Source organism: Theropithecus gelada, chromosome 2, assembly GCF_003255815.1.
Source record: "Theropithecus gelada isolate Dixy chromosome 2, Tgel_1.0, whole genome shotgun sequence".
Lineage (NCBI taxonomy): Eukaryota > Metazoa > Chordata > Mammalia > Primates > Cercopithecidae > Theropithecus > Theropithecus gelada.
This window is the reverse complement of record NC_037669.1, coordinates 99104459-99176237: the sequence shown is the minus strand read 5'-3', so window position 1 is coordinate 99176237 and position 71779 is coordinate 99104459. Positions and strand designations below refer to the sequence as shown.

Sequence of the window (71779 nt, the reverse complement as noted above, 5' to 3'; positions counted from 1 at the left end):
CCTATTTTTCCCATAACATCGTCAAGGGATGGTCATAGACACTGCTGCACTGTTGCTACACGATTTTATACACCTGACCTATCTGTTACACAAAGTGTGTGTTGTAAATTTTATAATGAACGTTATAAAATGGCTACGAGTGATAAGTTCCTGAAGTTCAGACCTATTAGTCACTACAAAGCCAGAAAGACAGTTATAGTTAATACTCAGCTAATCTCCTGTTCACAGTGAGCTCAGTCTCAAAGAAGAGAGATACAGTTTTGTTGTAGTGAAAACTCAGCTAATTTCCTGGTCATAGTGAACTCAATCTCAAAGAAAGAGAAGGAAAGAGGAGAGGAGGAGATCTGTGTGTCCATTTGGAATGCTCTTTGCTGCAAGTAGCAGGAACAACAAGAAAAAGACTAACTTATCTTAAACAAATAAAAAACATTTCTTCTCCCATAATAAATCTCAGGGGCAGTGCTTCTGAATTTCCCTTGATCTCCCCCTTGTTGCCATAATACAGCTGCCCAGGTTCCAGACCTCACATTTGTGTTCAAGGCAGGAGAAAGGGGCAAAGGCATGATACTGACTTTCTCGGTCCCTTTAATCAAGAAAGTAAAAGCTTTTTCAGCTGTCCCCAGCAAATAGTTTCTTCCATCTCACTGGTCCCTGCCACAGCTGAAGGGCAGCTGGAAAAGTGAGTTTGGCCCATCTCAGAGGAGGTGAGGGAGGGAGGAAGGAATCCATCTAAGGTTAGTCAGCAGTGTCTGCCTCATTCTGCTTCCAACTGTAACCAGAAAGACTCAAAATCTGTACCTTGATATTTTCTTATTTCTGTATGTTAAGATGTAGCTGATACTGCCTTTGTTTTATCTTATTGAAGTGAAACAAACATGGAGAAAAGTACATATATTATAATGTATAGCTTGCTGAATTTTCACAAGGTAAACACACCCATGAAACAGCACCCAGTTTAAGAAACAGGACATTCCAAGCTCCAAACTTCCCCAGAAGGCCCCTCACATACTCCTCGAGGAGGCAGCCACCTTTATTACTTTCATAGCATAGAGCAGTTTCATCCTTTGTTCACTCTGCAGTTTTGAGTAATAGAGGTTTGGCAACTTCTATCGTGTTTTAGGTGTGTTTTATATCAGTATGGCAATTTTAGATGGTAGATGTTAAAAGGACATGTGTGAAATGTGAGAAATATTGTGGGCTAGATCCTAAAACACCAAATGATCTGCCTGGTCAGTACCATTGCAAGTGAGAAATAATTCATCTGCACATTCACATTTGTACTAACCATGTGCCCCCAGGTGTTGGGGAAAACCATTAACTATTGTTAAACAAATAAATCCCTGATGCCACTCATCCTGGAGAGCATTACACAGTTGCCCATGCAAGAGGCAGCTCAACTGCAAATCAGCTTCTACCTGTACCTCTATGAGGGGCTCGCAGTAGGAACTGTCATTTATTTTCCGCATCCTGAAATCTTTCTCCATCGGTAGTGTCTCAGACCTCTCATTGTTTCTGGTTTTCCTGCTCTAGAAAGTAATTGTCCCTCTGTATAAAGTGCCCTCGGAATCCCCAAAGTGAATTTTATTCAAGCTATGTATACTATATTTTATTTCAGAGAGAACATATGTTCTAAATTTGGTAAATCAATGAAACTTCAACCAGTTGAAAACTGATGATCATATAAATCACTGACAATCGTGTACATTTTTTTAAGTAGAAGAAAACTATAGTAACTATGTACTTATTGGGTGCTTTTTATGTGTTAGATGCTGGATTAAGTGTATTACATTTATTATTTCATTTAATTCTCACAACTACTCAATGAGATAGAGGCTTTCCTCATCTTACAGATGAGGAAGGAGAGGTTCAGAGAGGTTTGTGAATTGCCCAAGTTCTCACAGCCAATGAGTGTTGAAGGGTAAACCAGAACCTAAGCTGTCTGACTTAGGAAGGCACACTGACATGCTCAGCTGGTAAGAAACCTTACACTGGCCCTGACCATGCAAAGGCCATGAAGTACAAGTGGATATTTTCTGAAGTCAAAACAGTTAGGGTCTCCTAGGGCAGTGGCAGACTCAGGTGAAAAGAGTGAGAGGCCAGGAGGATGCTCAGGGGCCTCACCTGGGGCCCAGGTTAGAGTTCAAGTAAGAGTAAATCTTCCTTGAAACCCACACTTCCACACCCGTGCATACAGCAGACTGAATGGGGGAGGGACAGGGGCGGAGTCACTTTCCTTGGGCCGGTAGGACTCAGCGGGAGTCTCCTACCCCTACTCTGGTCAAAGCTGCCCTGGAGCCACAAGCCCCGCCTGAGGAGCTGGGTTTCATAAAGGCCTTTAAGGAAATACAGGAAAAATGACAAATCCTAGCTGATCCCTTACCTGCCCAAGCATTCCAGTGCTCCAGAGAGAAAGGCCTGTCCAGATCCCCACAGCCAGTTGAGATGCACAGACCAGTTCTACCTATAGCATGTTCAGGCAGGAATCCTGATCACACTCAACACACTGATTGGCCAGATATGTTGAGTGTGGTCTTAGGTCAAGTTCTCTAAAAGCAGACTCTGAGATAAAGATTGGTGTTCAGATGATTTATAAAGGAAGTGCTGCCAGGAAGATCTGTAAGCAAACAGGGGAGGCAAGACAGGAAAGGAGAAGAAGCCAAGCAAGGCTGTGGTCAGAGTCTCTTGCGGGGTGACTTCAGCCTGATCCTACAGGGAGCTCTGGAGTATGAGTTACGCCTCAGGGTTGTCTGGACCTGAGACAAGGGAGATGGCATTTCATCTCTCCCCATCTGCACCCCTTGGTCATCGACTAAGGACCACTCTGCATGTGCACATAATTTCCAGGCACTGCTAGCTCTTTGTGCTTGTGGACAAAGTGGGTTCCAGTAGACCAAGGATAATCTTCTAAAAAAGAACTGAGGACCACGCATGATGGCGCACATCTCTAGCTCCTCTAGTCTAGTCCCAGGCTGAGGCAGGAACATTACTTGAGTCTAGGAGTTTGAGGTCATGTAATGCATTCATTTCAAAACAGGGAATCTAATTTTTAGATGTGCAACAGATAGGCTAACACTAATTTTTTAAAGTTAGGTAAATAGAACCTCAGAAATGCCTGTTATTGAGTAGCCACCATATTCCAGCCTGGACAACAGAGCGAGATCTCATCTCTAATAATTAATTAATTAAAAGAGACTGAAATAAAAGAATGCACATACTGGCTTATGGAGGTGAACACCAAAGTGGGGAAGGGGTCACAGAATGGTACGGGTGATCTAAGATGTAGGCAGGACACACCCTGCATTCAGCTGCAGCATCCCTCAGAAAATGCTGAAGTATGATGTTCCACTGGGAATGTTCACATGTGATCACTCTAGCCAGTAAATCAGGAAGCACCTGGTGATGGGGAGGTAGTGACGATAAGATAATATGTATTTCTGAGGTTCTATTTACCTAACTTTTAAAAATTAGTGTTAGCCTATCTGTTGCACATCTAAAAATTAGATTCCCTGTTTTGAAATGAATGCATTACATAATAGTGTTTATAAGAACTGTATGAGCTTCTGAGTCTGTCACAGGAACAAACTTTGCACAAATTCTGCTCATATCTTTTGACACTTGCACTTAGTCACAGGTGGCCATGTACTGCTCTTGAGAGATGCATATCCCTCAGATTCATTAAGGATTGGATCCTAGAAAAATAGGATTAATTATTAACAATAAAATATATGAATAAATTTCATAACAGCTTTATTGAGGTATAATTCACATACCATATAATTTCCCCACTTAAAGTGTACAATTCAATGGTTTTTAATATATTCACAAAGTTTTGCAACGATTCCCACAATCAATTTTACAATATTTCCATCACTCCAAAAAGAAACCTCATACCCACTGACAGTCATTCCTCATTTTCCCCTAAATCCCCAGCCCAAAGCAAAAAGTAGATAGGGCTGGGAGACAATCCCTCTTGCTCCTCATTTCTGGAACCATCCAGAAAGCCTTATGGAAAAGAACAGCTCTGGAAAGTCCCCCATTCTTCACATTTGCTTGACAGAGTCACAACTTTGGAGTGCCTTTGTGATTGCCAGGCTCAGTGACTGGCAAATCAAGAGAAAGAAAGAAAGGGAAAGCCTGTGTCAATTCAATACAGCCGAGCTAATGAATCTGGTCCCTTGTCCCAGACTAAGAGAAATGTGAGCATTTGCATGCCCTGCTATGTGGAGAGCAGCAGCCGCCTCTGGCACATGAGGCAGGGGTGTGGCCTGGTTTCTTCCTGAACACCAAGGGGATGATATCAGGCCACTCCGTCCAGAGGGCTTGATCCCCAAATTCAGACTCAGGGGAAACAGGGCACTCCTTACACAGGAAGCTGGCAGTGCTGGGCGGTACTGGTTGAACCAAGTTACAAATTTCCGTAAAAGCCTCCTTACCTTTTGGGAGAAGAAAAACGAAAGGAGCACCCAAGCCTATTAGAAAATCCTTTGGAAATATAAATTGACAATACCACTAAGGGGTTTATACGTGACCAAACATTTTTCATCTTTCCAACTGAGGAAAGAAGTCCAGAAAAAGTTCCCCATGAGACTCAAGGTTATTAAGTCAAGTTAATGTAATAACCTATGCATAATTTTGCTGTATAAATATCTTCGCTAGAGTGTAGCACCACTGGGTTGGATGCATTAGGTAAATACTTATTTGAAGACCTTTTCCACTGAAATATAAGAATAAGGCAGTGAAAAGAATACGTATTCTGAACATCACATCGGCCCCATTAGGAGGGCTCTGTGATCACATTATTATGTGCTTTGTCTTCAAACAGAGACTTCCCCGTCTTTTTCACCCATAAGCAGAAAAAGTCCTCTCCATGCTCATTATCAGGCTTGCGGAGCCCATTCTCTCTGATGTGCCTCCCTCCCTCACTTTGGAGCTCCACTTCCTTGAGATCTGTCATTGTCACCTTTATTATAATGGTCCTTACAATCCCACAGCTAGTGACACCCAGGGGAGGAGTATTCTGATGAGGAGGGTGGGGGTGCCCGAGAGATGGCTGCGATGGAAGTTTCCACAGAGGCTACACTGAAAACTTGCAGAGAGAATGGAGAACTGACAGGGATATGGGCATTAGGCCACCCAGTTTTACTCCTCTGGTCTCATGCAAGAAAAAGTAAGGCCTTTGAAAGTATTTGGAAAAGTCGAACTTACAGTTTATTCCATTTGCAAAAGGCAGGAATATTTTCTTCCCAGGTAATGCAAGCAGAGGCTGGTGCACACAGAGGCAGTTGAGTAAACAGGTAGAGGTAGCAAGCTTTCTTTCTTTTCTTTCTTTCTTTCTTTTTTTTTTTTTTTTTTGGAGACAAAATTTTGTTCTTGTTGCCCAGGCTGGAGTGCAATGGTGCGATCTAGGCTCACTGCAACTTCCGCCTCCCGGCTTCAAGCAATTCTCCTGCCTCAGCCCCCAGAGTAGCTAGGATTACAGGCATGCACCACCACGCCCAACTAATTTTGTATTTTTAGTAGAGACAGGGTTTCACCATGTTGGTCAGGCTGTTCTCGAACTCCTGACCTCAGGTGATCAACCCATCTCAGCCTCCCAAAGTGCTGGGATTACAGGTGTAAGCATGCTTTCTTTCTATCACATGTGGGCAAAAGGAGCTTAAAACACCCATGAAAGGAAGGAATTATGGCTGGTTTATTTGTCTCATGCTCAGTAGGGCCTCTGAGTCAATGATAAGACAGTATCAAGCAGGACAATAGAATATGATGGGCTTCTTTCCTTCTTTCTAAGAAGAAACTATGTGTCTGTGAGTGCTACTCAACTAGAAAAAAAGTCAAAGATCAGTGAGTATGATTCACCCATATTTGGGGGTAGAATCCGCCCGAGATAGCATTAAAAGGTATCAGAGGCACAAAAACAGTATTTTTAAAAACCACATCTAAGGGATGGCCAAACAGGCAGCAATAAATCAGAAAAGGTTTAATCCTTCCAGTTTGTCTGCTTTGGCCAAAATGACTGAATTTAATCAAGTTCATGCACACATGTGATTTGTGCAACAGTTTATGATACTCTAGAGATGAATAAAAGTCATGGTTGTCTATCTATCTATCTATCTATCATCTATTTGTATTTTCTATCAGCTATCTAAATATCTATTGGTATTTTTTCTCACTAAGAGTAAACAACTATCAATTTAAACTGTACATAGCAGTGTGATAAGTTGCAAAAGCCAGATTTTAAAAACCATTAGGGCCCTCTCAATCTTTTTCATTGGTTTTTGGGCTTGCATTAAAAACATGCTGGCTGGACATGGTGGCTCATGCCTGAAATTCCAGCATTTTGGGAGGCCAAGGCAAAATAATTGCTTAAGCCTAGGAGTTCGAGACCAGCCTGGGCAACATGGCAAGATCCTGCCTCTACAAAAAATAAAATAAATAAATAAACAGGCGTGGTGGCATGCTCCTGTGGTCCCAGCTGCTTGGGAGATTGAGGCAGGAGGATTGCTTGAGCCCAGGAGGTCAAGCTATGTTTGTGCCACTGCATTCCAGCCTGGGCAATGGAGCAACACTCTGTCTCAGAAAAAAAAGAAGCAACAGCAGCTGCAACTGCAATTTTAGGAGAGATTGGATCCAATACCATATGAAAATGGCACACAAATTGCCCTGCCATTTTGTGCAGAACGAAAGAAAAAATGAAGAGCTATGGGAAAGGAAGAAAATGTGCACTTTCAGGAAAGATAAGATAAAGACTCACAAAATAAAAAGATACAGAAGAGGCTATTCCAGATAGAGAGATGCTATAGCAGGAAATCCTTCTGCTAATAAGGGTAGTAAAGGCCAGGTCAAGAGGAAAGCCAAGAGACTCATAATCATTTACAAGAGGAAATAGATTCAGGCAGTGAAATACAACATCTTGCTCAAAGTATTCCAAGGGCAGTCTTCACAGTAGTGGGTGATTCTGGGAGAGATTATAGAGCAAAAGAAAAAGAAAATCACAATGAAGATAAAAGTTGGTGACCATCTTCTAAGATAAGTTTCAAATAGATTAGAGATATAAATGTAAAAATAAAAATTAAGTGTTATTAGAAAATATGGAATTATTCTTCTGAAACTTGGAATAAGAAAAGCATTTCTAACTATAACTCAAAATACAGAAGACACAAGAGAAAAGATTGATTAATTTGCCTAGGTAAAAATAAAATCTCCTGAAAAGCAAAAAGAAAAAAGGAGAAAAAGGATGAGGAAGAGGAAGAGAAGAAAGAAGAGGAGGAGGAGACCAAAAAACCCTCATAAAAACGCCATAAACAAAAACAAACAACAAACTGAAAAAATATTTGTATCACAAAGACTGAATCTTCCTACTATAGAGATTTTGTAGAAATTGAAGAGATCAGTAGGCAAAATATATACCCATCAGTTTACAGAAATAGAAAGAAAAATATTCAGATGCATGAAAATATGCTCAACCTCATCCAAAAGAGAAATGCACAAATTACACTGAGATGTCATTTATAAAATTCCAAAAGTTTGATGACAAACTAATTAGACTAGGTTCTCCCAAGTATTTTAATCTAAATAGTTAATTTGGGAGATGATTTTAGGAAACCCCAGCAGGGAAGTGAGGAGGGGAGAGAGAGAGAGGAGTCCAGAAGGATGTGTTATCAGGATGTGTTACATTTAACACTATGGAGACCTGGAGCTCAGATGGGGAACTCTGGGATACAGTGTAGAACACATTTTAGTGTTACCCTCTCTAGGAATGAGAAAGCAGGGGTCTTTAGTCTTTATCCATCTACTTCCCTATCATTGCTTGATGGCTGCTTGTGGAAAATTAACTTTCAGGCCCTTCTGCCCTATCCCCACACTCACATACAGGTCAAACCTGCTTCCTAAAGCCACAAAAATAAACAAAATGCCCCGGGACAGAGGGTTGCAGCTGTAATACAGAGATGACTTGTCTAGAGGGTGTGGGTAGGGCATAGCCATATCTTCCACACACCCTCCATTGATGAAACTGCCAGAGAATAGGCATTCTCATACGTTGCTGGTGAGAATGGAAATTGTTACAGAACTGATGATCACTGGGAGTGCCTATTAGATATTGGCAATTTGACAATGTCATACTGATTCTTCCCTCTTGGTGCATGTATTTTTTGACTCAGCAGACCCACTTCTGGGAATTGATCCTACAGCTAAGATTTGCACATGTAGCAAATGACACATGTGCAAAATCATTATGCAGCATTGTTTGTAATGACAAATGCTTAGAAACAATCTAATGTCCATCAATGGGGAGAGGCTAAATAAATTAAGGTACCAAGGAATGCTATGCAGTTATAAAAACAATGAGGCAGCACTCTGAGTACTGATGTGGCAAGATTTCCAAGATATGGTAAGTGACGAAAATGAAGTGCAAGAAAATTATACTATCTTTCGTATTTTAAAAAGAGAGGGAAAGTAATACAAATTCATATTTTCATAGAGAAGTGGACAGGATACAGGAGAAATTAATAATGGCATTAATGTAAGAGTGGTGGTGGTGGTGGGAAGTGGTGGACAGAGTGAAATTATATATAGAAATATATATTTCTGAATAAATACCTGGAGGATTTTCCAAAGCAAGGACCAGGTTGCCACTTCATGGAGCTGGTGCCTTATGGTCTTTCCACAAACCCATATCTGAGTGTAAAAACAGAACGTTGAGCACGTAGAGTGGTTTAGAAATGATTTTAATAATAAAATGGATGTTCTATAAGAACGTGATATTCAGTTCTCCTGAAGACCATGGAAATTTTTATTTCTAGTGGCTGAAGATGGATATTATAGCTAAATAAAATAATTTTACTACAAAACATATATGTTACAAAAAGAAAGAAAGGGGAAGGCTATATAACCCAATCAAGCTGAGCTAATGAATCTGGCCTGGTATACCAGTCCAAGAGAGATACACACACAGACACACACACACACGTGAATGCATTATTTAATTTGAAAATTAAATTTAGAAATACTGATGGATATCTGGTGGCATGGAATTATGGGCACTTTTTCACTCTACCACGTACATTTTTATTTATTGGAATGCTTTACATGACACATGTATTACTTTGAAATCTGGAAAAATAGTAGAGGTATAATGACTAAATACAAACTAGGGAGACAGACAATAGTAGAAAATAATCAAAACAGAAGGTTTATCAAACCAGGTGTTGAGTTGCAAGGAATAGAAATGACTCTGACTAATTAAAGCAGAAAAGAAATTGATTGGAAGGATATTGGATAGTTCAAAGAATCACCAGAAAGGGTAGAAGCAATGGGCTTGAAATGCAAGCAGCAACCCAATGGGGCTAGGGAGCAATAACTACAGAACCATCTTATGAGTTACCATTGTACCCACTTGCCCTGGTTGCCTCTGAATCCTTTAGGGGAACAGGATGTCAGACCAGAAGTGTCAACTGAGGCACCAAAATACAACGGTTTTAGATGTCGGAATGAAATGTAAGGTAGATTACCAGGCAGAAAGGTCAAAGCAAATGACCCGGAACTGGGAACAGTGAGCACATTAAAGGCATGTGAGACTAAGATTGGGGAACAATCCTTGAAGAGAAACTTAGAAGGGCTTAGTGGAGTCCCACCATGCTCAAGGGAGAGGGAGTCAGAAGGGTTTGTAGGGGAGCTGCTGATGAACCCATAAAAATGCACACCTTTAGACACTGGCTGGACCCAAAGGGCTAAAGCCAGTTTATGACCGTAACCAGTCTGTTTAGAAATGTTGCATTCCTCTTACCTTTCCACATGGCCCCAACCCCAAAGGGAATCAAAATTGCTGCTAGCCAGTGGGGAGGAGGTGATGGTGAGAGGAAGAAGACAGCTCACCCTCTTCACAGCCCTAGCTGGCAGAGGGAGAATTTTTACCGTTGACTAAAGATAAAAGTGTGGATTAATATACTGGGACTGTGTTTTGCAACTCAGTAACCATAGAACTTATTTGTGACAAAATAAGGGAAAGTCACTCAGAAACACTCTCATGAAGGAGGCTTAAGGGAGTGGACAAAAATAAAGTTGCTTTCAAGATTACCCATCACAATTTCAGTAAAGTGACAGCCACATAGAAACCGAATATTATTGATGCAGTCACTGAAATAATTAAAGCTGCCTCAGCTTCTTTATGTCATCTGTACCAAAGTCCCAAACAGAACCACCTGATTGGGGGAGGGGGGACTTCATGCTCCAGCTACCATGGCTCATGTGGCCCACAATACTCTACCTGGGGAACTCCCCAAGCTTAGGAAAAGGGTCAGGTGAGCAGGCAAAAACTGATCCATGTGCACTATAATGCGAGGCTTTGCATTCACTTCTGATGGGTACTGTACTCTGCTAAATGCAGGGCACAGGGGTGTATGGGAGACAGAAGAGAGGACTTCAAGAAGGGTAACACAGACCCTGCTCTCAATGAAGCAGCATTTCCCTACACTCCAACATAAAAGTATTTCACTTTTATCTAGAACCGTAGAGCTCAAACAACTCTTTCATGTCTATTTCATTTGCTCTTGAACACAATGCAGTGAGATAACTCTCCAGTGGCCCATGGGGTGACAAGCACATAGTTGGTATTCAGTAAATATTTGTTGAATGAACGAACAAGTAAAGGAATGAATGGGCAAGGAATAATTAAATCCAGTGAAGTACATGCTTTACAGTTGGTCAGCAGAGTTCAGTACTGTCCAGCGGAACTTACAGTGATAAGATATTATTTGTCTGTGCTGTGCAACATAGTAGCTGCATATGGCTACTGAGTGCTCAAAATGTGGAGTTTAATTTAATTTAATTTATATTTTAATAGCTACATGTGGCTAATGGCTATTGAACTGAACAGTACAGGTCCAGAGTTCAAATCCCAGCTCTGTGTTTATTTAGCTTATAACTTGAGCAAACTTTGTAATTTCTCTAAGTGTCAATTTCCAAAATGTAAAACCGGGAAAAGAATGTTTCCCTACCTCACTAGTTGTGATGGTTAAAAGAGGCCTTATATATGAAGAGTGAAGTTCACTGGGTCATGAAGGGCAAAGCTCTTACCTGGTGGTAGGTCACTAAATGGAAGCCACCAATGGGATTATTGTGACTCACTAGCACTGCTGTTACTACTACTACAGCAGTGACGCCAAGATGCAGAGAGAAGCTAAAGAGCCTGTTCAGATCACACAGATAATGCACATCAGAACGGGATTTGCATCTTCTGTATTCATTAAAGCAGTGGGTTTCTAACTATCAAGTTAAACAAGGCTCCAAGACCCCATTACAATCCCTAAGCAGTGTTCATGCACTGAAAAATGAGTCTTCCACATTTGTTTGCAAATAGTATTCAAATTCAGATGCCACTGAAATTAATAAAACATATATTTGTTTAAAATCAACACGGAATTTGTAGCTTTTTGTCATTATATAGATTCTCAACAAACAGCTGTTAAAAGTACAACCATTATTGAGGTCCTTAGAATCCTCTGACATTGAAAAGGCATACTTTCCTCTCTGTTAATTACTCCTTGTTAAAATAGTGTGTGTGTATGTGTATATCAAGAGAAAATGGTGATGCAAGAAACTCCATGAACCTGTATATATTTTAGGAACACGTGCTAGAAAAATGAATGGCAATTTTTACCAAAGGGAGTTTATTGAAAGTCAGTTAATAGGAAAGATCAAGGTGTAATTCCCTAAAGGATTCTTCAATAATCAGTAACTATAATAAATCAAGCTCTGGGTTTAGTTTTTTAAAAATGAATTGCACAAATTTGGAATAGGTAAAATAATGCTTTAAAGCTAATTATGGGAAAGATTTGAGAGTTTTAGAACAGTGGTCCTGAATGGTGTGACTATAACCCAGAAGGCACATGAGGATCCACTGAAATGAGGAAATAATGACTACAACCACTATATTTATTTTTTATTTTAAAAAAAGAAATCAAGCTTCACTGATATTTAATATATGTAATGGCATCTGTACATATATATAATTTTAGTAAATATGTGCCTGGGAGTGCACATACAAAATTATTTTACTAAGAAGACAGTACAATGAAAAATCTTTAGAAATGCTTGTGTCAGAAGATAAGCAGCTCATAACCTGCAGTATGATGTGATTATTTAAAACAAGACAAAATTTGAATTATCTCTGTTCTATTAGTTAGCTTTCCTATGTAACAAACCACCCCAAAACAAATTGGCTTACAACAACTACCCTTTTTTAAATTGTTCAGAATCGGCACTATGTCACTTGTACTGACAATCTACGAATAAGGGTTCTGAAAGGTAAGTCATATGAGGAAGGGTTGAAAGAACTGGGATAGGTTTGTATGAAAAAAGAACATTAATAAGAAAAAGGAATATGTGTGTTAGACATGTAGTATCTTTATTTCTTACAGCTTAGTTTCTAATACAATTTATAGTGGACAGAAAAATATCTTGAACGGACAACCCCTTGAAGCAACAGAAATTAAAGTCATTTTTCTTTTCCCAGAATGATTTTATAATTAAAGAACTATATGATTTCAGCGAGTTCCATTTGGTAGAATGACACTGTCAGCTGACATGAAAATTACTAGAAATTCCCAGTGGAGATGTATATATTTCATACTTGTCCACTTTCCTCATTTTTATCATGGAATTGGCTATTTCTGCCTCTTCTTTTTAAAAGAAAATCAATATGACCTTTGCTTCTTTTTCTTTTTCCCCCTAACTCAAATTCTACAATTGTCAATTCAAAACATGAACAGATTTGAAAACAGATTATGAAGAAAAAGCTTTAGTACAAACAAAAGAAAAATGGAGTAAAATGCATGTCCATCGCTGCATGAGAAATGGTGTGACAAACATGCGGTACCTCTCCACAGAGAATGGTAGTGACTAAGAGCTTTGCCTGTCCACCTAAAAAGAGGATGTGAAATAAAATATATTTTAAAGAAAATCCACGTAAATGCAGTGTCCCTTCTGGGTATAGCTGGAACAGTGTTCTGTTTGAATACTTTTATACCTTCGCTTAGAACTAAAATTCCTCCAAAGTTATACCAAAATGCTGTTAAAATATATGCATTGTATAAGCAACAACTGTATTATAAGATTTAGCATTACATTTTAAGATCATCTAATATAATAAAATTTAACAACCAATAACTTTTAAAATTTGGCCATGATAAAATTTATTTCTTTTGCTTTTTAACAAACAAAAAATTAAGACTGCAATACAAACAAAAATATCATTTCTTTGGGCAGCATTATTAGGAGAAAAATCAGAAATCACTACATCCTTACCCTAAGAATTTTTTAGACAAGTAGTTAAAAAAAAAACATTCAATCTGTATGTTCTTCTACTTTTCTAGGTCCAAAGTTATTTTTTGCTGAATGGTACAAAATAGAAAATGGACATTTGCTTCTGGCACTGTGACCTTCTCTAGGCCCTGCCCATGTTACTCTGATACAACATATTTCTGGCACACACTTGTGATACAACCAGCAACCACTCTCCTTAAACACTCAACTTGACAGCAGGTGAAAGGGAAGAGAAAATTTTCTTTTGCATCAATAAAGAGTGCTACACTATAAACACACTTTCTTCTTTGATAAGATAGATGATTTTTAAAAATTATTAATTCAGTTAGGTAATTGCTCAACACTTATTTTTTTCCAGTTATACACATGGAAACATGTAATTTTTGTTCTGAAACCAACGAAGCTCATAAATATTATAAACTACTTATATTTTTAAAAATGAAATCTATAGCTTATCCATATGTTTTCCAACTAAGACACAGTATAAAACCTCTATGTTTTAAAATGCCATAGTCTCCATATATACCCACACATACATATACACATCGATGTAACTCCACACTTACCTATTGATGACTTAACCTTTTAGCATGGATTGGTGAGGGGCAGGGGGAAAAGAACTGGGGAGAATTTTTTTTCAATAGGTATATTTACTAAACAGGACATTTTACTCAGTATTTTGTTTTAGTGTGTGGGGGGAATCATAATTGTATTTAGACTTTATATGGCAAGGGTTACTCAGTTCACAGCAGAAGCACCTACAGCAAATTAATTTGTTGTAGCACATTAATTATCTCATAGCTTCTATTTAGGCTGCAGCTGTTGCTATTATGTTAATAATATTTTTTATTACCACTGTATACAACAGGTTATGGCAATAATAGAAATATCTTTCTCTCTCTTTTTTTTGGCTTCTCCCCGCTCCCGTTGTTTCCATTTTTCTATGTCAGAAGGGGAGAATGAAAGAAATTTAGGCAAATTAAGCCCCAAAGCGCACTATAATTTTCTATTTCTGAACTGATTTGTAAGAGAATGGGTAACTGAAATTAGCAAAGAATCACCCCACACAAAGATGGCGCGTGCAGAATTTGTGAAAGCGAAAAAGAAGACGAAGGAGAAGCAAAGAGGGACGGAATACTGCAGTGCTAGGGTGGTGAGTGTTTGGATGGGGGCGGGGAAAATGCTGCAGTTTTCATGAAATAATAAGGTGGGGGAAAAAAAGGCATACAAAGAGTAGGTTTTTCATTGTTTGTAAAATATAAACACAGATGAATTCTGTCTTTGGTTTGTTCATGCTTTTCACTCTGCACAGCAGGGATGTTCTTAAGAAGTTGCCCTCTGCGAAATTTCACTAAATGGGAACCGTGGACCCTGCATGATGGGATTATAATCACACCAGCCACTCCTTTTACATAATTTTTTGTTTAAGATCCAGTAAGACTCCCTGTTTTTAATACATATAAAGCAATAGACATGTATATGTCGATAAACTGAGGGTTTGCGTCCCTATTGCCTAGTGCAAGCTAAAACAAAAAACCGGTGATATCACATCTACAAATCTCAATGGATTCAAAAACAATATGAAAATTTTTAGCTGACAAGAACATGTCTGCTGCCTGCAGTCCCTGCAATAGCTCACCATGTTGCCTACTAACCAAAAGATCAAAAATTATCGATTTCATGGCGCTGCGAGGTCTGGAAAGAAAAGCTACTTTAAAATTTGCATTGTTTAAGAAATGACTTAAAAGAATCATTTTTTTCTGAACACGTTGGAAGGTGAAAATGGCTTGTTTTAATCTTATCCATGATTTACTATAATTCTATTATTTTCAGCAGCTGGAGTCCAGAAATGATTTTTTTCGATGAATTTAGGATTTTGCCGCAGTATACATCTGCAGTCCCAGAATCCTCCGGTAAGTTAATCCTTCTTGCGATGGGAAACGCCTTTAACCTTCTTGTGAATGAAATATCTGCAACCATTTTGAAATTTTTAATAGTGGGGTGTGTGTGTGTGTGCACGTGCGTGTGTTGCGGGTGTGTGTCTCCAAAGCATGATTTCTTAGAAATGCAGCGGTACTTGTGTGAGTTCTTAGAAACATTGAGAAACATATATACCTTTATGTTCTTTGAATATCATGGATGATGACTCCATTGCTTCTCCTTCATACTTTGTATGGTAGCCATTAAAATGTACTTCCTTAGTATGGGAAACCAATGAAGGCCTCGAGAACACATAACTTCAAGCATGTAGGGTGTTCCTGACATAACTGAAGTGACCAGGCCATAGCAACCACCATGGCCATTGCCTCCCGCCACCTTCACCGCCCCTCCCTCGCTCTGCAGTATACATCAGCTGCAAGCTTTCCACAGTGGCTTTCCGCCGAACTTGCCCAGTGGGTTCCTAGATTACTTCTGCGTGCGAGAATAGCCAACCATGTAGTCTGACAAGAGGTATTTACAACTGCTTAGCCTGTTCAGCTGGAAAGAAATCAAAAGATAACACCGAACCCCGAGATGATGTATTACAAATCAAAAGTCCCAATCCATAAATAGCCCACTTGATGAACTGCTAAATGAAAAGCTGATCCTGATTGTTGTCCAGTGTTTTTACATTGTCCTAAGAAATATTTTTAACAAGCCTTCTTGGAGAGTTGGGATTGTTTTTAAATGCATGGAATATTATTCTTACCTTTCTGCTGGGAGAGGAGCCTTCCGAGGGGATTCGGATGTAGAGTCCAAGGGAGACCACACCCTAGTTTCACAGCTTGTTTTCTACCGTTTCTGCTTCTTTTTAAATAGGGTTAACAGATACAATTTTACATTAATTTAAGAGCCTTAATCACATGGAGCCAGTCATCCATTTCCCTCTCTCTAAGGGAAGCTCATTGTCCTAGGTGCTCAATAAATGTTTAATTAATGGATTTGATAGAGTTAAGTAAAAGTGAACGAACCTTCTTTACAATGCTGGCATATTTCTGTGATTTATATTTCTGTCTGAAGTGTGAAATAATCTGGGCTTTTTTTTTTTTTTCTCTTAAAGGTAATCAAAAGCCTCTGTTTTAGGGAAGGGATGCCTTACATTCAGGTTCGATCTACCACTGCTTTATATGCCAGTGGCCTGATAGCGTGAAAAGAAATATCTTCTCTTTTAAACTAGCTGGAGACATTTTTGATTTCTAAGAACACAGCCTAAAAATTAGAACAACTTGTCTGTCGCCATTTTATAAAATTAATTTATGTCAAACCCAGGGTGACTGGCTCTAGAAGGAAAAGGCATAAAACAGATAACCAATTGTTTTTATGAAATGTATTGTCCAAAGTCAATTTAAAAAAATTATTTTACAAAATTACTTATTTTACCAAACTCAGGTATTTTGATAATGTATTTTTCTTTGATTTAATGATAGTGTTTGTCTTCATTACATAGAAGTTATTCATCTCCTATTTTTGGTGAGACAACTAGAACAATTTCTGCTTTACGAAACATGCAAATAAAAATTAGGAGCTATGTTAAATTTAACTTGCTTTAATGCTAGTCAACCTGTAATTCTTCAGTACACTTAATATGATGGGAAAAACAGCAAGCTGCGCTGTTGCAAATTTTACATTTTCTTTAATAATATGTATTTGTTTACGGTGCCAAATGGGATTAAAAATCATAATTCTAAATTTAAAGTATTTAAATTATAGAAAAATGATTCCATTATTTTGATAATGGAACAGAGAAATACAAATACAGAAATGTTTTTATCCTTTAGATCTTCTAATGGTGCAGATATTTCTTAACCAATTTCAAGAGTGCCTTATTCAACAACAAAAAAGCTGCACATAGAAAAAGCAAACATGTTTAAAAAAAAAAAAAAGGCCCTGTAAAAGTGGTTAATTTGTCGTCTGATTTTTAATATATGACTTTAATCAATTGCATATTCCTTAATTCCCAAATGACAATTAAAATTAGGAATCAGTACCTGAAAACGCCATTTATACTTTTGAGTTTGTATTAGAAACATGGCTTTGATGAAATGCCTTTTTCGGTTCCTTTTTTTTTTTGAATTGTGACCACAACCAATAGCTATACTTAATTCTACAGAATTAGTAGGAAAGATACAAATGAGAAGGTCTTTCTAGACAATGGATCTCATTGAACATCATCTTACTGTGTACACTTTTTCCACTGCAGTGGCCCACATGTGCTATGGTGACAGACGGCAGTTGGCATTACCACTTACATAGTAAAATATCTTTAAGACAAAAATAAGTTATTTAAAGAATATGCTGGCCCTGAAACATGAGCTATGCTTAAACTACACATCCCACCTCCATGAGTGAATGAATAAATGGGTTTTCTGCCTGCATCTATGTATTAAGACCTATTGTTTGCTTGTATTAATTGTAGTCCTGGGATAAAAGCATAGAGGTAACTTTCACTGTTGCTTTTTGTACTCTCTCCAATGTTTTGGAGGAAAAATAAGCACAAACAATAGGCTAGAGAAAGTGAATCGATCATAATTGTTGCAGCTTTGACAAGCGTCTATTTTGCTGGATTACAATGGGAAACATTTTTCAGTTTATTGAAATGAATTACAAAATGCTTTTAAATAGAAAATTAGTTTAAAAAATTAGAGGCTGCCTAATCGATAGCTTTCTCTATAAAAACATACTTGTATTTCTCAAATAAGTAATACCGTAAAAATCTTTTTCTCCAAAGAAAAATCCCCACAAATAAATCTATTGATACCTAGTGACAAGTGGAACCAGATAAAAATGGAATCTATAAGAATTAACCTAATTGACAGCGCTCTGGAGCTAATCCATTTCCATTAGTTATTTGTTCACAGTAGGTACTCATAAGGACTTGTTGAATTGCGGGCTTGGCGCCCATTCTACGAAGAGTTTACAGCCTTCGTGAGTGGGGATAGAAGGCGGCTCGGCCCGCTTATTCAGGTTGAAATTCAAGCTGAACAGCCTGCTGAGAGATGGGATCCACCATCCGGGCAGTGGGGGGCTTTGGGGGTGCTGTGAGACTGGTCTGCGACCCAGGTCCAGCAGCGAGTGTGCGGCACAGACGGCAAGGTCGGCGAAGCCCCCTAACCCGCGCCCGGTCAGAGAGCCCGCCGGCCGGCGACCGGGCAGCGGCGGCACCCGGGAGCGCCCCAAGCCGGGCGGGCGCTGACCCCGAGCCCCTACTGCCGCCCTGGCCCCGAACTTCCGCCCTCCCAGGACCTGTCCCGTCCACCCCGCGTGGTCCCCGAAGACCAGGGCCGAGGTGCCACCTTCCGCAGGCCGCGGGAAAGGCGCGCAGAGTCCTGCAGCTGCTCTCCCGGTTCGGGAAACGCGGGGGGCGGGGGTGACGGGCTTGGGACAGGGGAGGATACCGGGGCCACGTTCCCCAACCCAGGCCGCGGGGGCCCGGCCTCCCCGACGCAGACCACGGCGCCCTCAAGAGTTGCCCTCAGGTCCCGCGCTGCGGGCAACCGCCAGCCGTCACCCCGGGGAGCGTCCGTAGCGTGCCCCGGTACCCCGCCCCGGCCCGGGGCGCTAAGACGGCGGCTGACTGCTGGGCGGCGCGGGGACTACTTTCCACCGCCCTGTCGCGCCCCGCCCCTTGTCCTCGCGCCGCGGAACGCTCCGCGCTCCGCGCTGCGCCGGCGGCGGCAGGATACAGCAGCTTTTGGGCGACTTATAAGAGCTCCTTGTGCGGCGCCATTTTAAGCCTCTTGGTCTGTGGCAGTCGTGTTGGCCCGGCCCCGAGAGCGGAGAGCGAGGGGAGGCGGAGACGGAGGAAGGTCCGAGGAGCAGCTTCAGTCCTCGCCGAGCCGCCACCGCAGGTCGAGGACGGTCGGACTCCCGCGACGGGAGGAGCCTGTTCCCCTGAGGTGCTTGGGCGCTCCTTTCCTTATCCTTCCGGGGCTGCTCCAGCTTCCTCTCGGAGCCAAACTTCGTCGCAGGCGCGCGGTCCGGGCGGCGGGCTGGGAGCCCGGCTGGGCGCAGCCGGGAGGCCTGGGGTTGGGAGTGGGGGGCTCAGGTAGGGGACGGTGGGGGCGGGCCGCGCCCGGGGCGCGGAGGGCGGCGGCCGGGCCCGGGTTCCGGTCGTGCTGCCTCTCGGGGGCCCCGGGGGCATCGCTTGCGGGGAGGGGGTGCCGCGGGTGCGCGTCCAGGAGCCCGGATGGCCGGCGGGGTGGGGGTGGGGGTCTGTGGTTTCCGTCCGGGGCTCTGGCCTTGGCCGAGTTTGGGGGAGGGACCCTGTGCCTTGGGATGCGCCGGGGCCGGGGTGGGGGGCGGGGTGGGGACGGGGGGGCTCCGCCTTCTCAGCTCCTGCGGCGAGTTGGGGTTCGGGCGCTGAGGCAGGGACGCCACCCTAGGTCCCATCAGTCCTGGGGATCGGACCAGTGGACTTTCTCTTAAGATTTCTTCTTTAGTTCTTAAGAATAGAAGTGTTATTATTTTTTTTAATACCCTGGCTATGTAAGTTTGAATCGAAGCAACTTGAAACGTTAGAGTAACTAAACTCTTAGTGCAGCCGGTGCGATGCGTCAGTAGGGTGTGCACATGAAAAATCCATGTCTTGCACCTATATTTTAGTGTACTGTGCAGGTGAGTGAAAACAGTGGATAATGTACTGAGAGTCTTATGGATTTATGGTAGTGGGCATGAGACCCTGGTGAAATAAGAGGGTGGAGGAAGGCGAAGGTGATGGCTTACTGTTTTTTACCAAGTGAACTGCAGGATTCAGCCTCTGACTCGGAACGCTTCGAGAATTTTGTTCGTAGAAATAATTTAAATGTATTCAAATAGTTTGATGGCAGCTAAAATTGGGTTTTAGAGGATGTTGTTTTTTCAGCGGAGTGAATTTTCCCTTCGCTCCAAAACTGGCCAAATGGAATTCAAGCACTGCAACTTCTTTGAGTGTTTTGTCTGGAGAGAGGACTTTGAACCGAGACTTTTCGAAGTTAAGTTCCTATAGCCTGCTTCTCAATTTGCCAAGCTTGAAAGCTTTGGCAGTTGGGTGTAGTTGTTGCCTTACGTTCTCTTCCCTTTTGGAGGGAGCATTGTCTCATACTTTGTATCTTCCAGACATCTGTGGTCTTCCCCCGTCCCCGGCCCCCCACCCCTCGAGTTTGTGAGTGGTGAATGAAGAGAGACTAGGCTGCTGGTATGCAGAGGTCGGCAAAAGGAAATCGAGGAGTGGTTTTAGTGAAATGGGAGCTTTGTATCTTGAATAATGGTGGCTTAGGCTAGACATCAACTTAAAGAGACGGCAGCATTTCCTTTCATAAAGTCTAGGCTAATGTTTTTCAGATCGCTAAGTTGTAGTTTGTCTGGAATTTAGGTAGCCATTTCAGTATTTGTCACATGGTGAACGAACATTCAGTACCTTCAGATGTCTTCGTATTGACTTGTATTCATCCTAAGAAATATTAAATATAGCCTCAAGTGTTATTTATGTTGTACCGCTGGTTTATTCCCTGCTTAAATTATTAACATACATTTCTACTTTGGAGGCTTTTCATTTGAACTGAGGCTGTGCGACATTTATTTTACTTTTATATTTAGATCTTTGAAAATCTCTGATTAAAAAAAAGTACCCTTCAGGGTTTGAGGATGTACTTTCACACCAGACAAAATGTGGCTAATTTGCGCCCAATATTCATTACTTTGACCTAACCTTTGTTCTGAAGGCCATGTACAAGGACAAGGCCCTGAGATTATTGCAACAGTAACTTGAAAAACTTTCAGAAGTCTATTCTGTAGGATTAAAGGAATACTGAGACTATTCAAGTTTGAAGTCCTGGGGGTGGGGAAAAGTAAAAACCTGTGCTAGAAAGCTTAGTATAGCATGTAACTGTAGAGTCCTGTGGAGTCCTGAGTCTCCCACAGACCAGAACAGTCATTTAAAAGTTTTCGGGAAAAACCGACTTAAAAAAAAAGGGGGGCTAATAAAAAAAATGAAGCATTTAACAGTGTTCAGGTTTCAGAGTATTGAAGAGGGGTTTTTTTTTTTTTAACTGTTATCTGATTATTTCCTTTACTAACATGATATAGAAAAGTGTATTTCCAATATTAAAATTTATCAGACTGAGCTTACTGTTCCCGTTGATGACTGGAATAAAAATTGGCATAAGTGAAGGTCTGTATGCTTGTTTTCATAACACCACCACCAAGATAGAAAACGAGGAGGCAAGTTTCTTCAAGGGTATTTTGAAATGTGTTAGCAAAACTCTTGCAGATACTCTTTTTTGTTATAGGATGAGGTGGGGAGAGGCGCATGCTAAGTATTGTTGAAACTAGGGATGTAGAGAATTAAAAGTTTGATATAATTATTTTGTAGTTATAAGTAGCAGTGAAATTAAATCTCCTGCAGTAGACTATGTAAGTATATTTAGCCAAATGAAACTTCAGTGTTACTGAAATGAAATAATACATCTGTCCTGTTACAAGATTATTTTTATTTCTCTTGTGGTTTCCTAGTTGCTGATAATCAATAATTGTAGATGAGTAGGTGGTAAGTTTTAAGTTTGTACTTTGAGCTTAGTCGGAAGCATGCTTGACTGCCAACCCAGGGCACAAAGGATGAAGGGTTTTAGAACTGGACAAACTTCTAACAAAAGGTATTTGCAACTCTTTTGTAGTGTGTCATGTTGATTTGTGACATTGTTTTTGAAAATACTGTGTTAACTTAGTTTTGTTGTAGCCCTCTTTTTATTGAAACTGTGGTATCTATTGTTGAAACTCCTTGAGAGCATTTTTATACCGTAAAAGTGAATAGTAAACATAGCCCAGGAGCTGCTTCTGGTTTGTCCATCGTATGTAGCCATTGCCTCCTTGTACCCTCATTGAGAAGATACTGATTTGCAGATTCAGTTGTCCTTCTTTAACAGACTATGTAATATTGCAGTTGTGATTGTGATAGGTAAGTGGGCCAATCGGTTAAAATAAATACATACTTCTCAGGTTTCACAAAAGGAATATAATATGATTTGTGTTGATTGAAATGAGTAGGAGTTAACTCCTGTAGTTTTTCATCACTTAAACTCGGGGAAAGCTCTTTATTTCCTCTGTTTACTTAAGAATGCTGCTTTTGTGTTTCATGCAAGACTGAGCTTGACTCAGTTTGAAACCTAGTCTCATCTGTTGAGGCCTGAACCCTGCTGTCCTTGAGGTATGCATATAATTTGCTTCCTCCCTAAGGAAAAAACAGCTCTTGAAAGATAAAGTCAATCACATTAGGAACCCGTTTTTAGGGTTTAGCCACTTTTTTTTTTTTTTTTTTAAACTTAGAGGCATCTCTTCTGTTAAGAGACATTCCCCAGTCTCAAAGTTTCCCTCAACTTTGTGAGTAGTGTTGGAGCATGTTTTCATTGCATGCTTGGGTCATGTTGAGTGCCCTCCAGTGGATATAGTATAATGCTTGTGATTTTTTTTTTTTTTTTTAATTCCAAACAAGTTTATGTGGAATATATTTATGAATAGTTCTGATGAGGGAGAATCACCTAAGAAACCTTTGATTTTTGAAATCATGTTACTGCTAATTAAAATACAGGCTTGAGAAAATGTCTTCTCAGCCAATATTTGCAGTAAAAAAGTTGGGAGGTTTTTTTGAGGTCACTTTGAATAGGCAGTTCTGCTTAAATATATCGTAATGATAAACCAGAATCTCATTATAGTACTTTAGGAAGTAAAAGATCATGATGTTTAGCTATATTGATGAATTACAGCAACTGAAATTCTCAGAAAAAAATAATGAAGATGTGAATTGTCAGTTTGTCTCAAATCAGTCACAGAGTAAAACATAAGTGCTCAACTTGATTATATTAGGAAATAGAAATGAAGGCAATTGAGCCAGTGTATGTGACCTAAAATATAATGCCCTTAGTTACCATAGGGTTGGTTTCATTTGTACGTAGTGGTGGGCCATGTGGAATTGTGTTTTGCCCTTTGAATTTTTTCTTAAAGAGCTTTCTCTAGGCTCCTATGTTAAAGTTCATGGTTTTTCTGTTAGTAATATTATTCTCTGAAAATCCATGTTTCAAATCAATCTAATTAGCAACAGGAATGAAGCTTATTCTAAATTGGCTTTTGGAAGTTACACGGTCAGCATATGGAAATATTTCAGGGTTTAGATTAAAAAAATTTTTTTTTTCAGAATATGTTGTTGGAATGAAAATGTTAACATAGGGAGGGAAAATGACAGTTATCAGTGATTGCTTTACTTTGCCTATGGAATTCAGTGTCATTTTGTGGAAACTGGTATATGATTTTTTTTTTTTTTTTACTACTTAAGAAATGTATTATTGCTATATTTAGGGTTTTTTTTTTTTTTTAAGGCAAGAATGCTTCAAGTGCTTTATGTGAATGATTATTTCAGGGTGGATTAAATATTCCTCCGTCAGGGACAATACTTGTAAATTAGTGATTTCCAAGTTGGTGCTTAGTATTTCCAACATTTACTGTCTGTAAGCTTCTGTTCTGATTTTTCAAGAGTTTTCTAAGAAAATGAGAGTAGGCTTCAAAGTTCTTTGAAAAATTATGTACATACAACTTACTGAAAAAAATGGCTACTGGGGACTTAATTTTTCTCCTGAAATGGGTTACTTGCCTTCATTAATGTAGCATACTACAATTTGATGTTCAAGATACGTTACTAAGAATAAGATCGTTTTCACAAGCCTTATATAGGATTGGTCTTACTACATTATAGTGGGAATGGCTACTCAAATGTCTCCAGGGCCAGTTAGGTATTGGGTAAATGGGACCATGTGGACTGTTACAAATTGAAGTGCACATGAAGCAGCCAGTCATAAGCAGCTCCAGCCATTGTGTGGGAATACGGTTTACGTTGCCAGATCATCTGATTTCTTTCCCCTAAGTGGGAAATCCAGATAAATGTACATCTCTTGATTTTCAAGTGTCAGTGAACAAAATTCGTATTTTAAGATGCTGTATTCAGCACAAATTAAATACACTTATTTGCTGAATACTGCCAGTTTGTCCCTCTGCGGTAGTCCCGTTTGAAGTACAATGTTTTCATGATGATGATTCTGTGAAATAACTGGTTCTGTGAATGTACATAATTGAGCAGATAACATTGTTAAATTATTAGGTTTGTATTTATTTGGGCACTTGGGAAATGCCTTGTGTGAATTGATTATAGATTAGGAACTTAAAAGCAGGATTCATATTATTGACTTATTTTTGAAAACTGGGAAACCAACATTTTTAAAGTTAGGAGTTAAGATGGCCAGGTTCAAGGAAAAGGGGAAGTAACTTTCTCATTACTCGACCATCTTAAATAGAGTTCTTTAAGTGTATTTTTAAGAGGTCTCAAAACTTAATGTGAAGGCACTTAAAATGCTGGACAAATTCTGTGTATACAACTCACATCAGCCCTAAATTTTACTGGTCTTTAAATCATGTCCTTTTTACCAGAAGTTTGCATTTCTAAGCTAAATTATTACTGTTAGACTACATCCAAAACTTAAAAAACAGTTTAGGTAATTAAAAATTAATTGAATATGTTTTACTTAAATTAATGCCTTATGGCTTTTTGGTCAGTTTATGTAGGCAGTTAAATCGATTTTGGTTAAATCTTTTGCTACTAACAAGGTATTTCCAGAATTTGAGAAGTGGGGTAGGCGGGCGCGGTGACTCACGCCTGTAATCGCAGCAGTTTGGGTGGCTGGGGAGGGTGGATCACCTGAGGTCAGAAGCCTGAGATCAGCCTGGCCGACGTGGTGAAACCCTGTGTCTACTGAAAATACAAAAATTAGCAGGGCATGGTGGCAGGTGCCTGTGATCCCAGCTACTTGGAAGGCTGAAGCATGAGAATTGCTTGAACCCGGGAAGCAGAGGTTGCAGTGAGCTGAGATCACACCACTGCACTCCAGCCGGGTCAACAGAGCGAGACTCTTTCTCAAGAAAGAAAAGTGGGGTGTTTAGTCTTCAAACTCTGTGTTTAAGTGACTGGACTGAAAATGTAAATCATAGGCTGGCGTTGGTTTAGAAAATATCTGAAAATAATGCTATAGTCTGCAATTATTTTTATTACGATATGGTGTAAAATACAAGCAGATCAGTGGACCTTTTATGAAACATTAATCCTAGAGGCGTCTCACCCCCGGTCTATCCCACAATCTCCATGAGACTCTTCGTAGAACCACTGTAAAGTTTCTCTTGTAATATCCCAGAAGTTTCCTACCTCTGGTATCTTTTGAGCTTGTTCAAAAGGCTTCTCCCCCTCCCCCGCCCTATGATGGTTTGAAGAGTGTGAACATCTGAATGATGCTGGGGTGAAACTGCTTCATAACGCTTCCATTTTCTCCCCTATTTATTTCCATCTTTTAATTTTTTCACTAATATCCCCACGGTTTTACCCTGTTTTAGTAATTCACATATTGCTGGACTAATTCTTTTTAACTGACTTGTAACAGATATGTTAAACCGTTTAAAACTTGGGGGGTATTTTTAACCTACTTTAAGTTAATTTCAAGTTAGTCTACATGGCATATAAACCTTATGATTAATAAATCTTAAATGCTGGTAGCTGAGTTGGAAGCCAAAGATGTACAAAAAATCTGAAGGGTTTGGTTTAGTTTGATAAACCTCTCTTACAGGGTTTTGTAATAGTAGCAATATATATATGTGCATATATATAGCATACCTTACTGGACGTCCATATAAAAATGTGTAAGAAGTTAAATTTACTGCAAAATGTCTTGGGAGTGCAATTTGAAGATGATCTTAAGTGGTGATAGTAATTTGCTACACTGAGGGATAGTTGTTGCAAACTGCTCCCAATTTTCCTTTACCATGAAGTAAACGAAACAGCTGTAATAGGGATTACTTACTGTACTCTTTCTTTTTTAAGTATAATTAAGTGGTTTTGGGGTAAGGGTGTAGGGAGTGAGTGTCTTTGAAGTTTGGCATACACTAGATGAATGCCACATGTATAAGGGAGGAACAGCGGATTCTTGGAAATATTTTTCAATCCAAGTAACTTGGGAGGCTTCCAAGTGGAGTTCAATTCCCCTGTGTAGGGAAGTGCTGAGGTAGACCCTTAAATTCCTTTCTGAGCCGTTGTTGAATGTCCTCAAACTTTGCTTATACTTTATAGTTCGTTTAGATACAAAAGTTACAAACTAAATTCTATTTAGGAAACATAGTACGCTGACATAGCGCTTTAAATAGATTATGAATTTAGTGTATCAATTTTCTGGCATTTTGCTGAATTTTGTTGTTTAGTTTTCAAGCCCAAGTATTTTGTTACTTTGTATATTGTAGTTGTCCTGCATTGATCACTGTTTCCTGCTTTAATTGTGCTGTCATTTTTCCTGGTTCCTGATTCAGAGTGCCAACCATTCTGTTCCCCATAGAATAAGAAATAAGAGGCTAGAAAGTTTAGAGATGAGATATCTAGGAATGCCTGAAGATCAAGGGTCACCCTTGAGGCAGAGTAATTATGGTTAAAATGGTATTGCTGATAAGTGGATGCTGGGAAATACTAATATTTGATTTTTTAGAAGAATACTTATTTCTCATGCTTGAAGAGCGCCCTTACTATATGCTAAAGGGCCTCAGGTTTTTCCTTATTGCCATTATGCTGCAGATTCTATTACGTTTGTCTGGAAAGATCTAAGACAGAAGGGCCGTTTAATACCTTCCCTTTTCTCCTCAACTTCTCCTGTCTTCCCCATCAGGAGCTAAATAGGAACCCCTTCACCTCGTTACCATCAAACTTCATCAATGGTCTGTCTTTACAATGAAGGAAGTAGTACTGCATACTGGTCAGAGGCCACTCCTGAGGCATGCCTTTTCAAGGACTTGTTACTTTAGTTACACTGGCCCTTCTGTGTTAACTCTTATCCCCCAGACTCTAATCCTGTTGCTTTTTTTGGTCGCCATCTCCTACCTTTCATCATCTGAAATCCATTCATTTTAACTTCTGGAATTCAGTTGTTAGAAAATCCTTTATATTCTCAATCTGTTGTGAGTGTTCGTTTCTTATTTCAGCTGTAACCTAGCCTTCTCTGCAAGAATGCTACTTCCCTTACAGCTCTCTCAAGTGGTGATTTTTTCCCTTCTTGCACACCTTGTAACACTGAACTAAGGGGTGTGTGGACTAAATGTCTGCTTTTTTCCCTCATTGTCACTTCTTGACCTTTCTTTTCCAAAACTTCAAGCTTTGACTTTCATGTGATCAAATTATACCACCCATTGCCCGTCTTTATTTCAAGCACCTGCAGACCTTGCTGGGTCATTCACATCCTTCCTTGATCACTTTATTAGCTCTTGGCTCATTGTTACTGTCTCTTATTTCTGTCATAATTCTTGATGACATCACTATCCATGTAGAGCAATACTGGTAAAGATGTGGTCTGGTAACTGTTACCTGTATGAATTAAGATAAGGAGTTATGCCAGAATGTAAGTCACCTGTGTCACTAAGTTTACTGTTTAGTTTAGCTTACTTTTTTTTGTAGCAAGATTTTGATGAAGGAAGCAGTATGTTGATTTACAGTCTGGTACAAACTTTGATATAGAAGATGCTTCCAATATCCTGGTCTCTTAGTTCCTTGATTTCTTCTCCTCCAGTAATCTTACTTTCTATCCTAAGTCAACTACACATTCCCATTGTCATATTCTAGACTACTCTGTCTTTTATCAGTAACTGTGCTCCCTTCCCCCAATCTCATTTCAGGCATCCCACTTTCTAATTCCTCTAGTAAATATGTCAACTCCAACAGCCCATCAGTCCCATTGGGACCTACAGTTTATCTATCCAAGCTTTTCCCTGTTCCTCACCCTCACTTCTATACAGCTGAAGTTTCATACTGAATTATAATGACTTTCTTGTATACACGTTCAACAGTCTTGTCCCTCCCTGGCTTCATGCCCAGTGGTCTCTTGTATCTATGACCATGTCTTTTACCTTCTCCTCTGTCACTGGAAGAACTGTAGCCTTCCAATATAAGGCCACCCAGTTCATTTGCACACCAGATTCCATCCCCTCTTGCTCTCAAGAATATTACTGTAGCATCTCTCGTTTCTTGTATCAGTGGTTTTTTCTACCCTACTGGCTCTTTCCATGAGCAAACATGCTATTATCCCATTATAAAAAAAATTTTTTTTCTCTCCATCTCTCCTTTTACTCTCCACCTCAGTCTCTGTTTCTCTTTCCAGCAAAATCACCTTGAAAAATTGCTTTATGCACTCCCTTTTTCTTTTGAACCCCTACCAGTGACCACCACGTTATAAATTTGTAGTTGTCATCTCTCTTAATCTGTTAGTATTTGGCACCATTGCTGCAGTTGCTTGAAATGCCTTTTCATTGGTTTCCAGGCCACCATGTCTGTTAGCAGGTTTTCAGACCTCTTATTTCACTGGCATTTCCTTCTTTGTTTTTTCTGGTATCTTTCTGATCTCTGTTGGAGTGGCTGAAGGTTTAGTCCTTGAATCTCTCCTTTTTCGTTGTGCATATTTACTCCAGTCTCATAGCTTTATACAGATGGTATTTACATCTATTGCTAATGATTTACAAATTGATATCCTTAAACTGATATCCAGCTACTTTTTGGTCAGCATTTTGGATGTCTAGGAAGCGTCTCAAACTTAATATATCTAAAACTGACCTCCCGGTTTTCCCCAAAGCTGCAGTCTTTTCCGAAATGCAATTCTGTCTTTCCAGTTACCTGGCTTAAAACCTTGCAGTTCTTGACTCATCTTTCTCTCATACCCCATATCTAAATTCTCTCTGCAAACCTTGTCTGTTCTCCCTTCAAAATAAAGTCATACGTCATTTTATGATGGGGCTACATTCTGAGAAATGCGTCATTAGGAGATAATCATGGTTGTGTGAACATCAGAGTATACATAGACAAACCTAGATGGTATAGCCTACTCACATCTAGGCTATATGGTGTGGCCAATTACTGTAATGAATACTTTAGGTAATTGTAACATAAAGGTAAGTATTTTTATCTAAACATATCGAAACATAGAAAAAAGTACGGTAAAAATATGGTTTCAAAAATAAAAAATGGTACACCTGTATAAGGCATTTATGATGAATGGAGCTTGCAGGACTAGACATTGGTCTGGGTGAGTCAGCAAGTGACGAGTGAGGGAATGTGAAAGAGCTAGGACATTACTGTACACTACTGTAGACTTTATAAACACTGTACACTTGGGCTACACTACATTTTTTTAAAGATTTTAAAAGACTTCTTTCAATAATAAACCTTAAATTACTGTCACTTTTTTACTTTGTGAATTCTTAATTTTTTAAACGTTTTGACTCTTGTAATAACACTTAGCTTAAAACACAATTGTACAACTGTACAAAAAATTTTCTTTATATCTTTATAAACTTTTTTCTATTTTTAAAATTATTTTTTACCTTTTAGCTTTTTTGTTAAAAAACTCAGACATGAACACATTGGCCTAGACCTACAGAGGATCGGGATCATCAGTATCACTGTATTTCACCTCTACATCTTGGCCTTCTGGAATGTCTTCAGAGGCAGTAAACATAAATGGAACTGCCACCTCCCATGATAACAGTGCCTTCTGGAATACCTCTTGAAGGACCAACCTGTGGCTGTTTTATAGTTAACTTTTTTTTTTTTTTTAAAAAGAAGTAACAGAAGGAATGCACTCTAAAATAATGATAAAAAGTATAGTAAGTACATAAACCTGTAACACAGTCATTATCATTATCAAGTCTTGCATACTGGACATAACTGTATATGCTATACTTTTTTTTTTTTTTTTTTTTTGAGATGGCATCTCACTCTGTCACCCAGGCTGGAGTATAGCGCACTGTAACCTCAGACTCCTGGGCTCAAGTAATCCTCCTACCTCAGCCTCCTGGGTAGCTGGGACTACACCAGGCACCCCACCATGCCTGGCTAGTTAAAAAATTTTTTTTTTGTAGAGACAGAGTCTCACTCTGTTGCCAGGGCTGGCCTTGAATTCCTGGCATCAAGTAATCCTCCCACTTTGGCCTCCCAAAGTGCTAGGATTATAGGCATGAGCCACCATGTCTGGCCCACTGTACTTTTATACAACTGAAGCACAGTAAACCTACTGTGGGTTCGTTTACACCAGCGTCACCACAAACACCATGAGTAGAGCATTGTGCTGCAATGATAGCTACAACATCACTAGGTGATAGGAATTTTTCAGCTCCATTATAATCTTATGAGACCACTGTTGTATGTGCAGTTTATCATCAACTGAAATGTCCTTATGAGATGCATGTCTGCATATCAGAAATCTTAATCATTTTTCACTGAAGCCATGTCATGCCATGCCATCTTTTGCCTATATTATTATTATTCAGCTTTTATTTTAGATTCAGGGTGTACATGTGCAGGTTTGTTACAAGGGTATGTTGTATGATGCTGAAGTTTGGGGTACGGTTGAACCAGTCACCCAGGTAGTGAGCATAGTACTCAATAGATAACTTTCTACCATTACTCCTCCATCCCTCCCTGTTTTTGTCCCTGTCTATTGTATCTTTATGTCCAGTGTGTACCAAATGTTTAGCTCACTCTTGTAAGTGAGAACATGTGGCATTTGATTTTCTGTTCCTGTGTTAATTTGCTTACAATAGTCTCCAGTTGCATCCACATTGCTACGAAGGACATGATTTTGTTCTTTTTTACAGGCTGCATCATATTCCATGGTGTATAGGTACCACATTTTTCTTTATCCAGTCTCCCGTTCATGGGCATTTGGGTTGATCCCGTTCATGGGCATTTGGGTTGATTCTCTCTTTGCTATTATGAATGGCTTTTGCCTATATCATTGGAAAGGCCTTCTAACTGGTGTCCCTGCTTACACCTTTTTCTCCCTTAAATGTGTTTTCGACGTGGTCGCCAGAGTAACCCTTTTTATAACGATAAACCATGTAATGTTTTTGTTCAGAAACTTCTAGGGGCTTACCATTTCATTCAGTAAAAGCTGAAGCTCCTGTATACTCACATCCTTCATCACCTATTACTTTTCTTCTCTCACTCTTCAGCCTTTTTGTTTTTCTTCAAACTGATGAAGCCTTCATGGCTGATGTCAGATATTTTATCCATTGAGATCTTCCTTGTTGACTCAGTTGCACTTGGTCATATTATTTTCATTTATTTGGTATATCTAATCATAGTCTGAAAGTTTGTCTACTTATTTTTCCCCCTTTGAGGGTCCTTGCCCTGTTTTTGTATCCCTGATAGCTGGACAGTATCTGCAATTTACAGGTGTTCAGTAAAGTTTTGTTGAATGAATATTCTGGAATCACCCAACTGTTTTTTTCCCCTCCAGTTATTTTTCTTCTCCCTTTCACTGCCTGAAAGATGTCCTTTGTATATGGTTCCACTTATCACTGTCATCCCAGTTTGTGATATACTGTTCTAATATATTATTATTAATACATTTCCAATGAACTTGCTCTTGCTGTGAGTTCACCACTGGACCTACATGTTGGCCGATCAAATGGATACTTTATAATTTTAGTCTTGATGGACTCCTGCATTTGGCACATTTCTTACCTCTAGCACAGCACTGTCCAGTAATCCACACTTCCTGGGACAGTAGAAATGTTCAGTGTCTGTGCTGTTCAGTTGGTAGCAACTAGCTACATGTGCCTGTTAAACACTTGAAATGTGGCTGTGTGGCTAGTGGCTATTGTATTGGAGAGTGCAGTTTTAGAAACTGCTGTTTTTCTTACATGGCACTAGATTTAGTATTACAATCTAATTGTGCAAGCCCGATAGGTAGGAGTCATCTTTATTCCTCTTAATTTTTCTCATCTACTATATGCAGTTCATCACATCAACAGAACCTGCTGTTTTTACCTCCTAAATATTTCTTTAGTCTAACTACTTCTTGTCCCTAGTGCCACCACCATCTATCAGCTGGAATATTGCTATAGCTGCCTTGCAGGTTTCCCTTCTTTCCTGTTCCCTTCTAGTTTTTTGAATTACAGTCAGCATGAGCTTTTAAAAACTCAAATAAGATTGCATTATTCACCTGCTTAAAACCTTTCATGACTTTCAGTGTCACGTAGAATAGAAAACACTTTTCTTACCAAAGGCTAGAGAGCTGTACGTGATCTGGCTATTTTTAACGTTTCATTGCACTCACCCTTTTCCTTTATAATCAAACTACTCTGATCTCAAGGGTTCTTGAAAGATGATCATGTTCTTTAATGACTTTGGGTTTTTGCTTGTTATATTCTATTTCTAGAATGTTTCTTCTCTGTTCCTTACATGCTGACTCTTTTGCATCCTTCAGGTCTCAGCTTACATGTTACCTTCAAGAAGCCTTTGACCACGCTAAGTGGGACCTTCCTTCCACTTCTGCTGTGTAATCCCATTCCCTTCTCCCACTTGTTAATTAGTTACATGCTTTTTTGTAATTGTTTATTTGGTTGTCTGTCTCCCTCCAAAGAATGCAGGGACCATGTCTGCATTCTGCAGTAATCACTACTGCACACCCAGAATCTATTACAGATCCTGGCATGTAGCTGATGCATAAATATTTGTTGAATGAAAGGCTATACATTGTATTTATGCTATTGGTAATGCTATGACCTGAAACTAAAAGGAGTTGTAGGAAAGATTTCTTATGGAACAAAAATATCCCTTTTGATTAATATCACAATCTCGTAAATTGAGAAAACAAAAAAATATATACCAGTGGAGCACTCATGTATAGTTTGAGGTTATGACTCATTTATTGGTGTATTTTTGGACTCACAATAGAACAAAGATTAGGGAATATTCCTTAAAGCTCTGTATTGAAATAACGAAAAGCAGTCACATTTTGATAATAGAAGCTTCCTAGCTTACTCTTTCTGCAGTCTTCTTTTCCTATAAGAGAGCCTCATAATTATGAGGCTTATTACTAGAGTAAGGCAGTCAAAGGCAGCAAAATGTCTTTCTGTTTTAAAGAATAACATAAACTTGACATGTATGGTGGGAGACAGAAGGTTTCAAAAGTTTAAGAATCTGTGTTGTGTTAACGAATAGATGCTTCTCAAGCAGCTTATGCTAGGGTTACTCTGTTTAGTCAGGGTTTTTTCTTCTTTAACTTGCGTTCATTTCCTAATGTCACACATGAAGTTTGGATCATATGGTTTGACTTTAGCTATAGTCCTTAGCTATGGGGAGCAGCATCAGTGACCTGTGACACATAAATTAAAAATACAATGCCAGGGCCCTTCCCCAGCCCCTCTGATAGGGAACCTCTTGGTCATCTGTATTTTTAGATGTTCCAGGTTAGTCTGATTAACACCCTTGGTTAAGAACCATTGGGAGGATCTGGTTGCGAGGCTAAGGGGACCTTCAAGCCTGTAGGTCTTTATAGTTTCAAAAAAAAAAAAAAGATTTTAAAAATCATGCAAATGTTGTGGCTGAATTCTGGTTTAGCACATACTGCTTTTAATGGCCTGAAATGTTTTTCCCAAATAAATTGTCTTGTTATAGCTTTCATGTGTGATTTGGTCCAGTTTCTTGTTTTTGAAGATACTTATGGGGAAAAAAACTTTGTAATTTCTCTTAGTAACATATTAACCCACTTAAAAACCCTTTCTGTTATAGGTTTTCACATTTAGGCTTAATGTGCTTAATTAAAATGTAAAAATACACCTGCCTTTGTTCTCTGTGAAAGTATTTAATAAATAAATGAGGGATTGGCAAAGTACTGCCCGCCATCTGTTTTTATATGGCCTACGACCTAAGAATTGTTTTTAGATAGCTTAAAAAAAAAAAAAACCCAAAGGATAATATTTTATGCCATGAAAATTACATGAAATTCAAATTTCAGTTTCTGTGAATGAAGTTTTAATGGAACACAGCCATCCATGCTCATAAGTGTGCATATTATCTGGCTGTTTTCACTGCAAAAGCAGAGTTGAGTAGTTGTGACAAAGAGTTTATGGCCCACAAAACCTAAAATATTTACTTCCTGATGCTTTACAGAAAAAGTTTCCTGAGTGTTGTTCTAGCTATACATTATTCATAAATGAATCTTTCGTGGTTCTGAAGGCATTTAAGAAATCTCTTAGGTTATAAATTGGCCTGGTGCGGTGGCTCACACCTGTAATCCCAGCACTTTGGGAGGCAGAGGCGGGTGGATCACGAGGTCAGGAGTTCAAGATCAGCCTGGCCAAGATGGTGAAACCCCATCTCTACTAAAAATACAAAAAAAAAAATTAGCTGGGCGTGGTGGTGGTGGGCCTACAATCCCGGCTACTCGGGAGGTTGAGGCAGAGAATTGCTTAAACCCGCGAGGTGGAGGATGCAGTGAGGCAAGATCGCGCCACCGCGCTCCAGCCTGAGCGACAGAGTTAAACTCCATCTCAAAAAAAGAAAAAAAAAAAGAAAAAGCTCTTAGGTTATAAATAATTGTTGTAAGCTCTCCAAGCCTCCATATTACATTTTGTGTGTTCTCCTGTTCACTTTTTGAGCATTTTATTTTTTATTAGCACATTCCATTCATTAAGTATTTAAGAGCTTAATATATGCCAAAACACTTTAGAAACAGTGAGAAACTGTTTCTAAATGTACAGTCTCAGCCCTCACAGAGTTCACTTCATTGGGCTCTTTAAAATTTCTTTTTTTAAAAGGTCAACGTGCTGGTATAGTGAGGAAGGGAAAGTCTTACAACAAGTGGAGTAGAGGAAGGTTATCATTATGGGATATAATTTGGAGGTCATTGAGTACCTCCATTAATTCTGCCTGTAGTCTGAATGTAGAGATCAACATCTAGAAACTTTTTTGAAATAAAATCTTCAATTTCTTTGGCATATCTAGTACCGTCTAGCTAGGCATATAGTCAAAGTATGGTGTATATTTCAAATATTAACAGTTTTTTTTCGGCTGTAGTCACTGTTGAAAGGATATAGTTCTTTACTATTACGTGTGATATCTGTATATAAAATTGGCTAATCCCTGTCTTTCATTTATCTGCAACACTGACTGTTACCATTTGTCTCTAACTTTGGTATGGGGGTGGCAATATGATTAGATTGAAAGGGTACATGACTGAGCCACAGGCAGACCTGGATTTGAATTTTAACTGAACGGTTTATTAGCTAGTCTTACATAAATACTGCTAAGCAGTTTTCTTGTGATAATTTGAGGAATGATGTCTTCTTTAAGAGATTCAATGAGATAACATATTAGGCTCAGAACTGAAGTTGCTAGGAATTTAATTATGCTACCTTGTTAAGTATGTCAAAGGCAGAATTCAGTGTTTAGCTGATATCACAAGGCAGTAAGTATCCTAAAATTATGCTGTAAAAGATATAAAGATGCTGTAAGTGACTCAGAAACCTGGTGACTTTGTAATGCAGTTAATTCTTAGAATACTGTCACTTTAACAGAATAGGAGCTAGGAATGGACAAATATTTATTAAATTACTAAAATAGAAAATTTATTGATACATGTAAAGTGACATTTGCTTAAATATGGAAAAAATCGCAGTACTATTTCCTTGCTTTAGAAAACATTGGTTATCACTTTTTTTATTTTTAGCAATTTGTTTTTGCCTTGAGGCAAGATGATTGACTGAGTAGTTGCCACATTTCTTTTTGTACAAAGTCCATTTCATAGGCCACCTAGCTTTTATGCTTAGAAACATTTCGTTAACGTTATATTTAAGTATTTGGCTAACCTATATAGGGTTCAATTATATAGGCTAACCTTCTCGGACAAATATTTCTAATAATTAATATATTTGGTTCTGCAAAGGTATACAATCATATATGTAAAAAAGATGCCTTGCATACTTGATATATGTTACTTTTTTTTAGTGTATACCTTTTTCATTCTCTTTAATGACTGTATGGTATTCCACCACCCCCGTCCCCTCACTTGGACAACTGCAGTAACCTAAATGGTCTTTCTACTTTGCTGTTGCCCCTTAACTGTCTTTTTTCCCCTTTATAGCTGCTGGAGTCAATTTTAGAAAGTCTAAATCATACATCACATTGCTTCACTGGCTTCCCAGTACACTTTGGATTTTATTTTACATCCTTACTTATCTGATTCTCATCTCTGTCTCTTCATGGTTCCCTGCCTTCTAGTTACACTGGTGACCTTTCGATACCTTTACCACATTAAGCTCATTCCTTCCTTTTCACTTGTTCTCTGCCTGGAGTGTTCTGCCCCATCTTTACATGTCCAGCTGCTGCTCCTCTGATGAAATGTCTCTTCCTCACAGGCCTTCCCTGACCACCCGCTAGAGTAGCATACCTTCTACCTTATAAACTTGTTTATTAGCATTTCTCACTCTACATTTTCTTTTTTTTAATTGCTTAACTCCCTAACAGTAGAATATAAGCTTCACTGTATTTATGACCTTGACTCTCTTATTACTGTAATACCAGTAACATAAAGGGTGTTTAAAATTTGTTCAGTGGGTGAATATATATTCCATTTAATTGATAAATTATTATTTATTCCATCTCCTGTGAATGGACATTTGAATAATTTCATCTTTTTCTCTATGAATGCTTCACTTGGCATGCTTCTGACAGTATTGCCACAGAATACATTTCTGTTATAAAAGTTGAATTTTTAAGTCAAAGGGTAGTTACACTTATGTTTAATGGATAGTGCCAGCTTACTATCAAAAGTTTCTGCTAGTTTCACCATATCCTTATTAGCAGTAGATACTAATCAATCTTTTCAATCTTTGCCAATCTGAGAAGCAAAAAGTAAATGGGTTTAAACATCCTTTGTATATATTCATTGCTCACTTTATGTTTTTCCTTTGCAATGTTGTTTCTTGCTCTTTCCCTGCAGTATAATTCTTTCTTCTTTTTGACTTGTTCCCAGTTTTTCGTGTACTGTGGATATTAGCCTTTATGTTACACATGTTCTAGTATGTCATTTTTTGAATTACTTCAAACGTGGTGATTTGTTGCTCAAATTTTAAAAACTACATACACACACAAATTATCTCATGTTTCCCTTTTTGGTTTCAATTTCAACTCATGCTTAATCAGTTCATTGATTGAGCATGGTTTTAGTCTTAATATATACCCATATTTTATCTCATTGTTCTATTTTTTACATGTAAATATTTGGTGAATATAGGTTTAATTTTAATGTAAAATAAGGATGAAAAAATGATAGTTGGAATTACAAGCCCATTTCTCCTAATACTTTTAATCAAGTAATCCACTAATTGAAATATTACCTTCTTCATTTATGAAATTGCCACATTATATCTGGGTGTTTTTCTGCCTACTACAGTCTCTTACCCATTTATTTCCTAATAATACAATACTTGAATTGCTGTGGTTGTTGATTTATAATGTTATCTTAGTGATAACATTATAAACGTGATGTAACTGGTTCCTTCTTATAGTTCTTCTTAAATCAAGAACAAGACATATCTTCCCATTTACTGTTGTATGTATCTCATTTTACTGTTATGAATGAAATCTCTGTCCTATTTGTGTATAGGAAAATAGTTTTAGTATGTAATTGTGGCCACTTTTATTAAAAATTCAGTTCAACTAAGAGTTGTTTTCTGTTCAGCCTTATCAGACTATAAAATCCACATAAAAGGGGTATAAAAATGTCTCAGGACACTGGGCTCAGATGATTCTCCCACCTCAGCCTCCCAAGTAGCTGGGACTACAGGGGCGTGTGCCACCACACCCAGCCATTTTTAAAATAAGTTCTAAAAATACAATTAGTATTTTTAGTAGAGACAGGGTTTCACCATGTTGCCCAGGCTGGTCTTGAACTCCGGGACTCAAGCAATCCACCCGCCTTGGCCTCCCAAAGTGTTGGGATTACAGGTGTGAGCCACCACACCTGGCCGAATTGCAGCCGTCTTTAATACTTTTTTCCATCCTGTTCCCTTTGCTGCTCCCAGGCCTGCTGTATTGATAGCCCAGTATAAAGAAGCTAGTGTATATTCTTTGCATACTTCTACTTCATAAACTATATGAAGCATTGTTTTGTTTTTTAACTTAATTGGTATAAAATTATATTTTGGAAATTCAGTATGTTCTGTGAAAATTACTTAGAAAATGTGCCTGTGAGGTAAAGCCTATTCAGGATGTATCTTAAAGGAGATAGCTGTGCTTTAACATATTAGTCTTTTTGGCTGCTTATGTTAATGTAAGTTGGAGAAAAACAATCTGCTTTCTGTGATAATTTGTTCTTGGAGATGGAGTGAAAGATTGTTTTAAAACATTGTCTTTTTTTTCCTCCCTGGAGTACCAGTACTATTTATTTTAGGATGTTACCAATCAAAGATGCTGTGTGGAGTTACTCATTGGTGACACTAACAATAAATCACACCCGCAAAGGATGTTACCATAATCTAGTGATTTTAAACAGTAAAATTATATTCTAAGACATCCAGTTGGCCTAAATGTGCTATATCAATGACTATTCAAGGGGCTTTTTATGTATAATATATACAAGCACTTCACAAAAATATAAAAGGATGGCAGTGACATCAAAAATCTGGCAAGCCAAAAGGCTACATTATACGTAGCAAATAAATAAGCATATAACTTATTGGAATTTAAAACCTTGTGGGATGGGTGGGTGATGGTATATATGTTAGATGTGTGAACGTATCTATTAAAAGTTGTGTCAGATAACAGCTGATGCTGACAAGCCCTTGGTAAGATGGCAGCATGTTCAGTACGTTCTGTGAAAATTATGTCAGTTTATGATCTGTCAGTATTTTGGAGCTATGCATGAAAGGACTTAAAATTCTTACCCTTTAACTCAGTAATACTATTTCTAGAACTTCTGGTGATACAGGAAATTAAGAGAATTATTTATATGCAAGGTGTTTATTGCGGCATTGTTGGAATAATGACAAAATGGGGAAGAACAAGCTAAGAATGGAGGAGGTAGCTTATAGTATAGACATACAATACAATCTAGATGATAATATTTTATAATAGTCTTCACAGGGGATTTTATATTTTTAAAAATACGTAGCAGTGAGTTTAATATCATTCCAAACATACCAAAATGTCATCATTTACTGTGTGGTGGAGTCATGATGGAGATGATAAATATAAATACTAATTTATACTAGGCATATATTACTTTATGGCTGAGGAAGGAAGACAGTTGTGAAGAAAAGAAGATCTCATTCTGGAAACATACTAATTTTTCCCAGCCATAAAGAGATTCCATTTCTTTTGTTTTTTCCATTTACCTTGTTTCCTACCTGAGAAGATTCCATACTTCTAATAGCCATTTGTGTACCTATTTAAAGACAGTACCAAAGGCATACATTTTAGTGTTTGGAGGACGAAGGGTCGTTTGATGTTTCATGCTTATTGACCATTCTAGGATGACAAGACACCTCGAGAACACACACATACAGGCACACACACACACCCCAAAGAAAGCTGTGAAAGAAGAAAGCAGAAAGGAACCTGGAGTGGGTTGTAACTTAAAATGTTAGTGTTGCGTGAAATGTGCTAAAACAGGAAGAGTTGAGGAAACTGCATACATTTTCTAGATGGCAAAGTATTACTGGTGACAGTTAATGAAAATGCATATGCATGTGTTTTTAGATTTGCAGATTTTACTATGAACTTTTTAAAAATCCCTGAAGAGATATCAAAAGTTTATCTTGCTTATGAAATAAAGTAGCACTTTCTAACTTTAAAACAGGGAATAATTCTTTGGATCTTGATTATTGGAAAAGTGAACTATGAATTGCTAGTATAAAACTGTGATTTTAAAATGTATCTGCTTTATATTTTTATGTAGCAGATTTACCCGTAGTTAATAATACTCAAACTTCCTGAAAACTAAGGTAATTAAGATAATTCTGTCCTGATGGGAAAACGAAAAATAACTTTAGTGTGAAATCTATTGTATATTATTTGTGGCAAGACTTCTCCCCTTGACTTTGACTGGAGACATTTATAGGGTTAAAATCAGAAATAGCACGGTGAATTTTGAAGTATCCTTTATAAAGTTTGTAGTTGGAAAGAGTATTATGTTCATATTGCCAAAAAAAGATGCATGGATGCATTAGACTGGATGGAAGATACATGAGAAGTTGGCCAGCTCCCCCTTTGTCAAAACATCACTTGGTGGTGATAAAGCTGTCAGAAAATATAGCATTCTAATGTAGTCTGTAGTTTAATGATAACCTGTGTCTTGAAACATTTAGTGTAGTACTTATACAAACCTAGATGGCATAGTGTACTGCATGCCTAGCCTATATGGTATAGCCTGTTGCTTCTAGGTGTAAAGCTGTATAGCATGTTACTGTAGGCAGTTGAAACAGTGGTATTTGTGTATCCTCTTTTTTTTTTTTTATTTCTTCTTTTAAGGGACAGGGTCTTATTCTGTTGCCCAGGCTGGATGCGGTGGTGTGATCATAGCTCACTCTAACCTTGAACTCTGATCCTCCTTGCCTCAGCCTCCCCAGTGGCTAGGACTATAGGCACATACTACCACACCTGGCTAATTTTTTAAATTTTTTTGTAGAGATGGAATTTTGCTGTGCTGTCCAGGCTGGTCTTGGAACTCTTGTGCTACAGCAATCCACCCGCCTCCCGGAGTGTTAGAATTACAAGCCGCTTCGCCTGGCTTGTTCACCTAAACATAGAAAAGATCCAGTAAAAATACAGAATTATAGTCTTATGGGGCCACTGTAGCGTATGTAGTCCATCTTGACTGAAATGTCATTATGCAGTGCATGATTGTACTTCATAATTTTTAAGCACTCCTCCCTCTTGATTGGTATTTAGTGGATTTTGTCATTTTTGTTTCTTCATAATTCTTTCTGAAATGCCTACTGGTTGGACCTTTAATCTCCTGAATTGATCGTGATTTCTTCTTTTGTATTTTTTGTCTTTGTCATTTATTTGTACTCTAGGAAGTTTTCTCACTTTTAGTTTCTATTCAACTTTTTGTTTTTATTTTTTCTCTCCAGTCTTTTATGGAGATACTAAATTGAAGTGTTCTGTTTCTCTCTCCACCCTACCCCTAGTTTTAAATTTTATCTCAGTTTCTATGGAGTCAGTTTTTTTGTTGCTTTAAAAAAAATGTTCCTGAAGTGATTGGTAAGTTTTGGCTAATTGGGAGCACTAGAATTGGGCCCTTAATGGTTGGCAGGGTGTGGTGGAGGAGAGCCAGCCCTTAGCCCGTAAGGCTCAGGCCAGAAACAGAAAGAGGAAGGCTTACCTTTTCCTTTCTGGAGCAGTGTTCTGCCCTAGTTCTTGCTGGGCAGTCTGTTTGATTTCTTTAGTGATTAATGCTCAGTTTTTTGGCATATTTGGATCTGCCTCCAGAGCAGGTACAAGGTGAGTGAGTCTATGCTGTTACCTAATTAGATCCCCATTTCTATCCTTCGTTTTTACTTCTCTAACTGCCGATAGATTTTTACCCTCCTTCACCTCATAGGGTTGCGGTGAAGAGCAAGATGAATTTTTATTTATGTTGCATAAATTTTAAAAGCTAAAAAATATATATGTAATGTTGGGAAGTCCTAGTGTACAAATGGCTATTGTAAATTTGGAACATGAACATGCTTTTTTCCATTATAAAAATGAAATCGTTATAAATTGCGGTCAAGTTACTAGGTCAGCCCACACAGAGTTTACCCAGTAATATGCGTAAATGTTTTGCCTTTGCATCAACAACAAAGAAAAACAGTACTATAAAAAAGATGTTCCTGGAAGCTGGATGTATCAAAGCACTTCTTAAATAGCTATATAGTCTATAGACGTGACCAGTTGGTTTCTGAGTCTGTTGACATTGACCAAAGGAGAAGCTCAGTGTAGAACATGTTTTGAGTCTGCTTTTGCAGAAATACGTTGGAGGCTGGAGTGGGGAACCAATTTTTCAGAAAGGTGGTGAAGTAGTTAAATAGCCACTCTTTTAAAGACAGTCAAAAGGTAGAAACTAAGGCCAGGCATTGGCTCACATCTGAGATAGGAAAATCACTTGAACCTGGAAGGCGGAGGTTGCAGTGAGCTGAGAGTGCACCTCTGCACTCCAGCCTGGTTTGGCAATAGACCGAAACTCTTGTCTCAAAAAAAAGAAAACATAGTTCACACTTAAATATTTAATCCATATCTTTCCATACCCAATATGTTATTTATAGTTCCAGATGAACTTGTTTGGGACAGATTTTGTAATAAAGGAAATTTTGTTATTAGAAATACCTAGAGGCCATGAACTGTTCAAATTTGCAGGTAGTTCCCTGTGTGATGCAGTGTTTTTTTCTGAATATTGCACAATAAAGGCAAAATACAGACATAAATGAGATGCTAAGATTTGTATATGATATTAATTTTTAAAATATTGATCAAAATAATATGTATCCATATTGATATTTGTATTTATAATAAATCATTGCTATAAATTTGAACTTAGAAAAATTTTACTAATAAAGGTGCTTTTGTGTTGCAAACTTTCATTTGAAAAGTAATTTTTCTTTGTACTAAAAAATCTAAAATTCACTATTCTAGTCACCAAAATTTGCTCTATGAAAAATAATTTTTGATGGCACTGTATTATATCAGAAAACAACTAACTTGTTAATGAAAATGTGGAGTTTTTAAAATCCCACTGTACCTCTGTTATCCAAAGGGGATCTGTGAATTTTTCCGTGAAAGGTTAAAAACACGAGAGACCTTTTGGAATTCAGAGAGCAGCTGATTTTTGAATAGTGTTTTCCCCTCCCTGGCTTTTATTATTACAACTCTTTGCTTTCTCATCACCATCCTGATTATCTGTAATTTATATTTCTACTATTAATAAAAAGATGTATTTGGTAAGGAGGAGTTTCCACTGAAGTTCAGCAGTGATGGAGCTGTGGTTGAGGTGTCTGGAGGAGACCATGAGGTCTTGTGTTTCACTAAATAACCTGGTAAAAGAGGATATGGGGTTTTTTTTGTGGGTGTAATAGTGACATTTAACAGACATCCCAGTGACTTAGGAGTATTAATCAAGCTAAATTTAAATCCTAATGACTTTTGATTAACTTTTTTTAGGGTATTTGAAGTATACCATACAACTGTTTTGAAAATCCAGCGTGGACAATGGCTACTCAAGGTTTGTGTCATAAATCTTTAGCTACTGAATTGGGGCTCTGCTTCGTTGCCATTAAGCCAGTCTGGCTGAGATTCCCCTGCTTTCCTCTCTCCCTGCTTACTTGTCAGGCTACCTTTTGCTCCATTTTCTGCTCACTCCTCCTAATGGCTTGGTGAAATAGCAAACAAGCCACCAGCAGGAATCTAGTCTGGATGACTGCTTCTGGAGCCTGGATGCAGTACCATTCTTCCACTGATTCAGTGAGTAACTGTTAGGTGGTCCCCTAAGGGATTAGGTATTTCATCACTGAGCTAACCCTGCCTATCATTCTGCTTTTCTTGGCTGTCTTTCAGATTTGACTTTATTTCTAAAAATATTTCAATGGGTCATATCACAGATTCTTTTTTTTTTTTTTAATTAAAGTAACATTTCCAATCTACTAATGCTAATACTGTTTCATATTTATAGCTGATTTGATGGAGTTGGACATGGCCATGGAACCAGACAGAAAAGCGGCTGTTAGTCACTGGCAGCAACAGTCTTACCTGGACTCTGGAATCCATTCTGGTGCCACTACCACAGCTCCTTCTCTGAGTGGTAAAGGCAATCCTGAGGAAGAGGATGTGGATACCTCCCAAGTCCTGTATGAGTGGGAACAGGGATTTTCTCAGTCCTTCACTCAAGAACAAGTAGCTGGTAAGAGTATTTTTCATTGCCTTACTGAAAGTCAGAATGCAGTTTTGAGAACAAAAAAGTTAGTGTATAATAGTTGAAATAAAATGTTGTGGTGAAGAAAAGGGAGTAATAGCAATGTCACTTTTACCATTTAGGATAGCAAATACTTAGGTAAATGCTGAACTGTGGATAGTGAGTGTTGATTAACCTTTTCCAGATATTGATGGACAGTATGCAATGACTCGAGCTCAGAGGGTACGAGCTGCTATGTTCCCCGAGACATTAGATGAGGGCATGCAGATCCCATCTACACAGTTTGATGCTGCTCATCCCACTAATGTCCAGCGTTTGGCTGAACCGTCACAGATGCTGAAACATGCAGTTGTAAACTTGATTAACTATCAAGATGATGCAGAACTTGCCACACGTGCAATCCCTGAACTGACAAAACTGCTAAATGATGAGGACCAGGTGAGCAATGACATGGCTAGCTTTTTAGTCTGCTTTGAAGTAAATGCTCAAGGGGAGTAGGTTCAGAATGTCTACCCACTACCAGGACTTGAAAACTAATGATGTTTCTGATTCTTGTATTATAGGTGGTGGTTAATAAGGCTGCAGTTATGGTCCATCAGCTTTCTAAAAAGGAAGCTTCCAGACACGCTATCATGCGCTCTCCTCAGATGGTGTCTGCTATTGTACGTACCATGCAGAATACAAATGATGTAGAAACAGCTCGTTGTACCGCTGGGACCTTGCATAATCTTTCCCATCATCGGGAGGGCTTGTTGGCCATCTTTAAGTCTGGAGGCATTCCTGCCCTGGTGAAAATGCTTGGGTAAGAAAACATTGTCAGAATGCTTGAAGCTAAAAAGTAGAAGAGTATAGTCACAATATTTCTGATGAGGCTTTTTTCTTCTTCCCAGTTCACCAGTGGATTCTGTGTTGTTTTATGCCATTACAACTCTCCACAACCTTTTATTACATCAAGAAGGAGCTAAAATGGCAGTGCGTTTAGCTGGCGGGCTACAGAAAATGGTTGCCTTGCTCAACAAAACAAACGTTAAATTCTTGGCTATTACGACAGACTGCCTTCAAATTTTAGCATATGGCAACCAAGAAAGCAAGGTAAGAGAATTCTTCTTTATGTGGTTTTCATGGAGCATCGGACACTTCCAGTGTCATGTCATTCCATGCAGTGTTCCTAACCTTTTTGGCACCAGGGATCAGTTTCGTGGAAAACAGTTTTTCCATGAATGGGTTGTGGGAATGGTTTCTGGATGACACTGTTCCACCTCAGATAGTCAGGCATTAGATTCTTATAGGGAGCGTGCAGCCTAGATCCCTCGCATGTGCAGTCCACACTAGGGTTTCCGCTCCTATGAGGCTCTCATGCTGCAGTTGATCTGACAGGAGGTAGAGCTCAAGCCAGGTAATGCTCGCTAACCTGCCACTTACCTCCTGCTGTGCAGCCCAGTTCATTTCTGTTCTTTTAAATTTTTGAGTTTCCATATGTAAAGCACTATGCGAAGTAATAGGGATATCATAGGCAAGCTTCTCTTCACACTTTTGTTCTTAGGTGGGATGTAGATGTTGGGAATAATAACCTACTATTTAATTCATGTAGTGGGAAGAAGTGGGGGCTATGAGAGCACATAACACAAGTGAAACAGACTCTTTTTGAGGGTTCAAGGAGGTACCTCTTGGAGGAAGTGATAGTTGAGTTCAGTGTTCAAGGATGAGAAGGGATTCACTAGGTGAAGGTTAGGTGAGAAACAGCATCTTTGAAACGAAGGAAGGAGATGGAAAGTTTTGGGAATTTAAGAAATACTAACAGTAAAGAGGAAGAAAGGTTTGAGGTGAGGCTATTGAGATAGACTCAGCAGATCTCATAGGGCTTTGTACAGCATGTTTAAAAGCACAATGGGAAATTTCAGCAGAAGCATGAAATGATGAAATTTGTTTTTAGAAAATTGGGGCAGTGTTGAAAGGGAAGATAACACAGGGAATGAAAGGACAAGAGTGAATGATCATTTTATGGTATCTCTTTTTAAGGTGGATATAATTAGGAAAATTAAAGGGCCAAGTGATAAGGAGTTTTAAGTGCCAGTTCTGGTTCAAATTTTCAGTGAATCAGTTTTGATATAACTTTCATCTTAGGGCATTAATCTTGCCTACCAACATGGTTTCTAAATTTTTTTCTTCTGCTATGATCAGTATGGGAAGAAGGAAATTGGGCCAAAACTGATACATTCTTGGGAGGACTGGGATGTCTGAATTTGAGTGGAATGCTTTAAAAGGACAAGTTGGATAGGGCCCCAGTATGGGGGTCAGAGTGATGGGGTCCAGGAATACATTTAGGTCCAATGACAAGCTGGCTGAAATTCTTGTATAATAAAATATGTTGGTAATACGGCTTTTCTCAGACATGTGATCAAGATTCCATGACTAACAAGATATGTATATATATCTTTCTAGCTGATCATACTGGCTAGTGGTGGACCCCAAGCTTTAGTAAATATAATGAGGACCTATACTTATGAGAAACTACTGTGGACCACAAGCAGAGTGCTGAAGGTGCTATCCGTCTGCTCTAGTAATAAGCCAGCTATTGTAGAAGCTGGTAAGTATATGTATCTATTCTGAGTCTTGTGTACAGCATCTGCAGTTCTAATTAGATTACTTTTCTTAGGAAAAGGTGGTAGAACTTTAACGACTGAAAATAGATGGTCCTATTCAATTTGCAGCCAAGATTACATTCAAGTACCTGTCATCTGGATTGTAGCTAAATATTTAAGGCTAGTTTAGGTAGAGTTCTTATTATCCATCAATGATGGCATATATTTTGCTTAATAAAATTTGTTTGTAATTTCAGTTTTGAGTAAACCTAAGATTTGCTAACAGACCTGTGAATTTACAGGAGAAATGACAAATTCTAATACAGTACAGTTTTATGTAATAAAGTGATTGCTTTATTAGTAGATGCTCATGAACAGTTTGTTTGTTTTGTTTTAACTTTTAGGTACGGGGTAATGTGCAGGCTTGTTATATAGGTAAATTGCATGTCACAGGGGTTTGGTGTGCAGATTATTTTGTCACTCAGGCAGTAAGTATTGTACCCAATAGGTACTTTTTCAGTTCTTTACCTCCCACCCTTAAGTAGGCCCCAGTGTCTGTTGTTCCCTTCTTTATGCCCAGGGGTACTCAGTGTTTACCTCCCACTTATAAGTGAGAACATGTGGTATTTGGTCTTCTGTTCCTGTGTTAGTTTGCTTAGGATAATGGCCTCCAGCTCCATCCGTGTTGCTGTGGAAGACATCTTGGTCTTTTTTTTATGGCTGCATAGTATTCCATAGTATATATGTACCACATTTTCTTTATCCAGTCTACCATTGATGGGCATTTAGGTTAATTCCGTATCTTTGCTATTGTGAATAATGCTGCAGTGAACATATGCGTGCATGTGTCTTTATGGTAGAAGATTTCTTTTTCTTTGGGCATATACCTAATAATAGGATAGCTGGGTTGAATGGTAATTGTATCTTGAGTTTTTTGAGAAATCACCAAATTGCTTTCCACAATGGCTGAACTAATTTACTTTCCCACTAGCAGGGTATAAGCATTCTCTTTTCTAAGCAACCTCACCAGCGTCTGTCATTTTTTTACTTTTTATTAGTAGCCATTCTGACTAGTGTGAAACGGTATCTCATTGTGGTTTTGATTTGCATTTCTCTAATGATCAGTGATGTTGAGCTTTCCTTCATATGATTCTTGGCCACTTGTAGGTCTTCTTTTGAAAAGTGTTCATGTCCTTTGCCCACTTTTTAATGGAGTTGTTTGTTTTTTGCTTGTTAATTTAAGTTTATTGTAAAGTCTGGATATTAGACTTTTGTCAGATGCATAGTTTGCCAATACTTTCTCCCATTCTGTAGGTTGTCTGTTTACTCTGTTGATTTCTTTTGCTGTGCAGAAGCTCTTTATACTGTCCCATTTGTCAGTTTTTGTTTTTGTTGCAGTTTCTCTTGGCATCTTCGTCATGAAATCTTTGACAGGTCTTATGTCCCGAATGGTATTTCTTAGGTTATCTTGGCAGAGTTTTTACAGTTTTAAGTTTTATATTTAAGTCTTTAATCCATTTTGAGTTGATTTTTGTACATCATGTAAGGATGGGGTGCAGTTTCAATCTTGGATGTGGCTAGCGAGTTATCTCAGCACCATTTATTGAATAGGGAGTCATTTCCCCATTGCTTGTTTTTGTTGACCTCTTAGGTGTGCAGCCTTATTTCTGAGCTCACTATTCTGTTCTATTGGTCTGTGTGTCTGTTTTTATACCAGTACCATGCTGTGACTGTAACCTTGTATTAACAGTATAGCTTGAAGTTAGGTAAAGTGATTCCTCCAGTTTTGTTCTTATTGCCTAGGATTGCCTTGGCTATTCAGGCTCTTTTTTGGGTTCATGTGAATTTTTAAATAGTTTTTTTTTTTTTTTAATTCTGTGAAGAATGCCATTGGTAGTTTGATAGGAATAGCACTGAATCTGTGAATTGCTTTGGGCAGTATGGCCATTTTAACAATATTGATTCTTCCTATCCATGAAATAGAATGTCTTTTCATTTGTTGGTGTCATCCCTGATTTCTTTGAGCAGAGTTTTGTAATTCTTATTGTAGAGATCTTTCACCTCCCTGGTTAGCTGTATTCCTAGGTATTTTATTCTTTTTGTGGCTTTTGTAAATGGGATTGCATTCTTGATTTGGCTTGTAGCTTGGATGTTGTTAGTGTATAGAAATGTTTCTGACTTCTGTACATTGATTTTTATATCCTGAAACTTTGCTGAAGTTTATTGGATCAAGGAGCTTTTGGGCAGAAATTATGGGGTTTTCTAGGTATAGAATCTCATTGTTTGCAAACAGACTTCCTATTTGTATGCATTTTCTTTCTTTTGCCTGATTATGACCAGTGTTTTGCCCTGATATTCTGTATTCTCAGTGAATAGATATCATCTAAGTATGAGAAACAATTTTTTTCTATTCTGAGTATTTTTAAGGAGGCAATTTGTATGTGGTACTTTGTATCTTGTGTATGTTGGCAATTGGGGAAAAGAATAGATGGTTTGTACTAGGGCCTCTTGGAGTGTGTGTGTGTCATGAAAATACTCTTTAGCTACCTAGCATTTTTTCTCCTTTCAGTAACCCGCCTAAAAACATTTACCCAGAATTTCAAAGCAAGCTTCAAATCAGTATTGAAAGAGGGAGAAATATAAAGGCATTTAATGGAAGGAAATGTTGGGAGTAAAGTATAGGGCTGGCAACACTTATTTTTCCCACTTATTGAGAGTAATTTTACCTGGGATTTTATGAGAGAGAAAGACATTATGATTGCTCCAGGTAACTGCTGGCAGTGGAGCCATAGGCTTGGGGATAGACAAATGTGGCTGAGTTCATACAGAATGAGGGGATGTAAATTCTGTCAGCTGTTCCAGCAGTAACCTGTAATGTAGGCTAAAAATACAGATTTTGAGATTTATTTAGTCAGAATTCCTGGAGTGTTAATTTTTATATCAAGATCTCATAGTGTTTATTTGAAGTGACAGGGAGGTCTGTAGATAGCTGGACTTGTATGGGACTGGAAGCCTAGGAATTTTTTCTTCCAGGTTATTCTTACATTCATTTGTTTATTCTGAACATAGCATCTAATGTATTTTAAGAAATGGAATAGGCACGTGGTATACATTGGGTAACACAACAGTGCTTGTTTTTATAGTCTTGTGAAGGTGACAGAAGTATTTAAAAATATGTGATCATAAATTAGAATGAGTGTTATGGGAGAAGTGAACAGCAAATAGTGATAAGAATTAATGGGGAGGGGAATTGTCTAATTAGATGAGAGGGAAAGGGTCTCCTTGAAAAGGGGATAAGTGGGACTGCAGGATGAGAAGGAACCTTTCTCTTGTCTGTATGAGAAGTGAGGGTTAAATGTTTTCCAGGTAGAGAAAAGGAACACCATGTGCTATGTGTTTAGAACCAGGGGTATCCAGTCTTTTGGCTCCCCTGGGCCACATTGGAAGAAGAGTAATTGTCTTGGACTACACACCAAATACACTAATGATAGCTGATGAGCTAAAACAAACAAACAAAAAATTGCAAAAGAATCTCATAATGTTTTAAGAAAGTGTACGAATTTGTGTTGGGCTACATTCAGAGCTGTCCTGGGCCATGTGGCCCATGGGCTGCAGGTTGGACAAGCTTGCCTTAGAAGGAAAGAGATTGTGGAGATCCAGGTGCTGAAGAGAAGGTCTGTGTAAACAGAACTTAGTAAGTAATGAGGTGGATGGCCTGGTTTGAGGTTGAGGTTAGGTAAGCAGAGCCATAACATGCAGGACTTTCTAGGTTCCTATAAGATGTTTACTACTCATGGAGTTTATTCATGCTTTATTCCAGCTTTGGAGCCATAGATACAGAATACTTCGGTCAGTTTGGAAGGCTAGGTGGGATCCAAATTCTAAACGGTTTCTCGGGGTTATACTAAAGTATTGTCTACTATCTTAAAAGGATGCCGAGACACTTTTGATGGTTGTTGATCAATAGCAAAGCATCACAGTGGTGTGTTTAAAATATTAATAATAGCATTGTGTAGATTAACAGTTTGAATGACCAGAAGGTAGAAGACCAGACTGCTGAGATGTTATAGGCTTTTAGGAATGAAATAGTTTGGTTTTAGAACTAAATAGCTAAGGGCAAATGTCTGAGATGTCTGAAAGAATCACAGAATGTAATAATATAGGAGCTAAGGTAGCAACCGAAAATGGTTTGTGGAGGGGACAGTATTGGTACCATGAAGATAAATGGAACCCTCAGAAGGCATCCTTAATTTTTGAACATAATAATTTAAGAAGCTGACTTAGGCCGGGCGTGGTGGCTCACGCCTGTAATCCCAGCACTTTGGGAGGCTGAGGCAGGTGGATCACCAGGTCAGCAGATCGAGGCATCCTGGCTAACACGGTGAAACCTCGTCTCTACTAAAAATACAAAAAATTAGCCATTTAGCCAGGCATGGTGGTGGGCGCCTGTAGTCCCAGCTACTGGGGAGGCTGAGGCAGGAGAAGAATGGCGTGAACCCGGGAGGCGGAGCTTGCAGTGAGCCAAGATCGCGCCACTGCACTCCAGCCTAAGCGACACCATCTCAAAAAAAAACACCAAGAAACGAAGCTGACTTAAAGTGACTAAAAGGTCAGTAGGTTTAGCTGGAAATGTAAGGTACTAGAGAATGCAAGAGAGGCAGGCTAGAGATTTGGACGTTTCCCTTTTAGTATATAGGGGTAAAGGCAGCAGGGAAGGGGAGATAGAGATGCCACAGAGTCATCTGCATGGGACTTTTTTTACCCTAGAACTGCTGAAACAGAATGTGTGTGTTTTAAAGTCTCTGTAGGCCATTCTGATGGACATCTGGGGTTAAAATCCATTCTCTTAGAGTTAATAGTTATGTAAAGGGAGGGAATGAAGTCTTAATGAGGGGAAAGAAGGTAGTCATTTCACAAATACTGGGCATCCTGAGTATCAATCTTATGCAGATCATTCTATTAGTAGCTGGAGCTACTATGAAAAAGGAACCCAATAGAGGTGATCTTTGTCTTGTAGGGAAAGTGGACTAACTTATACTATGAAGGAGAAGTGCAGGGTACCGTAAGAATTACAGCAAATAGACCTCATCTGAGGAAATAAAACAGACCTAAAAGATGAAGGAGACAAGGAAAAGTACCTCTTACTGCATTTAGAAGTGGTTTAAGTTGAAGATGGAGGGGTGAAGTTAATCTAGTATGTGGGCATTGGGTTTCCATTTATACTCCTTTGCCAGAGTAAATGTCCCCCATTTAAGGGTCCTAAAGGATGGAAGGTTGTGAACCTTGGAACACATGTATTGCAGTCAGTGAACTGTATGAAGTCCCTGGCAGTAAAGTGTTTTCATGCCGACTTTCTGGATTGTTCTTACCCCAGAAATTTACCTAGCTTCTTTAGGTCTTTAGTCAGATGTCAGCTTCACAGTGAGGTGACCTAATTACTTAAAATTGCAGCCCCACTCCATTGTTTTTCTCCATAGCCCTTTAATATCATCTGACCTACTGTATGGTTTTAGTTTATTGTATATTTGTTGTCTGCTTCTTCCAACTAGATCATAATTTCTGAGGGTAGGAACTTTTGAATATTTTTGCTCACTGGTCTATCTCCAGCTCAGAACAGGACCTGATAGTGAATAAATATTTTTGAAATGATTGGATGAAAAGAAATTAATAAGAATATTACCGCTGGGCGTGGTGGCTCTCACGCCTGTAATCTCAGCGCTTTGGGAGGCCAAGGCAGGCGGATCACAAGGTCAGGTGATCGAGACCATCCTGGCTAACGTGGTGAAACCCCGTCTCTACTAAAAAATATAAAAAAATTAGCCGGGCACCTGTAGTCCCAGTTGCTCGGGAGGCTGAGGCAGGAGAATGGCATGAACCCGGGAGGCAGAGGTTGCAGTGAGCTGAGATTGTGCCACTGCACTCCAGCCTGGGCGGCAGAGCGAGACTCCGTCTCAAAAAAAAAAATATTACCTAAGGGGGATAGTGGAGATAACAAAGACTTCTTCGGCTTAGGAAAGGAACAGTAGCTATTTGACAGTTTGTCACTAGTGATGTGAACTGGCAAAACGAGGGAAACTGAGCAACATTCTAGAAAATGAGATGAAAACAAATACTTAGGTGAAAGGAAGTAAACTCTGGAAATAAAGAAGGACACCTTCTAAGACTAGAAAATATATTTAGGATTGATAGGAACTTCTAGCTAATGACTAGGGTCTTACATCCTTTTTAATTTTCTAGGTGGAATGCAAGCTTTAGGACTTCACCTGACAGATCCAAGTCAACGTCTTGTTCAGAACTGTCTTTGGACTCTCAGGAATCTTTCAGATGCTGCAACTAAACAGGTAAATTCTGAGTAAATTGACGCCATGGGAATAGAGTCAAGATGAGTATGTGCTTGTACTGACCATTTGTTTTTATCTTCATAGGAAGGGATGGAAGGTCTCCTTGGGACTCTTGTTCAGCTTCTGGGTTCAGATGATATAAATGTGGTCACCTGTGCAGCTGGAATTCTTTCTAACCTCACTTGCAATAATTATAAGAACAAGATGATGGTCTGCCAAGTGGGTGGTATAGAGGCTCTTGTGCGTACTGTCCTTCGGGCTGGTGACAGGGAAGACATCACTGAGCCTGCCATCTGTGCTCTTCGTCATCTGACCAGCCGACACCAAGAAGCAGAGATGGCCCAGAATGCAGTTCGCCTTCACTATGGACTACCAGTTGTGGTTAAGCTCTTACACCCACCATCCCACTGGCCTCTGATAAAGGTAAATTGTCAAAGTAGAATTTACCTTTGTTGCAGAATTGAAAATGAAGCATCTCTAGCCGTTGGATGGCTAAGCATAGTGATCAATAAATAGGAATTGTATTCCTTAGTAAGTAGGAAGTATGGCTGCGATAGGGGTAGGATTCTGAAATGTTTGTGTAGTCAGAACTACTTTTAGTTGTTCCCAATAGATTTAGTGTGGTGGGAATTTTAGGCTAAGAAAATGATTGTGTTGAGTTGTATGCCAATTCTTCCTTCTGTTTTTCAGGCTACTGTTGGATTGATTCGAAATCTTGCCCTTTGTCCAGCAAATCATGCACCTTTGCGTGAGCAGGGTGCCATTCCACGACTAGTTCAGTTGCTTGTTCGTGCACATCAGGATACCCAGCGCCGTACGTCCATGGGTGGGACACAGCAGCAATTTGTGGTGGGTAAATTGTTATAGTGATACCTGGCTGTCTAAAAGGAATGCATAGATCCAAAGATCTGAACTTCTTTGGTCATTTGTTCTCCCCGTCCCTTTTCCTGAAGAGCTGATGACAAAATATGACTGCAGAGAAGATAAGGCATAGTGTGGCCCCAGTGATATTTCCTTGGACACGTCCTTCACATGGTCAGTCTTACAAAGGTTGGGTTAGGCATTTCATGCAGTGTTCTCATTTAATTTACACAAAGGCCCACTTAGGAAGAGGTGGAGTCATAATTTGAGACCAAATCTGTGTAATTTCAGAGCTTCTTACCCTTGCCTCATCATGAATTTTGACAATAAATAATTAGCAGTCCATTTTATTATCTTTTCTGTGAGTTAAACTTTTTTCATGGACCTAAGAATATAGTATAGACATACTTCAAAAATAAGTAGTAGCTTTTCTGTACTCTTAACCACAATAGTCTCAACCTGAAGCTTTGATACAAAGTTTGAGTCTTAAAAGTAGCTTCATTAAAAGTATAGTCTGAAGATATTTCTGATTTCTCAGACTTTAAGACCTTATTTAATTAGGTTAGTTTAGAAAACAAAGATGGAGCCTACCAGAACAGATTTTAGGAATCTCATTTTGCTGGTTGCTTTGTGTATGTACTCATACTGGGGCTTTGGCTTGCTTCATTTATTACTGTTGGTATTGGCCCATCTCCATGAGGTGACTTAATAGAATGTTGAGGGAATCTTTTATTTTAAATCTCTTTTCTAGGAAAAAAGGAGTTTTTGTGTCCTTGCAAGAATCAAATTATTTATAAAAGCTGCTAAATGTAGCAGAATCATAACCCCTTTTAAAACTCAAATCCAGAAACAGGAGAAACAGATGGTACTTACATATTGCAAAAGCTAACTTCTCCTATACATGAGACTGTCAGCTGAATAGTCTTGGAAGAGTGAGGAGTGGATTTTTCTGCTGGCAACTCAGTCAGTTTTAGCAGTTGGTGCTAAAACTTGGCAAAGTTTTCACCAAATACATGGAAGATGTACAAAAATAGAGGGGGCATGTAAAGGAAAAACGTTGACATAGTCTGAGCATTACTTTCTCATCTTCTCTTTTTATATACCTTTTACTCAGAATGATTGGTACCCTTACTGTAGGAAAGTTGTCTTCGGGATTCAGTGCTATGTGGAAGCTCTGTTGCACTGTGTATGGGGAAGGGGTGCTGCCTTGAATTAGTGCTGCCAGGAGGCCTCTTTTCAGTGACATTCAAGTTAATGGAATCCTCCTTCATTCCCAAACTAATTGCAAGTTATGGGGAACTTCGGGTATATAATGTAAATAATTATAGTCTAATAATTATTCCTCAGAATGCAAAGCCTTTCAAGTTCAGAAACTTTACAGAGGAGAATGCCCTATTTGTTAACCATGTTTCTTTTGGCAGGAGGGGGTCCGCATGGAAGAAATAGTTGAAGGTTGTACTGGAGCCCTTCACATCCTAGCTCGGGATGTTCACAACCGAATTGTAATCAGAGGACTAAATACCATTCCATTGTTTGTGCAGGTATGTTGCTTTTAAGTGTTCTAGGTTTTATGTCCCTAAAATTTCCAGATTGTAATGACTAATAAAATTTCAGAAAATTAGGGACCATAATAGGGGCACCAATATTTAATTTTATGAAAATTCCCTTCATTTTTTTGGTCAGTAGGAGAAATATTGAGACTCGAGAAGAGGGAGGAGATTTCACATTTCACTTTTACGGGTGCCTAGTTTTAGAGGGGAGAGCTGACCTGGGCTGCCAGAGGCGGGACATAGGCCCCTAACCAATTCTGGATTTTCCAAATCTTAGATCAGTTAGAGTTGCCTCTGAAGAAAGGGTTTATAGCTAAAAAGTATTCTGGAAATCCAATGCTCTAGGGTATTAAACACCCTAGGACATAAAATTCAGAGAATATTATTTACTACAGTGTGAATGCCTCTTGCACTCTGAATTCGGAATGTTTGCACCACAGTGGGGGGCTTGTCATGTTTTAGCTTTAGATTTAATTAGGTTTTGTTTGTGTTTTCTCCCTAGCTGCTTTATTCTCCCATTGAAAACATCCAAAGAGTAGCTGCAGGGGTCCTCTGTGAACTTGCTCAGGACAAGGAAGCTGCAGAAGCGATTGAAGCTGAGGGAGCCACAGCTCCTCTGACAGAGTTACTTCACTCTAGGAATGAAGGTGTGGGTAAGTAAAAAGGAACCAAAGCCTTTAGCAGATGTGTACATTGAAGTCTCAGTTTTTCCTCAAGGGCCTTTTTTTCCTTGTCTCTTAGCGACGTATGCAGCTGCTGTTTTGTTCCGAATGTCTGAGGACAAGCCACAAGATTACAAGAAACGGCTTTCAGTTGAGCTGACCAGCTCTCTCTTCAGAACGGAGCCAATGGCTTGGAATGAGGTAGGGAAATGTGAGCAGTTATTTATCTGGTAGTTTCCTAGAGCGGATAAGGCAGCTTGTTCTTTCCTCTCAAAACACTTAGTATACATTCATTTGCATTGATGTTTCCCTGGCTTCAGTATTTCTTCTTTATGCTGTCCAGCAACTGCCCTAAGGAAGAACTATAACACAAACTTGAAAGCGCCTGTTCAGAATCATTACAAATAAGTTGTGCTATTTAAAATTATAATTCGTAAGGGAGAAAGATGAAAAATGTTACCAGATTAAAGATGATTTTTCAAAAGGATGTAAGGAAAGAGGCAGTGTTAAACACTGTTAGAGGACAGTTTGTCAGTAGTTTTTACTAAACTTTAATAAAACTTTTCTATTTGACTTTCTGCTATGAATTTGTCTTCAGTATTTGTCCTCAGTACAGGTGTCCTTTGAAACGTTGTTTCTAATAAAACTAGAACCACCCTGGAAGTTTATTTTATCCACTCTGTAGTGATCACTGATGGTACACAGTCATAACGGTGGATTATATTTGTTGAGTGAATGGAAAGAGAGATTATTAGGTTTAAAACGATGCAGCTCTTGAGGCCAGGAGTTCAAGATCAGCCTGGGCAACATAGTGAAACCCCATCTCTACAAAAAAATTTAAAAATTAGCTGGGCATGGGGATGGATGCCTATAGTCCTAGCTACTGGGGAGGCTGGGACAGGAGGATTGCTTGAACCCAGGAGTTTTAACAGACTGCACTCAGCAACAGAGCCAGACTCCAAGTCAAAAAAATAAATAAATAAAGGAGAGCAAATTACCAGTGAGTGGTGTGTTACTTGGGTTTTTAATAGGCATCTTATTAACATGTTCCAACTTGAGCCCTTAACTTTCTCCACCTACCCCCTTCCACAAACCTGTTTTGACTGTCTTCTCTGTCTTGATGTCAACTTTGTCTGTCCAGCTGCTCAGGCTAAAACTTTTCTTTCATACAACACATCCTGTCAGCAGCTCCTGTTTGGGGGTAGGCATTTTGCCTGGTTTTTTTTTTTTTTAACTGCTATATCTCTAGCACGTAGAACAGTGCCTGGCAGCACATAGTTGGTGCTTAATATGTATTTGTTGAAAGATCAAGTCAGTGAGTATTTTTAATGTGAGGTGCAAAGAGAAAAAAAATGTATCTTTGAGGGGTGGAGTTTTGAAGAACTTCCATTTTCTAAGTATTTGTGTAATGTTGGAGTTACTTGTTTCCTTTGTAATCTGAAAGTATGCTTTAAAAAAATTAGTGTACTTTTAAGTTGAGAATTTTCATTTTGCTTTTTATTCTTTCTTGCCTTGTGCCTGTTTATCTAGACTGCGGATCTTGGACTTGATATTGGTGCCCAGGGAGAACCCCTTGGATATCGCCAGGATGGTATGCGTCTCATATTTCTCGATTAACTCCAGATCAAGCTAAAGTTCTAAAACTTGATCAGAAGAGCTGGTTTGCTCATCTGGGAAACTAGTGTTGGCAGAAAAGTAATGGCTTCGATTAAAAGCAGTTCTTAAATTCCAGTCAGCAACAGTATCTTGAACGGAGCACAGGGAATTCAGAGCCACACAATGAATAGCAGTAGGATTACACCACCAACAAATACATGCTACTACTAGGCCTCTGCAGTGTAGGATGTTACAGTTTACCTGGCTTTTTATTCTCTTTTTGGCCAGAGGACTCATAATACCTTTTGTCTACAAGCTACCCAAGGAAGACAGGAAAACTCCTGTCTCTAGGCTCAGATCTGGGGTGGGTTTTTACATAGTTGCATTATCAGGGTTTTCTTGAAAAGCTAATTCACATCTGGGTAATGAACATAGAGGATGGAGTAGACCAGTAACAATTATAACTGTCTTACATTTATAACCTCATCTGCTTCTACCTAATTATGAAACCACTAAAGCGCAGATTCTTACTGTGACAAATAACATGTCAACCCTAAGATAAAATATGTTGAGGTTTCATTGAAATAGTGCCTTAACTTTCCTTAGTACTTTTGTTGGTGTCACTTGGACTTTTTGTCAAGATAGATTACACCTGCCAGACCTCATTATTGTCTTAATCCTCCTTCCCATGAGTTCTCATTGCCTAGGTGGTCACACAGTAGATTCCTGCTTCTCCTCTTTGGGAACCCCAAGTCTCTGACAGGGGTAAATGCAGTGTGTTCAGGGTTAGACTAACGATGTGACTAGGCCCTGCTGGTGTGCCTCTCTGATGGAAACAGACGTTATTTGTGTAGTCTCATGGGTGGTCTGGCACTGAGTAATTACTTGGCTAAAGAAAGCTAGAAGTTGAAGAGGCTAGAAAGCATTGTTTTCTGACAAGTTTGCTGCTGAACTTTGGATGCCCTAACCTCAGTGTTAACGTCTATGTCTGTTTCTCTCCTCTCTCTTTTGCCTTCCTTCTTGCCTATTTTGTTGATACCCTGACTCTTCTAGATCCTAGCTATCGTTCTTTTCACTCTGGTGGATATGGCCAGGATGCCTTGGGTATGGACCCCATGATGGAACATGAGATGGGTGGCCACCACCCTGGTGCTGACTATCCAGTTGATGGGCTGCCAGATCTGGGGCATGCCCAGGACCTCATGGATGGGCTGCCTCCAGGTGATAGCAATCAGCTGGCCTGGTTTGATACTGACCTGTAAATCATCCTTTAGGTAAGAAGTTTTAAAAAGCCAGTTTGGGTAAAATACTTTTACTCTGCCTACAGAACTTCAGAAAGACTTGGTTGGTAGGGTGGGAGTGATTTAGGCTATTTGTAAATCTGCCACAAAAACAGGTATATACTTTGAAAGGAGATGTCTTGGAACATCGGAATGTTCTCAGATTTCTGGTTGTTATGTGATCATGTGTGGAAGTTATTAACTTTAATGTTTTTTGCCACAGCTTTTGCAACTTAATACTCAAATGAGTAACATTTGCTGTTTTAAACATTAATAGCAGCCTTTCTCTCTTTATACAGCTGTATTGTCTGAACTTGCATTGTGATTGGCCTGTAGAGTTGCTGAGAGGGCTCGAGGGGTGGGCTGGTATCTCAGAAAGTGCCTGACACACTAACCAAGCTGAGTTTCCTATGGGAACAATTGAAGTAAACTTTTTGTTCTGGTCCTTTTTGGTCGAGGAGTAACAATACAAATGGATTTTGGGAGTGACTCAAGAAGTGAAGAATGCACACGAATGGATCACAAGATGGAATTTATCAAACCCTAGCCTTGCTTGTTAAATTTTTTTTTTTTTTTTAAATATCTGTAATGGTACTGACTTTGCTTGCTTTGAAGTAGCTCTTTAATTTTTTTTTTTTTTTTTTTTGCAGTAACTGTTAAAGTTTAAGTCTCTCGTAGTGTTAAGTTATAGTGAATACTGCTACAGCAATTTCTAATTTTTAAGAATTGAGTAATGGTGTAGAACACTAATTCATAATCACTCTAATAATTGTAATCTGAATAAAGTGTAACATTGTGTAGCCTTTTTGTATAAAATAGACAAATAGAAAATGGTCCAATTAGTTTCCTTTTTAATATGCTTAAAATAAGCAGGTGGATCTATTTCATGTTTTTGATCAAAAACTTTATTTGGGATATGTATGGGTAGGGTAAATCAGTAAGAGGTGTCATTTGGAACCTTGTTTTGGACAGTTTACCAGTTGCCTTTTATCCCAAAGTTGTTGTAACCTGCTGTGATACAATGCTTCAAGAGAAAATGCGGTTATAAAAAATGGTTCAGAATTAAACTTTTAATTCATTCGATTGTGTCACTCTTTTTTTTCTTGTCATTAAATGGTGAGGGTGGTAAGTTTATCCAACTCAACTTTATACTGAGGAAGATACATAGTGAAGTAATTTGTTATAGCGATAGAGAGGCCCTTACTTCTCTAGATGCAATTTGCCAAGTTTCTTCAGCATTTGGCCCTGGGTTACATTGCACCCCCAAAAACGTGTTTCAGCCTTGCACATTGTGATTAGTTCTGGGCTTTTGTGGGAGAAAGCCAAGCACACTGTCTATCATCTCTCTCTACCCCAATCTCCCAGATGGTTTGATTCCATTAAGGTAATGAAATATTAACTACCTGGATTTGGATTTGAATCACCTTCACACAAGTGTGACTCATTGGGAGAGGGGAATTCCTTCAACTCTACTTTGAACTAATAATTAAATAGGTTTAAGTGTTGATGTTTATCTGAACATAATCAGAACCAGAATGAGCGTTCCACACTATCTGCCTGCCAGATGATCCTATCATCCTGGTGGTAGGTCTTACAAGCTTAGTTCATCTCTTCAGGTAGACCTGTTAAGACTTGTTTTGGTCTTCTTATAAAAAGTGAAAGTGTTTTGTCTTTAGGGAGAGCTGTTTCTGATTTACTGTTTTTATTTTGATAGTGACTATTACGAGAAAAACATACATTCAGTTCTTTTTCATGAAAAATCTGCTTCATCTGGGGAGGCCTTTTTGTGAATGCCCTTGCTTTGCAAAAATAAATTCTTCATTGTGGTCTAAAATGTAATTAGGGTTTGAAAAGAAACATTCACATAGCTGATGAGGTGGTAGGTCTCAGGTTCTGTCTCATGTGTGATAAACCAAACCAGCCAGTATTTCAAGAAGCCTAGGGCTATTGGTAGGTTAACACTGTGAAGATCTTCAGTGAATTCAGCTTTCAACACAAAGAGCCACCGCAGGGTGTTTCATTTACAGAACTTTTTAAAACCAGAAAACGTTTTCAGAGCTTTGCTAATTCATTGTATTTTTGAAGTTTAAAAACTTAATGTGAGAGTTAATCCAGTTCAGCAAGGTGGTTCTGGAAATACCAAGGGTGAATAATAGCCAAGACGCTTAGGAAAAATAGGAGTATTTGCTCTAGCAGCTGTCAAGGCCTAACTAATATAAAGCTAAAGTTAGTTAACCCTGTTACGGGAATAGGGATAGAATAACAGGCATTTGAAGACTCTTCAGAGACAGCGTTGGAGATCAGTGTGGGAGGAGAGGGACTTTTTCATAAAGGTGTGAAACAGCCATTGGAATAAAAAATATAGAAAAACATCCATGACCCAACAAAATATCAAGATTTTAAATAAAGGCAGTGTTACTGATTGTTTCTTTTGCCTCAAGCGTCAGTAAGGCTTGGTGGGCCACAATGTTGACAGTCTATCCTGGATGCCCATGTGTCCAACAATCTCTGTTCACACAAGAGACACTGGAGTGAAAAACTACAGCTTCGGTGATGTGGGTATCAGTATAGTATGCATATATTTCACATAATACTGAACAAAAGTCACAGATGCATGCTTTAGAACTCCATTGATCTTCATTGATTCAAAAAAGGGACAAGCTATTTTAAGGAAAATATCCGCGGATGGAGCGACGAGATGATGAGTTGACTAGAAATCAGAATAATGGTTACCTGGAGAGGGAGGTGCACAGGATGCTGGCAAGGTGCCTAACCTTTCCTGTAAATGGTGGTGAAGAAAGTGAGGTCAAGTTTTCAATACGAGAAATAGTGGTGGGGAGGAAAAGGCCTAAATGAAATGCTGCCCACTTGCATTTTTGGGTACAGGAGGTGAAAATGACAAAGTGAACATGGCCGTTGAGAATAGGAGGGCTTTCCAGTGTAAGTGTTCTTTTTTCAGTTGTGCTGTAGTTAGTGAGACAGCCTTGAGAGTTAAGACATTTGATCCCATTGCAGCAACCACCATTGAACCAAAAGAAGGAAGCTTTTCTATGTTGGGGCAGATCTTACAGAGACATGAAGCTTTGAAATCTGATGATCTGAATCCTTAATAATGAAAGATCTTAAGATAAATACACTCTAACTCTTGGTTGCTATAATAAAAAGAAAGATGTGAATTGTGCTGTTTTGTTTATAAAGCAAAGAATGCTAAATTGATCTGCAGTTCTATTAAGTGAGAACCTGCCTTGCCTTGCCTTGAGCAGATCACCCACCGAAGTGAAATTATGATATCACGGCCTCCTGTGTGGAATTTTGTATAGTATCCATTCCACCACTTGAGACTCCAGTAAACGTAGAAGGAAGTGACAAGTTTCAGAGTTCAGGTTGTGGGGGAAGGTCATAACAGGTATAGGGGTATGCAGGAAGGCAAAGGAGAAACTCCACCCCTATGTATTTCCAAGGTAGGTTTGGGCATGAATGGGGAAAGGTCCGTGTGTCCGTAAATGTTATTTCCATGTTAGGTACGACTGAGAGCCACTCTGTGACAAAGCAGTTCTACTCAGAATTCATTGCAAGGAATTCATTGCAGCGCTATCAGAGATAGCAACCCAAATAGCTATCAAAAGGGAACCTAACTAGTTAAGCAAATTTCGATGCATCTATTTGGTGGACCACTGCAGTCAAAAGGGGGAAAAAACGGCACATAAAGCTGTGTTTTGGTATAAAATGGTCTTCAAAATACATTATTAGGAGAAAAAGCAAGGAGCAGAGTTGACAGCTGCTCAAGTATGGGTAAAAAGGTGGGTGCAGAATCTGTGAAGACATGCATAGACCATCCCTGGATGCACACAAAGACCCTGGTGACAATGGGCACCTTGTAGGAGGAGATAGGGAGAGGACTAACATAGTCCTCTGTGAGGGAGAGACTCTGCTGTCTATCTTTTGGGTGTTTTCACCAGGCTTCATTGGTGCCAGGCTTCTGGATTGGATATTACCATTCAAATGTAATCATTAAAACAATGCATTTGTCCACCGCCTCAACATCAAGCCTCTGATGGGAGAGGCCAGAGGCTGGACTTTAAGGGCCAGTTTAAAACTCCTCATTCTAGGCCCAGCTTCTTGCTCCCACACACCACTTCTCAACCGCACTGAAGCCTGAGGCCAAGACTGCCTAGCTTTGCCTAGTCTCCCCCAACCCCACTCCAGACAGCTCTCCCAGGAGGTCAAGCCTCTTGTAGCTTTCTTGTAGCCATACCACTTGCTACCGTAGCCCCTGTATGTATAAGATTATATTCCACATTGCATTTTTCTGTTGCCAGGGGAAAGAAAAAGGGCATCTTGCTTCAGGTGGAGACAGGAGAGACCTGGTGAGGGAGATTCCTCTCCCATCACCTTGTACAAGAGCCTTAGCTACCAGAGCCCCCATTTTCTCAACTATAACACAGGGATGATGGCTGCCCTGTGTTCACAGAACTGACCTGAGAACCTCATTAGCTAACAGGAGAAACTTGAAAAGATAAACTGCAAAGAACCATAAGAGTAAATTCTGTTGCTGCATTCCACTGACTCAGGTGCCACGAGTGATTATCAGCACCTTTCTAGGCACCTGTGACCACAGTTATCCCAAACGGTGCTTCACAGAGGGACAGCTTAATGGGGATGCACACTCGGCTGTAAGTTCAGGCAAGGTCTTGGAACTTTGGGCCTGCTGTTAGTGGAGGGGGAGGAATAGTCCTGTGTGCAGCCACTCACCTGAGCCGCCTCTGTGCCCTATTGCTTGTCACCTCCTTTGCCTCTCACCTCTGTGACTTCAGTGACACCATTCATCCCTGAAGACAGCCAGTGGATTGTAACTAAATGGCAAATAGCTGACGCTTGGGGATGGAGGGAAGGAGAGGGCTAGGAGGGGTGGGCCCCTTGCCACTGCCAGAATCCTAAGAGCTGAGGGGCCAGCTCTGCTCTCAGAATGGAGCCACTTAGGCATGCCAAATACTAAGGTACAGGCCTGAGGAGGGCAGGGAAGGGTTACTACTACAAGCTGCCCTCTGCCCAACCAGGCTGCTCATATCCCCTACCTCTGAAGTCAAAGGGACCTAGGCTGCTGCTTTCCATAGGCACCTTTCTTCCAGGACACAGCCTCACCAGGGTACAAGGCTTGGCATGGACTAACTTTAGTGACCTGGCACATTTGGCAGGGCAGTGAGCTCTGCTTGGGACCATCATCTCCTTGTCCTTGCTGATCCAGATAAGCTTTTCCCCAGATAGGCAACACTGGGGCCCAGGGCCAGGAGTGGTCCACTGAACAAAATGGCTCTGGAATAGTAAGAGTTTCCTCTTCTCTGTTAAACAGCAAAGGCTCCTCCTTGCTCAAGTGAAAAGGGGAAAGAAGGAAGAAGAATCTTCCATTGCTCTGAAATACCTTGAGAGGACTCCAGACCCAGAACCCCACGGGCGTTCCCCCACCTAAGAACTAAAGGGAGATGGCAAAGAAAACAAACCTGAGCCTGTTCCTGTATCCAGCAGGCAAAGCCACTGGAGCTGAGAACCAAGCCTCTGGCTGCTCCATCAAGTACTCCCCACTCACTCCCAGAAATGCAGGCAAAACCAGCCAGGCCAGGGCCACATGGGCACAGACAGCTGGAGATGAGCACACCGCCCAGGAGGACTTAAATAGTGAAGCCTCCCCACCATGGGCAATAAGTAGGCTATGTGAGGTCAAATGAAGCTGCCTGTTCCTGGGTCATGCTCTTAGAGGGCACACTCTCATATCCCAATTAGTCACAGCCCAAGCTTTGTGCACCCCATTAGGGGATGAACACAGGGTATGGAGTCAGAGTCCTGGGTTCAGCCAAGCTGTGGGGCCTTGGGCAAGTGAAAACGGCTCCTCTGAGTCTGTCTTCTCATCAATGAAATGAAACTAAGGCGGCTTGCTTTGCAGGTTGTGGTGGGGATTACATAAGGTAATTGACATTCCCTTTGACGCAGTTGTGCAGAGAACTGTTTTCATTGTAAAGCAGTGAAACCATATCTGAACTATAACACAGGGATGATGTCTGCCCTGTGTTCACAGAACTGACCCGAGAACCTCATTAAGTAATGAGGTGCTGATGAGGATGCTTCTAGCTGGGCTGCAATGAAATGCTTTACAATGAAAACAACAGTTCTGTGCACAAGTGCATCAAAGGTAATGTCAAATGGAAACTGTCAAACTACCCAGATTACTGTGTCAGAGGGGCTGTTGATGACAGCATGACCAGCTTCCTGAGATGCAGTAGATGGGGCCAACTGTGGGCCAACATGGCCACTGCCTGGGACAGAATCCATCTGGGCAGTGTTAGAAGGCAAATCCCCTAAGCAGCAGCACCAGAGCACTGGAGCTGGGAAAAGGCTTGGCAGCCACTGATTCAGTGTAGCCTTTTCATTTTGCAGATGGGGAAAATGAGGCCCCAGAAAGGCCAAGGCATTACCTCAACTTACCCATCTGGTCGGAGCTGCCCAGGGCCCACCCCTACCTACCCAGTCCAGATTCAGAAGTAAGCCTGCCCAGTACAGCAGTCCCAACATGCTTCCACAGTATCCACCAAATATTGCCATGGGCTTGACTGACTCTTACATAGGAGGTTCTAAGGCATACGTGAGAGGGAACATGAGGCAGATACGGGATCAAGTGGCAGAAGTTGGGGGAAATGATTCGACCCTGATGCCATCATCCCATCTAGATGGGAAAACCTTCAAGGAAGCCAGTGTTCTTGAGCATTTTGCATTCCTTTAGGCAAACTTTTCACTATCTGTGCTGGTCAGTGAGTCTTACCTAGTCCTCCCCAGGATTCTTGGAATCAGTTTGCTCCTGAAATGAACAAAAGCCAGGCATGTAAAAGGGGAGAAGACAAGAGGCTCAGAGATTAGCTTCCAAAGGCTTGCTCTGGAGCTGTGGCTGGGAGAGCATTCCTGCCTGGTCCGCCCTTCCGCTCTTCCCTGAGGAGAGGAGAGATGCTCACAGATGCTGGCAGGCTGAGGACTGTGCTTCGCATCCACTGCTTTACTACCACAGGCAGTGCTAACCTTAGCCCACCTGGCCCACACAGAGAGGGAAAAGACATTCCAGAGAACAGCTAACAACCCTGGGCTTCCCAGATGCATTCCACAGGAACCGAGGAAGTCCATTCTGAGTCAGTTTTCTAGGCCCTGGGTTTAGTGAGCACTTGGGCCACCAGGTTCTGCGTTCAGGTGACTTTATTAGGTCCAAATACAGCTGTGAGGGGATGTGGCAAAGATGGCTGGGAGCTGACCTCGCTTGTGCATCCAAGGGCTGGGGTCACAGGGTGGGCTTGTGCGAAGCACTTTCTTGCCTAGTGTCCAACAGCTTGGAGGATTTCCAAGGCCAAGGGAGCCACCATGCTGTCAGCAAATGAACTGTAAGAAAAACCAAAGTAGGTACACTTAATAGGCATCTTTAAGGTAAAATGCAAGGGGCCAATCTCTTTTGTACCCGAGTATCTGATGGACCAGCTGCAGCATCCTCTTGGAAAGAGCTATTTCTGAGCTCCCAGCCCCAGCCACCAGTCACTATCTGAGCCACCTCTGCCAGAAACACTGCCACTGAGCTGTAGGCAGCCAGACTCTACCAGGCCTGGGGCCCTCAGTGGGCCTGCCCGGCTCCTGCCTGGAGCTGACTCATGTGTCCCAGACCCACTCCACACACTGACCCTCCCTGCTCCATTGCCCTTTCCAGCCAATCAGCCAGGAGCTTTCTTACTCTTAGAGGTGTGAATGTGCAATTAAGAGCTTAAAATGGGAACTTTGTTACTGGAGCAAATTGTTTGAGACACATTTAAACCTATGTTTAACAACTGTTAGCAAAGAAAAGACTGAAACCAGTGACCCTTGAAGTGTAAAATTAGCTCGTGGCACACTCTTGACTGCACAGAAATAGAGCTGGTACCAAATAAATGGGTGGGGGCGCTGCATGAAAGATGTGGGTGGCAGTGGGATGGGGCTGTGACCAGGAGACCGTGCCATGCATTCCTGCTCTGTGCATCAAAGCCCCTGTGTGACAGAAGGAATGCGTTTGAACTTGGCCCGCCCCTGGCTGAGTCTAGGCTAGACTGGTGGGGCCATGCTGCCCACCCGCACACAGCAGGCCCAGTGAGGCTGGAAAGCACAGAAACGACTGGCAGAGCAGCATCGGAACTGAGAATGCCATCCACTCGTTCTTAGTTGACAAGAAAACCCTTTCTGGTTAGGCCATCTGAACAAAGTCCAAACGAGAACTGTGCAGGAGCAACTTCCCTGCCCAACACAAGATCTGTCTGGTGTAGACGTTTGAGATGCTGGAGTACTGGCTGTGGGTACAGGACAGACCACCAGCCTCATGGACCACTGAACCTTGTTTTGACACATTTGGTCCAAATTTGGGTCCAGCATGAGGATGTGCTATTTTTGGCTAAAAGGCAGTTGTAGGTCCCTACTATGAGGAGTCCCATAGCGCAGGTGCCTAGAGCGAAGGGTCTCTCCAGAGCTGTCTGTTAAACTCCACTCCTCTGTGGCTTTCTCTGTGCCCTCAGCATAAATCTGTGTAGCTGGCTTCATAATGGCATTTTGCACAAGGTCAGGATCTGATGGCATGTGCTCCTCAAAACGGTCTTACAAGAGGCTTATAGGCCAGTCCAGGGAGTCACTGTTCACACCTTACATGGCAGGGGCTCAGCAAGGTGTGAAGGGGCTTTTTGCAGCAAAGTCAGTCTCTCCTGCCCCTCACCTCACAGAAAACCATGAATAAGAACTTACTTCTGTGGTTTATGCTGAAGACAAAAGGGGTAGGGTTAGGCTAAAAAGGATGGTGTCCTCCCCTCTCACCTATCCAGGATTAAATGCAAAAGGCTGATTGGAATTGAACCTTCTCTGCAAATTCACCTTCTTAGCAATGCTTCAGCCACTTATTTTTCTTCAGATTAGTAACAAACCCAAAGCACACCAGGAAGCAGACTTCATAGAAACATGTAGTTCTAAAAACAGAATCTACCAGGAAATGGCAGACAGCATTCCAGGTCCAGTGAAGGTCAGGCACCCCACAGGAGGCGAGTCCTTCTCCCCACGGTGGGGACATGTTCCACTGAGCATCAGCGTCTCTGTGGGGCTGGCTGGGATGCCGGCTCCTTCTGCTTCTACAGCATGTAACATGCTCCTGGGTGATAGGCCTATCCCCTGTCTGTGGAACTCACTGCTAGGATGTTCTAGACACACTGACTGTACAGCCAAGGACTGGGAGGCTGGCCTAACCCCATGCCGTCAGCTTCTGGGTGTCAAATACGCAGTTGTATGTGGTCCCTTGGAACTTCTGGCTGAGGAAGGTAGCCTGGTGCGGCAGAGCAGGCTAAGCTGTCACGTTTGCCCCAGCCCTGCCTGGGCCTTGAGTCCTCCACAAGGTGGTGATGAGGATGCCTCTGCCTGGGCTGCTGATGGGGGCACGTGTGCACAGGCCAGGGGCTGCCTTTCTCATGAGGTTCCTTATATCTCCCACTTGGCCATCCACTCAACCTCCTTGGGTGCGTCAAGGTGGGAATATTGTTTCCCCTGGCATGACTAAGACTTTCTCTCCCCCTGTGGATTCCTGTGCCCCCACCTTCCCCACCATAACTGGGGATTCCCGGTGGGTGGAGTGGTAGAGCTTCCCCTCCCACAGTGGGAAGGATCTCAGTGGACAGTGATGGGCTGGAAGGTGGTGGTCCCTGGTGTGGAGGGAGATGAGCGGGGGGAGTGAAGAAAGGAATGGCTGAGAGTGTGTGCTGATCCGGAGCAGACTCTGCTGATCCTCCCGGCCCCACTTACCTACTCCTGGGGGCCAGCTGCTCCAGAGCCTGCAGGAGGCTGCCCGCATTCTTGAGGCTCTCCAAGTGCTTCTCATTGGAGGTGATCTGCAAGGGCAGGAGGGAGAAGACAGTGGTCAGCTGACTCATCCTGATTCATGCCCTGTTAGATGGGCACCCTGAGTATCAGGCCTGCATGGTGCTGTGGCTGCCTAAGGCACTGAGGAGGGTGTCCCCTGGGCTTGTCTGTAACCCCCATGCCTAACCTCCCCCACAGAGTACTGCTGACCAAGGGGAAACAGGCAGGACACTGGTGGTCCTTGGGGGAGGGACAAGGCAGTCTGCTGGGGCAGGAGACAGCCAGTTCAGGACAGGATGCCTCCTGCAGCTCTCTCAGGAGGGTTTGTGTCTGGGAACCTGAACTTTCCAATTAAAGGAAAACTACGTTTTCTGTGCTGAGACTCAGGAGGCCTGGCTAGCAACTAGAAATCTGTTTTTGGGGCTCTGAGCCCAACATGATCTCTTTCATATGGACAGAAGGATGCCAAGAAGGTGCCTGGGGACCTGGGAGAGAGGCATTAATAACTAAACCCCAGGAAGTGTGCCCATGCTAATCGCCACAGTCCTGTGAGAAAAACACTTGGGCATGCCTGACTCTGTAGCACCTATTTGCAGAATCATAAACTCTCAGGGCTAGAATAGGCTCAGGTGGGGATTTATCCAGCTCTGGCACCCAGAGACCTTACAATTCAGTCCCTCTATAAAATGAGTCCATGTCCTGAAAGGCAGAGAAGAGAAGGCTTTGATTCTACTATTAGACTTGCTTCTCTTAATTTACCATCGTCTCCTATTGTTATCTTTGTTAGTTTAAAATTTCTTGTAATAAACACTTGTATGGCACTTTACATTTCAGAAGGGTGTTTCCTATATGTTTTCTCATTTAATCTTCTCAACAGCCTACCTTACAAGGTAAGTATATGTCATGTTTTATTTATGAGGTAACCAAGTGCTACAGGAGTCCACATGGAGCCAGATTCCCCACCATGAGGTTGGAACCAGGATGGCTTCAGCTGACTTTGATCACAGCAACCAAGGCTGGATTATTGTCTCCTTAGTTAAGAGGCTCAACATTTTTTAACCAATCACTCATGATAGGTCACAGGGGTAACTCAACATTAACATGAACTCTGAATTATATACGAATGCATTTGCACCTCCACTGAGATCCTCTCCCACTTCCTGAGTATGCCAGAGAACAGCTGGCAGTTCAACTGCATCAGGTGTGATTTCTGCAAAGATTTGCAACTCGGAAGAGCTGCATGTCAATTTGTTCTGAAACTGCATCCAACTTGATGTGTTCAAAAGACTATTGCTTAAAAATGTCAGCTGTAGTTCAATTATGTCTGAACTATGCATAAACTTACACTGAAGGTACACTCAACATCAGGGTCTTCAGTGAGGATTCCCACCTCATTTTTCTCAGAACTGCATCAAACAGGTCAGCTGACTACATCCAGACTCACTGCCCCTGAGCAGCCCTGCCATGAGATGGTGTGCAGAGGCTGTGCTCCCAGGAAATCACCCACAAGTTGCAAATAAATCAGAAGACGACTTTCGTCCACAAGGCTGGTTAGAAGGTGCAAATAGAAATCTACAGTGACAGTTATGTGATCAAAGGAAGATACCAAAATAGTATCATGTGTAGCTGACATAAACATAGACATAAACAAAGCCAATTGAAAACTATGTGGTTTGGCCATTTACGTGATTCTTATTAATAACATCAGCTGTTGTTCTGTATATAAGGATGAGTTAATTCAAAAATAAAAATTTTAAATCATATCAACCAGAGGTTCCAGTTCTGAGTAAGACAGAGAAAACACATGACACTCTTTCTCTCCCTTTGGATGCAAATCCACAGCGCAGCTATTTGAGAACACTGAAAAGCAAACAGCAACAGGTAAATAGGAGACAACACTGAATTCAAAGCACCACTGAACTGGCAGTGAGTTTACCACTTCTTTCTCAGCCTGGATGCAACAAACCCAAACCCCAAAAGCAGTAGGAGAAACCCAGCTTGAGAAGGGACATCCCCCAAACCCTAGAGAGTAGATGAAACCCCCTCAAGATTGTTTTGCTCTTTTTTCTCCCTCCTCTTGTGTCCCAGGCCATTCTGTGATGGCAGCAGTGGTAGTGGGGACAGAGGTGGCAGCAACAGTAGCCAGCAAGAGGAGCCTGAAGCCAGAACTCTATTCTTTCTCTGTTCTCCTAGTGTTTGGCCTGGATGTTGCATAATCATGGAACTAGGCAGTTTTAGGCCAGACAGAAAATGGGAAACCCAGGGAACCAGAAAGTACTGGGGAGAGAATGAATCAAGAAGAGCTTAGTAAAGCTACTCCATAAAACTGTTTATGAACTCCTGGCCTCATGCCCAACCTGTGTATGCATGGAACCGATCCCAATAGCATGCCACAGAATTGAAGAACTGAGGTAACAAATGTATCCCTGCTCACATCCCAGACTGACCCCTGGGGAGGGACACACCAGATAGATGCACATAGCACTGCAAAATCTGTGAAACTAATATGACACTGAAATTACAATTCCAACCTGCAGCCTGAACCTAATCAGCATGATTGCTTGCTAAAACAAAAATATCAATATTCTCCGTAGTATTTAACAAGACAGGGTCTTACAATGCAATATTTTAAATGACCAGGATACAATTCAAAATTACTTGGCAAAAGCAACCATAAAATCTCAGCTGACATGAAAAAAAACAATCAACAGAGGACAATAAATAAAATGACACATGTTGGAATTATCTGACAAAGACTTCAAAGTGCTATTATAAAAATGCTAAAAACAATCACTAACACTCTTGAAACAAGTATTACAATAGAATGTATCAGTAAAAAAGGAGAGTATATCAAAGAAGAATCAAATGAGAATTTTCTAACTAAAAACAATAACCAAAAATTTAAAGTCCTTGCTGGATGGACTCAATAGCAGAATGGAGACAATAAAAGGAATGA

The 71779-nt window shown here is 40.2% G+C and overlaps 2 protein-coding genes and 1 long non-coding RNA gene across 10 annotated transcripts in view; 1 reads left to right on the top strand and 2 right to left on the bottom strand.

Annotated features, from left to right (window-relative positions):
• The first annotated feature begins 14441 nt into the window (after positions 1–14441).
• Positions 14442–60021, top strand: CTNNB1 (catenin beta 1). Of its 6 annotated transcripts, XM_025376627.1 has the most exons (17): positions 18952–19196; positions 43319–43379; positions 43487–43618; positions 43827–44054; positions 44251–44504; positions 44630–44868; positions 44957–45158; positions 46509–46653; positions 52886–52989; positions 53074–53412; positions 53680–53838; positions 55272–55391; positions 55903–56053; positions 56142–56263; positions 57593–57653; positions 58712–58932; positions 59238–60021. In XM_025376627.1, the coding sequence occupies exons 4-16, from the start codon at positions 43835–43837 to the stop codon at positions 58918–58920; spliced, it is 2325 nt and encodes a 774-aa protein (XP_025232412.1). In that variant the 5' UTR covers positions 18952–19196; positions 43319–43379; positions 43487–43618; positions 43827–43834; the 3' UTR covers positions 58921–58932; positions 59238–60021. The 6 variants fall into 6 exon arrangements, with proteins under 6 accessions (XP_025232411.1, XP_025232412.1, XP_025232408.1 ...); XM_025376626.1 differs by lacking the exons at positions 18952–19196; positions 43487–43618 and adding exons at positions 14442–14473; positions 15157–15233 and having other exon boundaries at positions 58712–60019; XM_025376625.1 differs by lacking the exon at positions 43487–43618 and having other exon boundaries at positions 18977–19196; positions 59397–60018.
• Positions 40650–44348, bottom strand: LOC112618952. The gene is made up of 2 exons (XR_003118148.1): positions 43904–44348; positions 40650–40916 (listed from the first exon to the last, which is right to left on the bottom strand). It is a non-coding gene; the product is annotated as an uncharacterized LOC112618952 (long non-coding RNA).
• A 5936-nt stretch (positions 60022–65957) lies between the features above and the next one.
• The window catches only part of ULK4 (unc-51 like kinase 4), a 696865-nt gene continuing 691043 nt past the window's right edge, over positions 65958–71779 (bottom strand). For all 3 annotated transcript variants that reach the window (XM_025376619.1, XM_025376622.1, XM_025376620.1), the window contains 2 exons: positions 68767–68852; positions 65958–66351 (listed from right to left, as the gene is read on the bottom strand). In XM_025376619.1, the coding sequence (XP_025232404.1) occupies positions 66288–66351; positions 68767–68852 (150 nt within the window). In that variant the 3' untranslated portion in view covers positions 65958–66287. The remainder of the gene's footprint in view (positions 66352–68766; positions 68853–71779) is intronic.

Excerpts from the sequence above, each read along its gene's own strand:
- CTNNB1 (XM_025376626.1), top strand. Across the intron at positions 44,055-44,250 it reads CACTCAAGAACAAGTAGCTG|ATATTGATGGACAGTATGCA; the intron begins GTAAGAGTATTT and ends AACCTTTTCCAG. Across the intron at positions 53,413-53,679 it reads CCCACTGGCCTCTGATAAAG|GCTACTGTTGGATTGATTCG; the intron begins GTAAATTGTCAA and ends TCTGTTTTTCAG.